The following is a 59795-nucleotide window of genomic DNA, read 5'->3' as shown; positions in this document are numbered from 1 at the left end:
TGATATAGCGCGTCTCCATGTTCCTACTATGACTATAACAAGCTCAATGCGCTCTGATCTTCTATGTTCATATAATGACTCTTGCATGCTTAGTGCGCTCTGATGTGGTCTCTAGGAAATGGTGTCCGCGCTGCCTTTGATTAGCAATATCTCAGTTAAAATTGTTTCATCTAGTTCAGGATTCAAACTCGAACTTTTTAGGTAGCTATCGGATTTGTGCCAATGTGCCACGCTTTCCGGACACCGAATAAAGGTAGCAGTGGCTAGGATTAAGAGTTTTCCTTCTCCTTGGTGAGTAACCTGCCAAAGCTGACGAGCCCAACCTACCCGAAAGGTATTGGCTTAGAAGCCAGTTGCTCGCATTTTTTTTTAAAGACATTGCATTTAAAAGATGAGAAAGTGTGCTTTGATTCAATAGCTGTTAATAACATTTTTATTAATTAAATACCACCTACATTAAAAATAACAAAAGTATGACAGTCTCATATTCTCTGCGTTGTTTTACTCTGTCTTTAGATTGGTCAGAGTCTCTTGTGATTAGAATAACACAAAACAAAAGGGCTGTGGTGTTTCCACGAATCCCAGGAATTAATGACGTAACCTTCAGGTTGTTGTGTGAGCCACATACATGGGCCTATGGTATCTTTCGATATTACAATTTGAATTTTGACTGGGGGGCAGTTCCGGAAAGAGAGAAGCTCAGGCGTAAAGATGAAAGTGATACGTTTAGGTAAGTGATTTCTGGAATAACAACTTTAGGTAAGTGATTTAAGTAACAACTTTAGGTAAGTGATTAAGTAACAACAACTTTAGGTAAGTGATTAAGTAACAACAGCTTTAAAGACATAAACCCAATAGCTCTTATTTTCTGTTTTGAAAAATACCTTTGATATACTATGCAAAATGAGGTAACTCTAAATTTTTTTAAAGATAAACATGTATTTTTACAAAGCGTATATTGACTTTCTCTGTTTAACGAAAAAATGTGTTATTTCTCTCATACCTATTCTCAGATCAAGTTGAAACTTTGCACACTTATTCATTGGCGTTGAAAAGACATGAATCAATGCAGAAAATTAACCAATTAGTCAGTTAATTACTGTTTTTTTTTTCGAGAAAACTGAATATCATCTGTATGAACGCGATCGTACTTGTGTGGGCAAACATCCTAGAGTATGATATGTAAAGAGTGTAACCTTATTACGACTATCTCTAGATCGACAAATCAACGGGGGTAGGGTGTTTAACGCTAGTAAAAATATAATTCCTTTCAGCTAATAAAACAAAAAACTACAAATCTTCAATTTTTTGTTCTTGTAGATCTCCAACGATGCCAGGTGGACTGTTTGCAATATCGCGAGATTTCTTTAACGAAATAGGAACGTATGACCCAGAGATGGAGTTTTGGGGCGGAGAGAATCTTGAGCTGTCTTTCAAGGTAAATGTCACAGAGATAGTGAAAGTTGTGTCTAAGCCACATATTCAGTTAGGGTCAGACTTTGAATCTTATAAGTAGCTCCCTACAAAAAAAAATGTTTCAGCTATTTCTAAAAATATAGAATGGGATTCTATTTAAAGATACAGTCACTGTAAATGAATGTAAGCCCCATTTATTTCTACACTAAAATGCTGTTAATCAATCCACTCCGGTTGATCGCACCAGAAGTTTGCTAGATTCATGTATTATAATATCAAAAACAATAAATCGATATTGTGTTTATTCGTGTAAAAGGACCAAACCAGTAAATTGGATGATCGCGTCCCGATGTGGTCTGATTTAATTTCAATCGACTATATTAACAATTCCAATTACTCCTTGTGTAAACTGACTATATGTGACACTTTACATCTCTATTATAATAAGATTCCTTTAGAAACGTCTCGTGTGACTTATCCTTGTCACACAGCCATGATCACAGATTGGAACTTTGTTATCATCAGACGCTACAACGTTTTCAGCCTTTGCCCAACTTTTTGTGTGTTCATCATTTGAGATGCAATGCTCGTACTCTATTCTTCTCTCCGTGTAAATCTATCCTGTGCTTTTTTTTTTCTGTTGATATCGATCTTAAAGAGCTTCATGTCGTGCTTTTATGTATTAAGGTATTTTACGAGTGGACGACCTGCACCTCTGGTTCAGTTCACTGAAGATGATAACTTTTTCGAAGTTTATCATTTTCATTCATTACTCCAAGCGAACTCAAAATTGTTGCGGAATAAAATAGTCATACTTTTAAAAACGAATATGTTGATATTTATTTATATGTTGAAAGAGGCCTCTTGATTAAATGCCATCCAGTACTGCTTTTTCTTACGCTCGTTCAAAAATTGATCAGATAAAATCGACATGTCGTACAATTATAAACATCTCGAGTTAAAATTAAAATGTAGGCATAATAATCTTATTTTATTTATGAAGTGACCTATTTAGATTGTACTATAACCAGCATTATGAAAGAAAAAGAAAGTGAAACCTCTGAATTTCACAGATGTGTTCAGAACAAATAATGGATAATGAACAGAAGAATAAAGCGTGGATAATATCGAGACCAAACTTTATAGAAGGCCTCAACACTGACCTGCGACCTGTGGGCAGTTTAGACCAATAGCACGTTGCTACGTCACAGCGTGACGTCAGACGTGTGACATGGTAACGAGTAATTTTGTTTTAAACCTAAAGAAAAACGTTTTTTATTCGCCTCCCGTGACAACCAATAATTGAAAACAAATTCAATCAAATTAAAATGATTGACCAAATGAACATAATAGGTGCACCTCAATGTATCTTCTGCTTTGTTTTATTCTGAGGCAGACGTGGATGTGTGGGGGGACTCTGGAACAAGACCCCTGCTCCTTTATCGGCCATGTCTACAGAAAACGTATGCCCATAAAAGGGACAGTGGCACAAGTCTTCAGGAACACGATACGCTTGGCTGAAGTCTGGATGGACGACTATAAAAATTACTTTTATGAATATAAAAACTATACTCTAGTAAGTTGTTTTTAAAGTACATTTCTTTTCTTTTGATGTGACACCGCAACTAATTAAAATATGTTTGTTGTAGATAAAGATTTGTTTGATCAATTCTTTTTTCTTCGCTTTACTTTGTATGTAGAATATGACTATTGGAGATATTTCTGAAAGGAAAAAGTTGAGAGAAAACCTTAAATGTAGAAGCTTTGAGTGGTTTCTGAGAAATATTTACACAGAACATGAGTTCCCTCACAGTGTCTTCTTTGCTGGCACAGTAAGTAGAGTATTATAGTTTTCTAGACCTAATTCCTATAGCCTATATTAAGATAATATTAATAATTTGGGCAATATATTTACATACAAAAAAAAACTGTTTCCTTTATGGATTAGGATAATTTTTCATCGATTCAATTTTTCTATAAGGATGTAACGTCATAGATTAAAAAAAAAAAACTAATTGCATTTACCCCAATATATCAAACAATAACGATTAATAGAAATTCTTTTACTAATCATTTTCACATTTTGTTCATATAATATTTTTTTCTTTTAATAATACATGTAGTCTCTTTCATTCCATTCCAACTTTCTTTTCGATGCAATTTGTTTGCAGATCAAAGCTTTAACGAAGCCTGAAATGTGCATTGACAATGGTGGCAAAGTCATTCCCATAATGTACTCCTGTGCAATCAGTGCTGAATCTCAGTTTTGGTACTTCACTACGGATGGCCAGATTTTTCAACAAGCTGGCCACATTTGTGCAGACAATACGTCTGTAGTTTTGGAAAAGCCAAGTTGCAAGAATTATGGGAAATGGCAGTATATTGCAGAGGTTAGACACAGCAAACATTCGCAACGTTAAAAAAAAAAACGTCTAATATCATCATATAATAGAGTTTGAAAACATTTTTTTTTCAAAAAATCTTCATCCTGCCAGAATAAACTATCATTGACTTCCAAAACGAGTGGTCTCTGGTTCAAATCTAGGTGAAGACTGGGATTTTGAAATTTTTAATACGTCCCTGCCCTGACTCCACCACCCCTGAATCCACGCAATCCATGTCCTCCCGACATGAGCTGGATAAAGTAAAGGTTGGTCGTCATGCTGGTCAAATGACACCCGCGTTAACAAACGGCCATAAATCAAATGATTTTTACAGCATCTGCCTACATATATTTTTTAAAACAAGGATTTAGTTCTCCAAGGGAAAATTCTTGAATCTCTGGTAAGAAATCCTAATGTCTCTACCGTGACTCAAACTCGTGATCTTTAAATCAGCAGCTCAATTACTTGACCACTTGGTCCGTAACTCATGATTGTAAGCATCTTAATTAATTGTTGGGACATGCACACTTTGGTCTTGACTTCTGCATGGTAAGACAGAAAGGAACCAGTGGCCCATTAGCATATTGACATATGTGTGATAAGCTAGGGGAGGGTTAGTAAACTTACCTTAAATGCATCTCTACTTGGGTCTTCCAGTCGTATATATTCAATAATAATAATAATTATAATAATAATAATAATAATAACGAAACTCGACCCTGGCAGCGCCAGAGAATGAATACTCGTTCGTTTCTAACATAATAATAATGTATGATAATTATAACACGTTTTAAAATCAATCAATACACTTAGTAAACTATATAAATTGTGTGTATTCCACAGAGTAAATTGATCAAACACGAACCTTCAGGTTTGTGCCTGGCATCTCAACAAAACTCGGATCGATTGAAGTTGGCAACTTGTGATAGCTCCAATGCTTGGCAGACGTGGGTTGGGCAAAAACGCAGAAGTGACCTCAGATTTCCACAATAGCTCAAAATAAATACAAAGTAACAAGGACTGAACATTTCATGTGTGTGTATTTGGACTCAATTTCTGTGTGCACTCTAAACTAAATATTTTTTGGTCCTTTCTATTAATCAGCACTTAATTATACTAAATCAGATAGAATCCATTCGGAGATGAAAGGTCTAAACTCTAATCTTATATTTGCTTCAAAGGGATTAACTTATTAAACGTTGAAAAAAAAAACAACAAATAATTGTGTAAATTATTAGATCGCTGTGATTTATACGTTCGGAATAGACAGCATTCCAATCACTTTCTGTAATTTATACGTAATATATATATATATATATATATATATATATATATATATATATATATATATCCTATATATATATATATATGTATATATATATATATATATATATATATATATATATATATATATATATATATATATATATATATTATTATATATATATATATATATATATATATATATATATATATATATATATATATATATATATATATATATATAGTAATTGTAAACATACTCATAATATATTCACTCATTTATTTTTGACAATACTTTGTAAAAATATGTTACATTTTTTGCCTTGATTATGAAATGTATAGCCTTCTAAGCAAAATGGCATTCTGAATTCGGAGGAATTATTGACTAAGACTAAGACTGCCGTATTGATCCTTATGGGAATTCGTTGTGATTACAAGGACTCTTTTTCTGAAAAAAACAACAACATTTACATTAATAGAACAGACACAACATATAGAGTTCATTGAATTAATGGTTGCTGTATTTATTATGGTCCACATGAGTGGCTTTGTGTGTGTGGGGGGGGTTAGCCTATGGTTGATAAGGCATGGACGTAAGACTTACAGTTTGTCATAGTATTTATTTAGTTTTCTTTTTTGTCTTAACAAAGAAAATTAGTTTATGGTTGTGAATTTTGAATTTCTCGACTTCATGATAAAAATTACATTTTTTTAACTTAATTATTTCCGTAATGTGATTTCTTTTTTTTTTTTCCTCCATATTAAAACGGATTTGATTTATATCTAATAGTCATATAGACTGAAAGATTTTAGGTACGAATCGTCCTCCATGTTGTTGTTAAATTATAACTTTATTAATTGTTCAGTCTTTGATCTGTATTCAAATGATATATCACAGTCTATGTAACGAATTTGTTAAGGCTAGTGGCCCTGTATACGCGAACTAGTAATTCATGCTGCACCATCAAATATGTTGTTACTTTAAGTTTTACCAAGAACATATAAAATGTCATTTTGGTTGTCAATAGAAATGTACAAAGTTTTTATTGGAGCATGTCTTTCCACCCAGAACAATGCCAGTTATTAAGAGTAAAAAAAAATTAAAATAAATAAAAACTACTTATTTTATTCATGGTAAACCAGTAATACAGAATAAAAACTAAAAATAGATAGGTTTAATAATAAATGAAAAATTATCACGGAATCCCCATATTGATGAATTTAAAAAAGAAATCAAGTAAAACATTAGGGTTTATCAAAAGATTTTTTTACAACTCAAACGAGAACATAAAACTAAAATGCTGTTTAACTTTAGTTTGGCCAAAAATTGAATATGCCTCCTCAGTTTGGGATTCCTCAACTCAAGAAAACACAAAGAAACTAGAACAAATGCAAAATTGATCAGTGCGATTTGTGACAAACGAATATTCAAATTTGATTCGAGTAACACAAATTAGTAAAATCACAAAACCTAGAGACACTTCAGGACAGAAAAATAAAAAAAGCAAAATAGCTATAATACATAAAAACACTGACGCATAATTTACAAATAGAAAAACAATACCTAATAAAATACTCAGAAACACAAGGACAGAGGCACATTTCTTATTCCATACGCTAGAAAAAATACGTCCAAGTTCTCCTTCTTCCCTAATGCCTTTAGAAAATGGAATGGGTTGCCTAAATCAGGCAGGAAAACCAACGACTTAGAAGAGTTTAAGTTATTGATTAACATGCATGACTAGATTGACACATGAAGTAACGTCTGTAATATATAAGATAAGAACTGTCGTGTTTATTTATAAATGTTATCATAGCTCATTGAATCTACATTACGTTTGTTGGCAGCGCTAATTAAATGTTTCACCGTCCTATATAGTTAGAATGTTTCAACGGCATTATACGGTTTAAATGTTTCACCGCTTGAATATGGTTTAGATGTTTTACTGCTACGATATGGTTTGTATGTTTCAACGCTATTATATGTTTAAATATTCTACTGCTATTTTATGGTTTAAATGTGTCACTGCTATTATGTAATTTGGATATTTCACACTGCTAATAATAGTTTGAATGTTTTACCGCTATTACACGGATGGAATGTTTACAGTCCGAATGTTTTAAACTATTTACAACTATTATATGATTTGAATATTTCACCTTTTTATGTGAATAAAATGTTTCACCACTATTATGTGGTTTGAATGTTTCACCGTTATTACATGGTTACATGGAGGGGGTTATTATATTATATGGTTTAAATATTATATGGTTTAAATATTATATGGTTTAAATGTTTCACCACTATTATATGGTTTAAATGTTTCACCACTATTATGTGGTTTAAATAATTTACCACTATTATATGGTTTGAATGTTTCACTGCAGTTATTTGGCTTAAATATGTCACCGCTATTATGTAGTTTAAATGTTTCGCTGCTATTAATGGCTTTAATATTTCATCACTATAATTTTCATTTGAATGTTTCCCTGCTATTATATTGTTAGAATCTTTCAATGCTATTATATAGTTTTAATGTATCATCACTTTTATGTGGTTTGAATGTTTCACAGCTACTATATGTTTTAAATATTCCACCGCTATATTATGTAATGAATTATTTACCACTAATCACTATTATATGTTTTAAATGTGTCCCCTCTTTTATGTGGTTTGAACGTGTTACCGCCATTAATGGTTTGAATAGAGGGCGCGTTGTCTGAGTGGTTAAGCCCTTGGATTCTGATTTCTGATCCTGGAGCCCTGGGTTCAAATCTAGGTGAAGACTGGGATTTTGAATTTTGGAATTTCGCCGCAATGTCCACCCAACTCTATTGGGTGCCTGACTTTAGTTGGTCATTGTGCTGGCCACATGACACCTTGCTCATTAACCGTAGGCCAAAGAAACATGTCCTTAACACATAGGTGTAGCTAGGATTTTTTGGGTGGAAATTTTACGTAATTTGTTATTAATAAATTCAATGTTTTATCGATATAATTTCGTTTGAATATTTCACCGCTATTACATGGTTGGAATGTTTCACTGCTATTTGTATAAATAAAAATAAATATCTTTATTACATTCCTCCCCTTCATTCTTTTGAAAGACGTTTATTTAGTGTACCCTAGAATAGGTTCTTCCAGCAGTAAATGGATAGACTGTAGACACCCCTCCCTTGCCAGGGGATCTGGGGGAGTGCTGTAAGCCAAGCACTATTTCCGGTATTTAAAACAAAAACAAGGTTACAAAGACAGTTTGTGTGGAAACACAAACTGAAAATCGTCCCCCGAAGTGGTCCACCCAGGCAGGTAAAAAGGCAGGTTTCAATTTTATCAGAATGAAATTCTATCATAGACAAATGACAGAAAATAATGGAGAACAAAAAGGTTAACAGATCTCGTGTGGTGCCCCAGCGGTCCAGCAGACCAAAGGATAGGTGAAAGTGGATGTAAAGTTTGATGTGAGCCTGGCCTAACTGATGTCTTATAATAAATATCTAATTGATCTAATTGTTTTATCTAAATTAGATTTTTCACTTTCAGAAAAGAAAAACGTAGCCGTTGCATCAGAACTTTGAATGGTCTAAAATATTGTGATGTCGGAATTTCACTATCTTTTCTAGTTTACAATATCTAAACGGGTCGGACGGACAGACAGGCCACACAAAACTAATAGCGTCTTTTCCCCTTTCGGGGGCCGCTAAAAATGCATATTCTGAGTTATCTACAGAACATTATCCTGCTATTTAAAAATAAATTAGTTCAGAAACCAATTCTGCTATTCACTGCTCTTTATTTATGGAGCCCAGCGACTGTTAGAAATTTGTTACCACTCTTGGCTACGCTCATGGAATTTAATGACTGTAGTCTGCTTTAGATTTTATATCGAAAAGGAAAGTTTTATCATCAAAACCATCTGTTTGGGAGGGGGGGGGGGGTTAAACTAAAAAAATCTTTTTAGTTGTTTTTTTTAAGACAAACTCAAAACCCCTCTAGCTACGCTCATAGAATTTAGTGACTGTAGTTTGCTTTAGAATAGTATTGAATATTACTAACCTCAAAACTATCTGGAGGAGATTTAAACTTAAAGGCCTCTGAAGGGGGGTTTAACTCAACCCCCCCCCCCTTGGCTACGCTCATAGAATTTTGTGATTGAAGTTTGCTTTAATTTTATATTAAAAAGGTGGTTTTTAGCTTCAAACCCCGCTGGAAGGGTTTTTTACTTAAAACAGTAACAACAATTCTTTTTTTTTTCCTTTGTCATTTATGAAAAGGCGTAGCCGTAAGCGAAGTCAAATTTTATGATAATTATAAATACTTCTGAAAAATTATTGGCCTAAAAAAAGTAAAAACAGAGTTTTCGCTGTGTGGTCGATTAGCTCGTGACTTTTTTTCCCCCAAAGATAGAACATAAACTGCCTTTTTGTTTTCCAAAGATATAGCCCTACATAAACTACATAAACTGCCTTTTTTTTCCAAAGATATAGCCCTACATAAACTGCCTTTTTTTTCCAAAGATATAACCCAACATAAACTGCCTTTTTTTTCCAAAGATATAGCCCTACATAAGCTAGATAAACTGTCTTTTATTTTTCCAAAGATATAGCCCTGCATAAACTGTCTTTTATTTTTCCAAAGATATAGCCCAACATAAACTGTCTTTTATTTTTCCAAAGATATAGCCCTACATAAGCTAGATAAACTGTCTTTTATTTTTCCAAAGATATAGCCCTGCATAAACTGTCTTTTATTTTTCCAAAGATATAGCCCAACATAAACTGTCTTTTATTTTTCCAAAGATATAGACCTATATAAACTGTCTTTTATTTTTCCAAAGATATAGCCCTACATAAACTGTCTTTCGTTTTCGAAATAGAAGAACAGTTGCCACCCATCTCTTCCCTTCCACCCATGGAGAGAATGCAAGCTAACAGTACAGGAATGAAAAAAACAACAACTTCAATTTGCAAAGTTCTCAATGCGATCAACTGCCATTACCTCCTTATGTAATATCATAATACTAGATAATCTATATTATATTCCTAAGGCCATTGATTTATGCATGAACTGACATATCACTAATCCTCCCACTTGCCCTGAAAGAAAAAATAAGAAATTTAACCAGTTACTACTTTCTATGTACCTTTAACAATTAAAAACCTTTAACGATCGAAACTACAGCTGTTAAATTTACAGAAAATGATTTTTTTTTAATTATCGATTTAGACCCAAAATGCACTTGTCGGACCTTAAGGAATCCCTCTTTACTGTCCATGACATCGCTGTTTGTAGTGCGGTCTTGACATCGTATGTCCATGATGGAGCTCAAGCATCTTTGGTGAAAGCGCTCAAGTAGTCTTAGTTGCTTTCTGTATAATACCCATTTCTCAGATCCATATAGAAGGGTTGAGAAAACCATCGCTTGGTGGACATTGGTTTTTGTAGGCAGGCGGAGCGATTTATTCCGCCAAGCACTACTGACCCTGGCCAGACGGTTATGAACTTCCCTTAAAAGCGAGGCGTCATTTGATACTATGCTTCCTAAATATGTGAAGTGGTCTACCACGTTAAGGAGCTGTCCATTTACGGTGATGTTTGGGGCTGAGTAGGTTTTATTGGGTGACTTCTGAAACATGGCTTCTGTTTTCCAGAGGTTTATAGATAAACCAAAAGAGGCGGCAACGTATGCGAATTCGTTGACCACGATATCGTGTTCATTGTGAGCTAGCAGGGCGCAATCATCGGCACAGAGAAGCTCCGTTATGACCATTTCTTTTGTTTTTGTATGGGATAGTAGACGTCGAAGATTGAACACATTGCCGTCCGAACGAAACCTGATGTAGATGCTTTCGTGCAATCGCTGCCTCATTTGACCCAGCATTACGCCAAAGAAGATAGAGAATAGAGTAGGAGCAAGTACACAGCCCTGCTTCACGCCATTTTCTATTGGGAAGTGACCAGACAGGTCACCATCGTGTCTAATCTGGCCTTTTGGTCCCACGTGAAACTGCTTGACTATGTCCTAAGATGAAGGGTGGTTTGGTTTTGGTTTTAGGCACATCGGCACAATTTTAGGCCATGTCGTGCCTGCATTCCCTTAAGGACGACTCTCTCTCTCTAGATAACAAGGGCTAAATTCTATACAGTTAAATCCTTAAAATCAAGGTCTATTCACAGTTAAAATAGTAAAGGTAGTAAAAATTTAATAATTTGGTAAAAATCTAATGTAAATAGTACATGTTCACAAATTCTTAAATCAGATCTTCGTAGCTGAAGGGTGGATTAGGGATAATTGATAATTACATTCACGGGTAAAAAGTATACGGTTGAGTGGGGTATTGTTATAAAGCAATTAGGCAATGGGGCCAAGATGTAACAGATTTTATAAATGATTTACCGAATCGCATTAGTTCAGGAACAAAAGTCAGATTATTTGCATAATATATAGAACAATAAAAACAACACAAGAAACTGAAATTTTACAAAGAGAATGAGATGAATTTCAGAAATGGAAATCAAATTGAAGCCTATCTTTCCACCCATAAAATTTCAGTTTTGAAGAGTAACAAACAAAAAACTAAAACAAATAAATTCCACTTATCTTATTCATGGTAAACCAGTCACACAGACTAAAAACGCAAAATACCAATAGGTGTTATATTAAATGAGAAAAAAAATGGAATCCCCAAATCGATATTAAAAAGTCAAACAAAGCATTAGATCTAATGTTTATTTTAAGAAATTTCTATAAATCAAATAAGAACATAAATCTAAAATGTTATTTAACATTGGTTAGGCCAATAATAGAATATGCAACCTCTGTTTGGGACCCCTCAGCACATGAAAACATTAAGAAACTAGAACATACACAAAATAGAGCAGTGAAATTCGTAACAAACGAATCTTTACTTATGACTAGAGTAACACCTTTATTAAAATCACTAAATTTAGAAAGCCTTCAGGACTTAAAAGTAAAGTAGCAATTAGACATAAAACACTGAACCATAATCTTCAAATTGGAGACGAAAGACCCAGGAGAGATCTGGGTATACCGAGATCTGAATGGAGGGATGTGTTGAACAGACCAGAGCCCTCCATGGGCTGTGGTGCCACTGAGATAGGTGGATAATTTTCAAATACAAAAACAAAATGTAATAATATAATCAGAAAGACACAAAGATAAAGGCACATTCCTGGTTCCGTATGCTAGGACAAATTTGTACAAGTGCTCCTTCTCCCTACTGCTAATAGAGCATGGAACGGTTGCCTGAGCCAGCCAGGAAAACCAGTGACGTGGCAGAATTTAAGTCATTTGTTAATAATTAACATGCATGACTAGATGCATGACGCGTAGGATCTTCTTCTTTTTTAAAGTTACGTTTACATTTTATAAGATAAGATTTTTAAAATCAAGTTTCTTGAAGGGGGTGCGGGGCGGAACCTGATGTAAAACGTAAAAAAGAAGCAGCCCCCACCCCACAAAGATATATTTAAGAGCCTATATATAAATATTTCAAATTAACTGATAAACAGAACTATAAAGAAGACTATTTGTTAAGGCGGAGAGGGGGGGGGGGAGAAAAGTGATATTCCAATTTACGGCCCTTCCAAATTATACAAGAGAGTTGAAGAGAGGGGATCCATCATCCAGGGTAAAATAAACACATAACCAAATCACATGCGTAGCCGATGGGTAAAGCTAATCAATAGTAATCATAAAAATATAATTAATCTACTTTGCGCTCTCAACAAGTATAATCATGCTGTTTGTGAACATAACAGACATATTAAAGTGAACAGAGCTAAAGAGACAAGCTAACAGACATATTAAAGTGAACAGAGCTAAAGAGACAAGCTAACAGACATATTAAAGTGATTTTAGTTCCTTTGCTTTTCCACTTCAATGTAGACATTTTTTAAAATTCCGTCTAGCTTGTGATGTGATAAATCGAGGTAAGAAAGATAGCATAGGCTGAATTGATTTTAGGCTACTGCATTATCATAGTTGCTAAAAGCATTAGTTACATTGAGTTCATGCAAAATTGCTGCTCAACAAAATGGCAGCCGTGTTGACGCAGCAAGCTATTAGTTTGAACAAATCAAATAAAGAGATGGCTACTGATTTCTTATCTAACATTGGTAATAATTTATTTAAACTTTTCCATTGGATATATTGCCATGTGATGTGTGTTTCCTTACTATTTACGCCGAAAATAAAGGAATCTTGTTGGTTCACGTGCGTCTTTGTGTAAAAGAAAAACAAAAAAGTGTCGAATTCGCTTGGTCACTCAAAACAAGCAAAAGTGCTGAAAAAGTCAGTCAGTGTACTGGCATAATCATGTATTTTTACTTTAATTAATTAGGTGAAAATAGATCTAGTCTATGAGTTTTTAATTTTTTTATGCGCTTAGATCTATATACCTTTAACCTTGGGCTTGGTTATGCCAATATTATCAATATAGAAATCTAATTATGAATATAAATAATTATTTAATTAATTATTACTTTAGATTAGTCAGTTTAGTTTTAGTAACATAATTAACATTATTAGTCATTATTTATTATTAGTAAATATTATTACCAATTTTGAGTAAATTAGAGTATTTTTTAATTAGATTAGATTATTAGATCTATAAATCTATTTCTAGAGTAATTTATTTATTCTGGACATTACATGAATCCATACAACTCGCTGTTTTTGTGGTCATTAAATCTTTATTTTGATATTTAAAATGAAACTAGATCTAGCGCTCTGTATAATGTTCGTGTCCATTTTCCAATGATTCTGAACCAATTTCCTTCCATTTAGCTGTCTTTTAATGTAAGAAAAAAGAATTTCAAATTTGTAAGTCAGGTTGTTGTTTTTTTCCTGTTACCATGATGACTTTAAACTAAACCTCTTCCTAGTCTAGTAATCCTAGGGTTAGGAGTTAAGACTTAGGACTATATTTTCTGGTTGGCTAGTCTATGCTAATGAGCCCACCAACATTTATTTATTCTGTTTTTGGAGCTGATTTATTTGATTCATAAGCCAAGTTGCTTGATTTCATACAAAAATAATTATTTTAATAGGGTGTTTGTATTAGATTACAATTTTCTTACCAAAATTTATTCCAAACAACCAGTTTTGGAAATCAGTATTAATAATCTTACATTATAGTTGTTTGTTGTTGTATTTATAGAGAATAAATGGGCAAATGTTTGGAGTGAGCTTGATACATTGAATGAAGTTAAATACCTAGATCTAGACCTACAACTAGATAGATCTATATTTATATAGAGAGAATATAGAGGACTCAGCTATTTAGGCAAGAATGGCCATCTTAGCCTGTACTATACTACAAGAGATCATCTGTATTAGAAATTTATTCAATGAATAAACAAAAAACCACAAGCATTTAACACATCTAATCATGCAAACATGATTAGTCTAAAAGTTGGTGTAGACGTAGAAGTCACTATCCCACTAGTACTACTAGTATTTTAATTTTTTAAGCAAACTATGGTGGTGAACTTTTTGAAAAGCCTTGGAAAAATATAATAAGATAGCATCTATTTGTTCGCTATTATCTGAACCTTTTGAAAAATCATCAATTTGTCCTATTAGATATAATATATATATATTAGTTATGTTTCACGTGATTTATATTCCCTAAAGCCATGTTGGTATGGAGTAAGGACATTATCTTTGTCTATGTTGTATATGATGTTGCGGTATATTATGTGTTCTAGGATTTTACATGTGATGCTGGTTAGTGATACTGGTCTGTAGTTTCCTGGTCAGATTTTTCTCCTTTTTTAATTAGGGGGGTGACATTAGCTTCTTTCCAGTCCCTTGGTACTGGTTAAGAGATGCCTGAAAAAGTATTTTTAAACACTGGGGCTAGCTCATTGCTTAGTTCTTTGAGAAGTCTAGCTGGAATACCATCAGGTTCAGATGCTTTATTTGGTTTAATGTTCACTAATAGTTTTTAGATCCCCTTTTTTTGTACTTCTATATATATATATATATCTCCTATGTTGTCTACTTAGTTCAAATTAAGCAGATAAGTTAAATTAAATAGATAGTAAGTATAGATCTATGATTATAATTAGTGACTTGGATAGATTTTTTTAGACCTTAATAAGATATGATGGTATAATTAGCATTGGCAGATCAGATGTTTAAATCGTGGTTTATGCTGGACTTACAAAACCAGTCCCAGTTCAGGTAAAAATAGAACAGCATAGATCATAAGTTGATTAGTAAATCTTGGATATATATATTTGTGCTAGTATCTGAGTCTAGAACTAAACTCTATATTTATTACTAACTTAGAATGTTTTTGTAGTTCAGATTTCTTTCATTTTATTATTATTAAACCACTTTTTGCCCTAGAAAGCTGAAATTTATATAAAGTCATTTTTGACTTAGGAACATGTAAAGCCCAGTCGCTGCCATTTTTAGAGTTTCATAATGATCATTTAGACCTCAAAAAAAAAAATGAACATTGAAATTGTGTGTAAACTTTTCATGCATTGGTCGATAAAAATATATATTTTGTAACGTATACATACATAAAATTGGATCTAATGTCAAAGATGGTCAAGTCGAATTTGTAGGTTTGTTTTACATGTTTTGGATGTTCCTTCAGAGTTAAAGACAATTTACTTCCTAGCCCAAACCACGTCTAGTGTTTGTGACCTATAATACGCCTCGATAATGATTGGTACCTGGTTGATCAATTATTGCCCCCTCCACTTCTGCAGCATTTATTTTATACTGCGTTGTTGACCTGCAATGGTGCTTTGTGTTGCACTATCGTTTTATTATTTTGTGTTGTGTTGAACTAGTATTTGCAGTTGGGTTGAGTTGTAAAGTTACCAGCACTACAAACTTGGGATTTTGTAGAGAGGAATTGTTGGGGAGTAGAGGAAAGGAGAGAAGGAGAGCTGAACTGTGTGAACCAGTGTTTGTTTGTTATATTAGCATATATATATGCTTTCTTAGAAAGAGTACATTATACATTTTTAAAAATTGAAAATTTTATTTCGGTTGAGAGATTACTATTGGGTTATTTAATTTAGCAAGAATTTCACTGTGAACTTCATGTAATGGATAATTCCAACAAAATCCTTTAATTATGGTTATTAAAGTGCTTACCTTAAAAATGAGTCCAGAGTCAAAACTTGTATTTCTTTTATTTGTAGCCAGATTCTCAACCTCATCTCCACTTAATTGAATTTGTAGAATTTATATATAATATCAATTATATATATATAAATCAATTGCCTATTAATATAATCTTTGATAAAGTTATTACACATAAGTAGTGTTGATATATTTCATTGCTTGTAGTCAGGCCAGATGTTGTGCAAGCTGATGATGAAGCAATTAAGGTTAAGGAGCAAGAAATTCTTGAAATGGGGAAACTTTATGCAGACCAGAATAAAGCCAATGGTTTGTACATTTTAGTATTAACAACACTAAGAATAATTCTAACATCATTTTTTTTTCTATTAAAATCTATCTACACACTTAAAATATACTTCCTATCTATTTCTGTAAACTTAATATAAAAGTTTTATTTAATACACACATGGAGCTTTAACTAGTTTCTATTGTAACCTCTAGAACTGGCTAACCTGATCAAATGTGTACGACCATTCCTAAACCTGGTGAGCAAAGCCAAAGCAGCAAAGCTGGTTCGTGCTCTTGTTGATCTCTTCCTTGATATGGAAGCTGCCACTGGTAGTGAGGTGAGTTCAAATGTAGAATCTTAATAGATGGCTGAAGTCTGTAGCAACCATTGATTTGAAATGATTAAACATGCACACACTTTATCACTTTAATGTTTCTGGAATTTTCTGTATTGGTTTATATTGGTTTTATTTTTAGGTTGAACTCTGTAAGGAATGCATTCAGTGGGCTAAAGATGAAAGACGAACATTTCTAAGGCAAGCTTTAGAGGTAAGTAATAATAAAAATATATTTAGTTTTTTTTCATAAATTGCTCAATTATCTAATTAATATCTAACAAGTTTCAGGCATTCATTTAAAAAAGAAGAAGGTAATCATATCCTACTGGTATATTTTAATCTAGTCATATAGATAAGAAAGAGTTCATATACAAATCTCTTTTTGAATTAATCAGTAGTTTATGTTTTTGAATAAAATTTTTCAAGTTTCAGTTTAGTGTTAACTGTAGTATTGCTACTCAACTTTTTTGTCTGAGTGTCTCTAAGTTTAGTGATGGTGTATTAAACTCTAATTTGCATTTGTTCCATTTACTTTATTTCCTTGAGTTGAGGAGTCCCAAAGAGAATATGTATATTTTAGAATCAGTCTAACCAAGGCAGTAAAATTTCAGTTTTATTTGCTTATTTAGTCTGTACAAATTTCTTTTAATAACACTAGTGCTTTGTTTGATTTCTGAATTGTTTTGCTAATATGGGGATTCCATGATAACCTTTTATTAATTATAAAACCCAAGTTTGAGTTTTTAGTTGAGTAACTGCTTTGCAGGGTTATGTTAAGGCACTTGGCTTTTGAACTAAATAGGTTCACATCTTAGTGTAAACTGGTATTTTGGAATTCATAGAATACCCCTGAGTCCACCCAATTCTAATGGGTTCCTGACATTAGTAGGGGAAAGTAACTGGAGTTGGTCTTTGTAATGTCCACATGACTCCCTAATCAGCCATAGAAACAAATGAACCTCATGTCATCTGCTCTATTACACTGCAAAGTTTGAAAGTGGTACTTTATTTTTAACTGGTTTACCACAATTAAGATATGTTAGTTTTTTTTGTTGTTTTTTTTCTTAATAATTGTCTTTTTTGTGGAGGTGAAAAAACATGCTCCTGAATTTAATTTGATGGTTTTCAATATTTCAAAATCTTTCCCCAGGCTCGTTTAATTGCATTATACTTTGATACCAAGAAATACACTGAAGCTTTACAGCTGGGTAAGCATTTGATCTAACTACTTGATGTACCATTATCATAAAGTAATTATTTTTAGACTGTTAAAGTATTTTGTTAGTTGTTTTTTTTTAACATTTATCTCTCAAACTAAATGTGCTTTGAAAATATGACTTGAACAAGACTAAATAAAGTCAATAAAGATAGTTTTCACTGCAAAGCTTATTAAAGATATTGTGTATTGCTGGTCAATAGAAGATCACTGTTCTGTACAACTGTATTACACAAATATACCTTTATTACCTCATTACAATTAGAGTATTCATGATCAATGATTCAATGTTTATACAGGCTCAACATTGTTGCGAGAGCTCAAAAAGTTAGATGACAAAGCCTTGTTGGTAGAAGTGCAACTTTTAGAAAGTAAAGTCTATCATGCTCTGAGCAATTTACCAAAAGCCAGGTGAGTCCAAGATTCATTATCAGGTATATCTAAGCAAATCTTGTACATTTTTTAGCACAACATGATGGTAACCTTAATATATGATCTTATTTTGAGTTATAAACTATTCTATCATTGGGATTTACAGAGCAGCCCTTACCTCTGGTAGAACTACAGCTAATGGTATTTACTGCCCGCCAAAACTTCAAGCTGCATTGGACCAGCAATCAGGTGATCCATTTATATCAAAATCAAATTTATTTTCATACCCTCCAAATATGCTGTATTGTACAGTATTTTCTACTTATATTGATTACAAGTTAGTCTTGCCAGTATTCTATTTCAACTAATTGGTTTCTTAAATATGTTATATAAGTGTTCTCTATTTATTTAGTTATTTTATTAAGATATAATGGCTACAGGTAATATGATTTATTTAACTTATAAAAAAATGAAAAAAAACATCTTGCAATTCAATAAAATTAACTTTTACAATAGCAAGATAGTCCTTGATTGGGGTATGTTTTTTAATACATGAAAACTTCCTTAAACATGTCACAAATTGTTAAGCTTTATACATTTTTATAGCACATTCCAAGGGACCAAAAACTTCTAACTTATTATAATTTATTTTTATTTTCAAGGTATTTTACATGCAGCAGATGAAAGAGATTTCAAAACTGCTTACTCTTATTTCTATGAAGCATTTGAAGGCTATGACTCAATAGATAGCCCTAAGGCTGTTATTGCTCTCAAGTACATGTTATTGTGTAAAATCATGCTTAACACGTAAGTTGGTGTTATTTTAATTAAATATAATTTATAGCTCTATTTAACATCTTGTCTTGTTTTGGAAAGTATTAGAGAATCATTACTATATGATGGCTGCCTGGTTGTGCAGTTTGCGCTCTGGACTGTTGTTCAGGCTTATCTATTGATGGTCCCAGGTTCCTATGGGAGGTTTGGATTAGGAAGTATATTATTTTCAATTTCAAGGAACATCCGAAACATGTACAACATTTTACAAATAAACATGATACATTTTTTTACCTTAAACAATCCTGTCATAGGTCTCTCCTTGTAGTTCAAAAGTGCATGTTTGTAGGTTTTCAGTACTAGCTAAGCAGTTTAGAGTGCTTTGCTACCTGACATCTTGTATGTGGGGTAAGGTATATTATGCTCAGTCTAAAGCTTCATACCTGGTCTTCAGTCCTATTGTCTTGCTATCTTGCACAAATGAAAAATTATCTGAGAAATAACTTGTTAGTGCTGCATGATGATGTTAAAAGCTGGTTGGATTTGATGCAGAGCAATAAAACTATTGGTATAGTGATAACAATATATATGTTCATGGAATTATCAGTCCTGTTGATCACTTTTGTTTTTCAAGTGCTGATGAAGTGCAAGCTATTGTCAGTGGAAAGTTGGCTCTTAAATACAGTGGACCTGAAGTTGATGCAATGAAAAGTATTGCACAAGCCAGCCACAAAAGATCTTTGGCAGATTTTCAGAAAGTGAGTAAATTATTTCAAATGTTTTCTGTGCAACTTAAATTTAAAACATAATTTGTAAACTTTTTATTGTTCCAGCGTTTAAGCCTTGCTAAATGTCCACATTTTTTTTTTACTTTAGACTTTAACAACATACAAAGCCCAGCTGGAAGATGATACCATTGTTCAAGCCCATCTAAAGACTTTGTATGATAATCTTCTAGAACAGAACTTGTGTCGCATCATTGAACCATTCTCTAAAGTACAAGTACAGCATGTGGCAAATCTCATTAAATTACCTCTGGTAAAAAGAAACATGATCAGACTTAAATTCTACTATTTTTTCTATTATATATACAAACATATTAGATTAAATTTTTGGCTAACTTTTGATAGTATTCAAAGGACGCAGATGTACTTATTAAAGGATTTTTTTATATGTATAGAGTGATGGGAATTTTTTTTTAATTTTCAGAATTCCAAAAATTTCTTTTGATCCGATTTTCTATTTAAAAAATCCGAAATCTTCCCAGACATTTAAAAAAAATAAAAATCCGATATTATTTTTTTTGTATGAAGAAAAATAAAATAAATGATTTTATTATTTTTCCATTTTTGGAAAAATGCAAAATAAGATTTTTGTTTTAAACATGCACACATCCTGTCTTTTGGCACAGTTATTAAAGTTCTATTTTTTTTTTAATATTGTATTATCATATTGTCTTATAAGTCTGGATCTTGAGTGACTAGAGTGGTTTGAATCATGATAGATTGATATATTCTAGATAAGATATGTAGTTTCTTTAATTTGACTACTTTTGATCTTTAGATCTAGAGCATCTTATACCTCAATGGCTGCTTGCCAGCTTTTGAAAAGTATCAGACTTGAGAGCATCATTATTGCCCGGCCACTTTTGGCTCTGTTGTTACGATGGCCCCTAGATTTTTCTAATTTGAACCCTGCCTGACGACTTCCATGAGTTCAAATGGGATTAGATTTAGACATCTAGATCTATTATCAGATCTAGATCATAATAATAATATATTGGTTCAAGAGTCACTAGAGATCTAGATCCAAGTTATTAGATTGAAGTACATCTAGATTTTACTAGTGAGGAGTATATTTTAAGTTTTTTTTATATTTAACTAATAACTAATCATTACTATAACTAAAGCTTTAAAAGCCCAGTGTGGTAGAGATCCACTTCTTGTAAACAACTTGTATCAGCATGAAAAAAGAGTCAGATAAAGAAGCCTCAAAATGCATTATTATTGCTAAACGTTCTCTTCCTCTAAGCATTGCTCCTCATCTGGTTGTTCATGCTTGTCTTGCTTAAGAAGTCAGCAGAAATTCAGCAGCTTTCTCTCAATTGCTTTTCAAGCATTTTTTGGGGACTTCATGTACAAAGTTTAATAAACAGTTTCTTCTGGATAAAATTTAATAATTAGTGAAACAAACAGAAGTGTAGATTATACTTTTGAAGTATTTCCAAAACTCAAGTATGTTTTGATTTTCAAACACATTAGTTGTTGAGAAGTTGTTACAATACCTGTAAAGCAGATATCTATTACAGACTGCCTGGACCCAGATATAAATGTATCTATCTGCAAAAAGCTTTAAGCCACGACAGGCCAGTTCCAAACTGGGGGTGTACGAAATTTCCTAAATTTTTTTCAACGTCTGTTCCTATCACTGTATATATTAGCTCCATAATTGTACCATAATAATATAACTAATACAAGTAACCAATACAGTATTAATATAAGAATGTCAGTATTATTAAAACTTGTTAAAACACATAATTTTTGTATATAATTTTTATATTTTAGTATTATATTCCATTAGACTAAATATAACAAATTTTTTTTGGTTTATTTCTTCAGACTAATGTGGAGAAGAAATTGTCACAAATGATTTTAGACAAAAAGTTTCATGGTAAGTGGAGTACTCTCTTGTATCTAGAATATATTGTGTGTGACATTCAAGCAATTCATGCTACAAAGTGTAACATATAATTCATTCTCTAAGAGAAGGGATATTACTCCATATCAATTATTTAAAAAATCAATTTTGACTAAATTCATAAAAAAAACAACTCACAAAAAAAATTTTAATAGAGAAAAATAGACCTAGGGATTAGCATCATGTTTCAGGTCATAAAAAGGTCTGATGAGCTCAAAAACATTAAAATATCATGTCAGATTTAGTTGCCTTCCAATCTCTCATTTTATTGATTTCACATAATACTGGATCTATGCATGAATTTTTTCTTCAATTTCACTATCTAACTCAAATGGCTCTAAAACACTTACCCCAACCATTAGTTCCTTAATCTACAGTTGAAACATTAATATTCCCATTAAAATCATATTCAGTTAAAGCCTACACATTACCTTAAATATGTTTCATTTTGTAGGTTAGCAAAAAAAAACTTTCAAAAAATCATACAAATTCATTCCAACATGCTGCCGATACCAAATTATCACTATTGCTTTCTTAGGTCAGAGTTTGTAAAGGTATAAATAGTTATTTAAAATTTAGCAATGCCAGCATAATCGAAACAACCCAAAATAGGCAATATTGCCCGTCAACTCAAGTTGTGTACCAGTATAGGCGACTACCGACTACTCTAGTTGTGAAATGGTTATACAAATGGACTTGTACTAGCTTTACTTTATCCAGAGTTGGTGATAATTCAATGGATATTTCTAATGTACCAAACTCTGTAAATATAATTTGTATAAATTGTTATTCTTTAGTGATTGAACTTGAAACAAAATCTAATATAATTTACCCTTTTTTTCCTATTTTGTGTTAATAATAATAATTTTATTTATAAAGCGCTGTTAACAAACAAAATGTAGGCTCAAGGCACTGTAATAACATTACTAACACAAACATGACAGCTAAAATGACAATAATTAATCTAAAAAAGTTTTAAACAGATAGGTCTTAATGTTCTTCTTAAATGTTGTCTGTCTGAGATCAATGGGGAGTGAGTTCCAAACCTTTGGTCCGTGCACTGAAAAAGCCCACAGACCGTAGCTTTTAAGGGCGAAATGTGGCACCATTAAAAGCATTGAGTCCATTGAGCGCAGGGCTCTCTGGGGGACATATGGAGTAATCAGATGCTAAGGTACAAGGGCATCTCATTGTTATATATACACTCATGACAAAGTGTGACGACCTTGTAATTGATTCTTGCTTTCACGGGAAGCCAATGGAGCGTGTGCAAGAGCGTAGTAGCAGAATCTCGTCTTGTTTTTCTAAGGACTATTCATGCGGCATTGTTCTGAATACGTTGCAGCTTGGCTATTTTGTCATTGGATATACCTGCTAGCACGGCGTAGCGGTAGTCAAGGCGGGAGAGTATGAATGCCACAGCTAGCGTTTTTGTTGTCTCGGTTGTTAAATATGGTCGGATCTGGCCTAATCTGCGCAGCTGCAGATAAAGACCCTTACAGAGCTGACTTATGTGTGGGCCGTCCAAGATTCCGCACTACATGGACATAAGGAACCTGGTAGTTCATGATAAAAAGAGAATCTGTGTTTTCGACTATTGAGACGTTGTTCCAAGTGCCAATCTTCGTTCATCTTGAGTTTATTCTTAACCATTGTTGCCTAAACTAGTTTGCTTGCAGTATTGTATAGATGTGAAAAGGATCCTGCTAATATAGTCTTAATATGGAAAAGATTCAAACTCAATAATAGCTAGTAAAAACAGAGAATTAGTAATTTTGAGATACCAGAAGAGCTTTAGAAAAAAGTATAGTTAATATTCTGTTTTTGATGAGCATTAAAATAGGGCTAAACTTTTGATTGTTGATAGAAACAGCTCTTGCTTGTTAGCTTTTAGGACTTTGTGTGACACAATCAGGATTCTCCAGTGAATTCTTGATTTCTTATAGCTTGAATTTCTTTCCATTTTATTATTCAAAGTCATGTTGAATTTAATGTCTGCCTTTTCTTCCTGTTTTATTTATACATTATTTATAGTAGTGATTTTTTCCATTGTTATTTTCATGTTTCTTTTTATTTTGTACCATCAGGCATTCTAGATCAAGGTGCAGGAGTCCTGATTGTCTTTGATGAGGTTCAGTCAGATAAGACTTATGCCAATGCATTAGAGACAATACACAACATGGGCAAAGTGGTAGATGCCCTGTACCAGAAAGCCAAGAAACTATCTTAGTAAATGTTCTCATGTATTGTCTGTACAGCCCAGGAGAGGGGGGGGCTGATGAATTTGTTTGAAGCAGGCTAAAAAGAAAAGATCAGCTGTTATTTTTTTTTATATTTATTTTTGAAAACAAGGAATGAAACAAAAAACTGTTACAGCTTGCTGAAATGTATGATTCTCTTCTCCAAACTGTCTTAGGGTATTCTCTTTGTTATAAGTCAGCCTCTCCACCTGTTCAAACTTGTGTATATATATATATCCATTTTATTTTGACATTGTGTTAGTTTTGAAACAAACAGGTATTTTTACTTGTTATCTTTTTTTTTATATTTGGTAATAATAAATAGTAAATTATCACCACCATTGTCTTTTGAACATTTTTTATATCATGTCATCAAGGTTGCACTAGCTTCAGTTTTAATCAATGGGATGTATGAAAAATTCAGATACCAACTATGGTAGGTACACAAATATTTAAAAAGTAAGCATATTTATAAAGGTATCAGAAAATTAAAAATGTCTCAAATTAACTGGGCTTTATTTGTATCTATGTGTATACGAATTTTTAAATATGTTTAAGGATAGAAAAAAACATTTACATATTTGGTATAATGTAATGAGCAAACTTGTAATTGCTTATTAAGGTGTGTATCTTAACAAATACTTTTTTGAGGCTGCACTCCATCTGATTATAACTTAGAGAATGTTTAGCATGTACATACATATGTCATTACACATACAATGAATTAAATGCCTTGCCACTTTTGTGTTGCGGAGTTCAGCATGTTATTTAACTTAAAAATAAATTGTAACCTAGATGGGGGGTGGGTGGAGAAATCAAATTGTAGTACAAAAATAAATATATTGGAATGAAACTAAAGCCAAAACTTGAGTATTTCAGTCTACATGTTCCTATAATTAGATATGGTTCCAATGGAAGCTTGGTTTACTATAGATTGTATTTTTACTTTCAAATAAAACAAATTTTTTGCAATTGCTACCCTAAAGGTAATTAGCTTTGACTTTTTTTTTTTTTTTTAATTTACATTGACAACTTGGCAGTTTTGATTAGTGGCAATACATTAAATAATTTAAAAGGGGGGAGGGGATTAATGTTAAGGTTTTGTTGCACTAAAATATTGAATTTGTTAGACAGAAATCATCAAAGTAAAAAAGTTACATTTAAATAATTAATCTTTTTTTTTTAACGTATTGTGCAATCAAAAACCACTAGCAAGAAAAATTTAGTCTTAAAATTTTTTATTTTTTTTTTAAATCAGATTTCTCAATTTTCCACAACACAATATAATTACTATAGAAAACCTTTCCAACTCATAACCCGTTTATATTATTCTTTGAGTTATCACCCTTTTAGGCAGCCGTTAAGGACAGTAGATAATGATGACTATTTCACTATCAAATCGGCTAGATTTCACCATTCATAGACGTGCCCTACAATTGTGGGCTTGTATTCTGTTTTTCTAAAACACTTCCCTGAGTATCATAGAACTTTCACGTAGGATACAATCTTAATGGGATTTTTTTGTTAGCTGTTCTTAGTGAATCACAGAATTTGTCAACAGGGCACTCTGGAATGTTGGGGTCAGAGTGTGCTAAACATATTAAGTATGACTTAATACTCAGAATATGATATCAGGGTTATTTTCAGAACTTGATCACTTTTTGTTATACAAAGATTCAGAATAGTTCAAGACAAAGTTGTCTTTATTCCTTGTGAGAAAAGAAACAGAAATAAGATGTACTTTATACTAATCAAAGCAGTTGTTCCATATATTGTGTCTACCAACAAAAATCATGCACACATTTTCAACTGTTAATTTAGTAATACTTATGATTTCTTAATTAACATTTTAAAAGCATTACAAGAATTAGTTTTAAAAAAAAAACATTATAAAGGAAAGAAAAAATAATTTCCAAGAGAATATTAGAATTAGTTGTCAATAATCATTTTTACCTGATTAGATTTTTTTAAAAAGCTGGTCATTTACACTATACAAATTAAAGTCAATTCAAAGTTATTTGCTGAAAAAATGTGTATAATTAAAATAAGCTACCATTTTATTTTTAATTTTAAAAATTGAAGAAAATTCAATATATATATATATAAATATATATAATTCAATACACGTCCATTAGCATTGTTTTCGTTCGTGCTATAAGTTGTACTCATTGCTACATTGGTTAAAAAATAAAGAGCAATATCTTCTTTAGCAATATTTTACACAGTAAGCTTATCTCTGGTATCCGAAAACTGTTAACAAGCTATTTATTTACTTTTCAAAGCATTTACATTTTTATTTCCCAGCATGCTTTAACTAAAGCATCTGTCAAACACCATATTTTGTTTTTCTTTCACAGTTATTTATTCTGTAATTCATTTGAGACTCATGAAAAATTGTAGGAAAATGTAATTGGGTTTACAATGGACAGAACCCAGGTATAGCATATACAGAGTAGAGAAAAAACAGTTGACAGGATGCACACACATTAAAAAAAAAATTCTCGTCCTTACTTTTACAGACAAGGGAGGCAATTGAGCTCAAAGAATTGTAGTCATACTTCTGATAGAAAGTAATTTTAGAAAGAGCTACTTCGACTAATTGTTTGATCCTTCATGGAATCACTAGCACACCCTTTGACACAAGCTACAGATTATAGTTTAATTGTCACTAGTTAAGCTCTTTCTTAAATAGTGGCTTTTAACACTTGATTCTTAAAATGGTAAACTTTCTTTACAATGTTTACAGCTGTATTTAGTAAGATCTTAAAATGTTTTGTTTTACATGTTTCGGATGTTCCTTCAGAGTTGAAGATAATTACTTCCTAGTCCAAACCTCCCGCAGGACGACGGGGGATGGGAGCGTGCAGGGTTTGAACCCGGGACCATCGATAAATCTGAACGACAGTCCAGCGTGCAAACCGCACGACCAGGCAGCCATCTTTCGTTAGCAAATCTATCACAGTCATATACCTTTGAAACTAAACGCATTACAATTTACTGTTCAGAACTGACATGACTCAGGAAGAGATATAAACAACAATAATTCCACTAAAATGATTATTTCAGAAGAAAAAAAATCTAATTGATATTGCAACATGTAAAACCATTTAGTAAACAGGTTATTAGCTTTAATAAAAGCCATGTGATCCTTATTCTAAGGTCCTTTTCACTTTGAAATTACAATGTCAAATCTTACAGAAGTCATTCGGATCTTTAACCCGTTGTTTTTAACAGTAACAGTAGAAAATAATCATTGGATACTGATAGTTACTTCCTCCCAGACCTCGATCTGTCGTAATTATGGAAAAATGTACTGGAAGTATTAATATAGCTAGCAACCATTTTGGTAATTCCCTTAATTAACCAGAGAAATGTCGCACATTTCAAATATATGGACCTGTAAGTTGTAGACTATTTGCAGGAAAACAAAAATTGCTCTACTGGCAATTGGAGCCAAAAGCAGTCACCTATTTTTTCCCATTCCTTTTAACGCCAGTACCTAAACCATCTAAAGTCTAACTAGTGAAATAAGATTAATTTTTTAAACTGCCTTTAAGCCTTTTTTTTTCCACTAGTGACTAAAGACTTAAAATTGTTATTTGCTACCTGCTACAGACTCCTGTTTTGATTTAAACAGAAGATAATCCTTAACAACTAATGGTATTGGTAAAGCTGGAATTTTTCTGGAAAGATCGACACCCAGTCTTTTGCGAATAACATTTCTACAAACATGCTTCAGAGGAATGACAGTTTTCATGGCTTCCAAGAGCATGGTCAGGTTCTGATGATTGGAATCAGTCTGGTCAATGTTCTCAAGTCTGTTTTGCAGGATGGGGCGAGCACTTTGGTCAATGGAGCCCAAAGATGCAAGGAGCAGACATGTCTTGTAGCAGTGTCCGTCTGCAGCAATAAAAAATAGTGATTTTTCTTGCCCTTCTTGTTCCAGAAATTGTAAATATTTGTGAATATCCCAGTCATAGCTGGTGAGCATGTTCAAAGTATAGCTGGGGGAGAGGAGAATGTATTGAAGCAACAGCTCGACAACTCTGGAATACTTCCTTCTGACAGCAATGTGCAGTGCGGTGTCTCCAGACTTGCACTCGCGCTTGTTGATGTCACATCCTGCCGCTAGCAGCCTCTGCACGACCTCTCTGTTGTTATAGCAAACTGCTTCCATGAGAGGACTACGACCCCACAGGTTCTGAACGTCTATTAAGCTCCCAGAAGAGATAAGGGCGTCTACGGTCTCAACACTTCCGTTCCTTGCCGCAAAGTGCAGCGCAACCTCATTGTTGTTGTCGGCAATGTTCAAGTCTGCATTAGCCCTAATGAGCCTCAGTGTGGACTCTGTCTTGTTGTTCCGGACAGCTTTCATGAGCGGAGTCTTGGCTGTGATGTCTTGGCTGTTGACCTGTGTCCCTATTCTTATCATCATGTCCAGCATACCGTGGAGGCCTAGCTCTGCTGCATAATGGCACGGGGAGTTCCCAAACACATCTCTGATGTCCAGCTTGGCCCTCGCCGCAATCAGCAGTTGGAGGCAGCTCATGTTGTTCCCTAGAACAGCCATATGAACTGGGGTCCTTCTCAACCTCTTGCTGATTTTGTTTACGTCACATCCGGCCTCGATGAGAAATTTGAGCATCAGGGCGTGGCCACAACTGGAAACGAGGCGCATAGGGTTGTTAAACTCATGCTTTTTATGCCTGACGACCAGGAAACAGTTGTTCAGGTCACGTTTGGTATGCTGGGTCAAATATTTGACCTGCGTCATGTCATTATTGAGAATGGCATCGTACAGAGCCAGGTCCACTTGCTCCTCATAGCTCAGTGGGCAGTGACGCTCCCCAGGTTCATGGTACATACGATACATTGCAAAATGTGAAATATTTTTTTAAATTCCAGGCACCTGAAAACAGAAGATTACTTTTTTTAAATGTATAGAATCGATATAATATGTAAAATACGGATGTAAATATATTCTTAGAGTTATATATTTATCTTCTGTTACTCTGGATGGATTAAATGTAAAAAAAAATATTAAAAAATAAAATATTCATTCTGAAAACTTTTAGTTTAGGTTGCTTTTGCATTTAAATAGGCAAATGATTCTTACAGCCACCAATTACTTTAGGCGTAAACATGTATTCTTTTGGGAAAAGATCGCATAACAAAAGAGTTCTTGCTTCAATGCACATTAAAACAATAAATTTTTTTAAAAAACAAATCTTATCTAAGGGAAAGAACCTCAAAATCACTGCTATGAATACCAATACTGCTGGAAAAAGCTCGATTTTTCTAAAAAAAAATAAATAATTAATTAATTACCACTAATTGGTTCATTAATTGTTTAATCGTGCAAATTTTCAACTTGATCTGAGGATGGGAAGTGGGAGAAAAAATGTGTACAACAAGTAATATGGAAATAAATCCATATATACATCGAATCTCTCAATAAGTAGCATTTCTTTCCCTTATTCGATACCAAAAAAGTACTTAATTACCACTAATTAATTAAATAATTGTTGTTTTTTTATCGAATCATGTTTTGGTAGGTACAATCGATAACTATAAATGTTCAACTTGATCCGAGAATGGGTGTGCGAGAACTAACAAAGTGTGTACCATACAGACAGACAAGAGTGAGTTGATAAAAGCTTTGTTTAAAAAAAAAAGATAAGTCTACTTGTAGGAGGACCGACTTTCATATTCAAAAAGATGTGAGACAATGTTTCTTTAACCTGATAACATAGACATTGCTATCTACCTCAACATGGGACGATATCACTTTATTAAGATTTTATTTTCCTTGGATGGTTTGCTATTCATTTGTTTTAACAAAAAGAGTAATTTGTCAAATGCACATTTAAACATCGCCTAGACTCAGTGGAAATGTGTTGATAAGCTTTCTAACAGCTAATGTCAAATCGCTCTGTCTGGTTAGAATCTTGTACAGGTTTTTTTCTCCCACTTCCCTTTCTTGGATCAAGTTGAAACTTTGCACAATTATTCATTCTCAACGACAACACAGGAATCAATCAAAAAATCAACCAATTAGGCAATCAATTAGTCGTACTTAATTAATTGTGCTTTATATAGAAAATGTACTAAGCTAAGGGGAGATAAGCCTTGTGTAGAGAATTAGGTCGTTCGCTAAAAATTTGAAACTAACAATGGACTATAAAGACTTTTATTTTTATAAGTACTTGATAGATCAGTGGCTAACACATCAGCCTTCCTTCGTGGATTCTCGAGACCTCAAGTTCGAATGGACTATAAAGACTTTTATTTTTATAAGTAGGCTACTTGATAGATCATCCTTCCTTCGTGGATCCTCGATACCTCAAGTTCAAATTCTTAATCGAGAAACTTTTTGGTTTTAAAGTTTTTGAAAAGGAAGCACGGAAACCTTCTCCCAGATACCCACTTCCCCCCCCCCACCCCCCACCCCCACACACACACACACAAGTGGTCAATCAAAATGATTAGACCATAGCACACTGAGGATGTTATTAGCATGAAAGTTGCAAAAACTTATTATTGTTAGTTTAGATCTATTAAATTGTATGTGAAATTGTCCAGCTTTGAAGAGAAGTTTGGGGTTCCACAATTACGCTTGTGCAAATGATGAACTACTGTGAAAAGTCTCTTCTTCTGAGAAATATAGACTTATTAGTTTTACAGTGTGTGATTTAGGCCTGGGTTTCTTGTACGTCTAGCTTTTAAGTTTATCTTGATTTTTGTTTTGTTTGTCATGCTTGTAAGGCTTTGTCCTCTTTTTTTTTTTGTGTCCTCCTATGGGCGTGTCAATATCTGGAACTCACACTACATTCAAGAAGAACATTAAGACCTATCTGTTATAAAACTTTTTTAGATTAGTTTGTCATTTTCACTCTCGTGTTTATGTTTGTTATGTTGTCTTGAGCGCATTGAGCCTACATTTTGTTTGTCCACCGCGCTCTATAAATTAAATGATTATTACAATTGTTATACTATATTCCAGTCATCAGAACTTACAAAGTTTATAGTTTCATTGCTTGATTGCTTCCATTATAAGTTGTCTCATTATACACTCGTAACTTAGTTTACATCGAATAGAAGGGGAATACCCCACCCCTCCCCCGTCATTCAACTCAAATTCATAAACATAAGGTTCAACTTGTATACCCACATTCTTTAAAAAAAAAATGAAATGATTAAATTATGAGTGTAATAAAAAGTGAAGTGACACAAATCACAATTATGTCAATGAAATATATAGCAAACATTCTGAAACTATGTGCCGAGGTAAAATATCTGGAGTTAGTAGGCCTATAATGCCCTATATAACACATATATATGATAACATAAATGTTAATTCATACTCACAGATCAACTGGGCTTGGATACGTCAACAATCAGGTTGATTTGGTCTCGATATCAGCATTTTATTTATTAATGTCTTGAGTCCTCTTCCTTGAGCTCGGAATCACTGCCACGATATGGCAAGTTATGAAGAAAATGGACGTGTCGGTAAAGCTAAGAACAACGTCTGAATGGTATATTGTAAAGTGATTTACGGTTTGATAACCAACTGGTTGAGGTTTGATCGGTGATTGATGTGTTCTGGTCTGATAGAGCTATCCAGGCTTGAACACGATGGAGCAAGCTGATGCAAAGATGTGTTGAGACGACAGAGTGGATTCATACAGCATTCCTGGTGATACAACGCATAAGCATAATCTATGCCAGCTAGTTTCTCCTTTAATATAAGCGGCCGTAGCGAGTAGAGAAAGGGTGAGAGACACACGGCTGGAGGGCGCTATTTGTGCGAGGGAGGGGAGTCGATAAACCGACACTGACCAGTTCAGGATACTGGATGGAACTGCGTTGCCGATGTGGTCAATACGCTCAGATCAGGTCTGGATCCTGTATTCTAGACTATTTCTTTTCTTGTCGTTTTTGGCCCCTGTCTACGTGGGTGTTTTGTCGGCGACGTTTTGCGTGTCGTACACATGTGTAGTTTTGTGTGTCGTACACATGTGTAGTTTTGTGTCTACCATAGCAAAAAAGTTATTTCCGTAAAGCCTCTCTCTCTCTCTCTCTCTCTCTCCCTCTCTCTCTCTCGACGATGTAATCTATCTCTCGTCCATCTGTCCACTGGAAAAACAAAAGATTTGAGTAGAAAGGCTTACAAGATTGCCCAGGACAAAAGCTTTAAGAAGAAAAAAAAGTCTTAGGCCTATAGGTATTTAGGTTTTAAAAGTCCTATATTTAGGTTTAACAGAAGCTTCTTTCATAAAAAAAAAAGGACTTCTCGATATAAAATTGGGACATTAAAAAATAGAATGGTACGAATTTAGAATCAGTACACAAAAGTTAATATAGGGCATAGACTATATATATAGTCTTTAATATGGGGCAATTATTGAGTCTGACTTCTTTTCAGAAAATGGTGAAATTTTTCACTTATAAAAGCCGGAACTGATCATTTTGGGTCTGGGGCATGTTCAACAAAACTCAGATAATGGAAATTGTGAAGTATTTTTTAAAACCCAGACTATTTCTATGTAGATTAATAGATAGAGTGCCAACGAAATCCAGGCATTCTATTGAACATCTAGGCATATTATAAAATGCCGCATTTTGTACTTTGCCGGTAACATTCATATATACATAAATATGTTATGGCCAATACCCGATATATTTGAAGTTAAAAGTGTTTATTCTACTTTGGCCGACCTCTTCGCAAAATGCCGAGGAACCCCTGGCCAATATCCGATGTGCTGATTCAAGACTCTCTGAGAAGCGGCGCAGTAGTGGAGTCCTTAGTACTATTTGTTGGCTTTGCAGAGACGATACTTTTCGGTTGCTATGCTGTCTCTTTAAGAAAACGTCCTGCCTCTGACACCTCTGTAACTTTTTTTTTTATTATTAATTCGACAGCAATTACATTGCGGATATTAGTCCTTGGCTCGTGCATTAGATTTGCGGTTTAAGTTTGCTGTGTAATTATTGTTGTGTCATTAGCATCATAATGTGTGGGTTTTAATATTTAAAAAAAAAACAAAGGCAAAAAAAAAAAATGAAACGATGGCAGAAAAAACAATCGACGCCATTTTTCGTTCACACAACTTATGGATGTTATCCTATGCGTTTCGTACACCTCATCTATAATATATGGGGGGTGGGGGCATATCAATATTGTTTGTATTATAGTTCCCAAAACGTATTCATCAAATATTCAAAACCTTTATTGCAGCTTTTTTTTTTTAGGGTGGGCAGAATGTATACTATATATGATACTTGCCGGATAGGAACCGCGGCCTAGTGGCCTTAGTTTTAGTATTACTGATCTACTGGATTGAATTTAGGTCTAGTCAAACATGGAGAATATTTCCTTCACATTTTGCCAAGAAAATAAAATACAGTGCTAACAGTTAACCCGATTTGTTAAAAAGTTGTGTTCTTTAATAGAGATACAATTAGGTACTTTTTGTCTATTTTTATGGTTGTGGGAAGCACATTAAATATAGGCTACACTACGGACTCCGCGCCATGTGCAGATTTAGGGTTTTGGCCGAAACGTATATATATATATATTAGACCTATATTTAATTTCTTTGATAGAAATAACACAAATTGTAATAACAACAGAATATAAGCTAAGGATTAGGAGTGTAAATTTGTTTTGTTGAAATATTTTAAATCTTTTTAAGTTCTAACTTTCTGGCAAAAGAGTTCATCGTGAGGTGTTGTAGGTCTAGTCTCGCACAGTTTGTTATTAGCTGCCACATTCAGCGTCGATACTTTTCACCGACTGAAGTCTCTCTTTCTCTCCCCGCTTCTCTATGTGTGCGTGTGTGTAGATTTTGTGAGACACAGATATAACGGTCAATGATAAATCTATATAGGCATCAAGTACCATGATATTCTGGTTTCAGCACTAATCACGATATCAAATATTCAATTCAGCGTCAATCACGACATCAATGATTCAACACCAATCACGACATCAATGATTTAGCACCAATCACGACATTAAAGGTTCAATTCAGCACCAATTACGACATCAAACATTCAGCACCAATCACGACATCAACGATTCAGCACCAATCACGAGAAATTAATTAATTAAAGATTCAATTCAGCACCAATTACGGCGTCAAATATTCAGCACCAATCATTACATAAAATATACAGCACCAATCATGACATCAACCTATCCGCACCGATCATGATACCAACTATTCAACACCAATCACGACATCAAAAGATTCAGCACTAAGCACGACACCAAAGATTTAACACCAATCATAACATCAAACATGAAAAAAAAAAAAAAAAACATTATTTAAAATATGTTCACATTATATATTTTTTTCACTTTTTATATATATATATATATATTAAAATGTTAACATTGTTTATGAGCAAATACATTTTGTACCCGACTTGTTCATAGATGGAAAACCAGTTCCTAACATGATATGGATATAAAGGAAACTGCTTATTTCAAGGTCAATGGCGCTGCGAAAAATAAATGGCAGTCAAACAACAAAATTATATGCTTTAGGACAGTTCTCACACATGAGTACAACTTTCTATATACTTGCGTAGCATAAAAAACCTGAAGTACACATTCTTTATGACTACCTTCAGATTAAACTCAAACGTAAGGTACACTCGGGCTACTATCTAGTTCAAGGGGAAATTATGTAGGTATGTATGTATACAATGCCATAAACAAAGAAATAACAAATTAACTGTAAATAATGATAGTAATAAATAATAACTATTTGCACATTAACAATGACAAAGCCCCTATGACTGTATAGAGTACACAAGATAGCCTATGTATACAACCAAATAGTATGTTATTTTATGTTGATGTGTTCGTCAAAAAATTATTTACAATTCTTTATATTTAGATCTAATCAAAATAACAAGATACTGACTCTAAAATAACCCTTTAGGGAAAAAAAAACAACTATGTATATGACTTGAACCAGTTGCACCTCAAACTTTATAAGAAGATCTATTGAACAAATTTTACAGTAATAATTGGACCATTAAAAATGTGCTCACAACCAGTAAGTTCACAGTATGTGGCCTCATTCTAGATTTATTGTCTCACAGGTTGTTGTTTTTTTTTTAATCTACAGCTAAGTAAAAACAAAAACTAAAAATGTTTTATATATTATAGGACCCACAATTAACCAACATTCACAGCTTTTACAGATTTGTAATTTTCCAAATAATAATAATAATTACGTCCTACGAGTAGGCCTATTTATGTATACTTTATTAAAGATCATGTATGATGCAGTAGGCCTATACATCTTTTTTTTTTAAAGGTCGGGTACATTCCAAAGTGAATGCTGGGTGCTTCCGCCACTGTCCAGCATTTACCACACAACTGTTGCGCAAGTGGGCATATACTAAAGAAGTAGAAAAAATCAGATTTCAAATACAGAGAAAGTAGCCTGCGTATTCCAGCAATTATTGGCCAGATTTTTTAAGTAGGTCTACTAGATCTGCTAGTTTAATGTGCCAAATGTTCTAAGTAGGTCTACTACATCTACTAGTTGAATATGCCAAAATTTTAATTGTATCAAATGGAATGTGGGAAGAAATCTGACTTATCTGAGAATAGGTCGTGTCCCACTTAAAAAGCATGTTTCCTGCAAATATCTGAGGATGGCGGAGAGGCGAGGAAGAACTTTAACGACCAAACTTTGGGTAGCTTATAAATACAACAATAGAGACACGCAGTAGGCCTATTATTATTTGGTAGGCCTATAGGTGACCAATATGAAAATCGCCTTATAATTAAATCAAACAATCACAGAAACAAAAACCTGATAGGATCTATATTAATTAGGACTGATTATAAAAAGTAAATGGAAACCTATAGTGAAGAAACTGTAGTTTTACTTATTCACAAAAACTACTAAATCACTCGATAATATTAAACATTCTTTTTTTTTTTCATGTTGGCGCTAAAACATTTACAGAAAGAGTTGACGATTGTTGTATTCTTTTGTATGTCAGTGACAAAATGACCCGTATTTTATTGATGCATATCTTGCAAAAGGCGTAATGACGTCATAGACCAGAAATAGCACACAATTGTCTGCGTGAGTATTGGAAGTAAGGAAATGTGGGTCCACTGACTGAATCTAGCAATGTCTAGATTTAGAACCCATTGGCGTTACCGGTACCAAGAAGTCTTTTAAAAGGCGCTTTCGTCTATTAACATCTTCTTTTTATAAATATATTCTTATATTATGTATAATAGGACATATCTATAGTAACAAGTTGTTTTTTTTTTAATATCAGAAGCATTAACCTACTTTTATATGTAGCTATTATAGAAATATTTTAGAGTTGTTATTTTTTAAATGTTTGTTTAAGTATGATAACTTTATTTGATATCCTTCTTAGGCAAATGTTTCTTTACATCCTCATTCGGAATTTTAAAAAAGAAAAACATTTTAAAAATTAATTTAAAAAAAAAAAGAAGACAATAGGTCTACCTCCATTATCTCAATTTGGGTTTCAAAGTCGTGATGACAGCTTCTTGATCGAACGATTCAACCATTGTTTAAGATATCTATTGTTTATTGGTACGTTCATTAAAACTCAAGATCTAGTCTAGATATAGGCCTAGATCTTCTTCTAGATCTAGAATACTGACGTAATCTATATTAGATTTAGGCCTAAGTAAAAATATAAGCAAAGCTTATACTATCAATAAACTTACAGCTACTTAAAATTTAATAAACAACTGTTGTTTTTCTTTTATTATTGAATAATTCCAATGATAGACCTATAGATCTAGGCCTTTTAATCTAGACTTAAAATTTTCCTGAACATTAATTGAATCAATAATGCCTTACATTCGCAAATTCCCGAACGCGATAGTCCTTTCAAAACCGATATTACATAAATGTATTTTTACTTTGAAAAATTATAACGGACAAACTAGAGTTTTCCCCGTGTGGCCAACGAGCTAGTAATTCTTTTCTCAGAGATATACATCACCTACAAAATTTATAGGGAATTCGTCAGAGCAATATTCGAGATCAGCGTCCTGCGTCCACCTAGGTTCCTCCGTGCAAGAGAAACTTGAATAGAGGTATTGTAAAAAAAAAAGTAGGCTACATAACTTACGACTACGTAGAAACAGTGGTAGGGATGCCTTAAATTTTAAAGGGAGAAAACACGAGGGCCCTTTGAACTTACCTGCCTAACCCTTTTCCCTAAAAGCAATTGATTTGAACAAAAAAATATATATAATTCGGCATCACACTGAGTGGGAAGGATCCCATGGACTCCTCTTTTATAACACCTGGATTCACGCCTGATTATACAAAACTAAGTAATAAAGTGAATACTAAACGTTTAATGGAGAACATGTTTACGACCTCATTGGTTATTTATAGTCTATCTCTACATCTTTCTATTTACAAAAAAAAATATGCAGTTGTATACATGCTACATATACGTAAACATTTTAACTCGATCTATTTAATAAATAGTTTTATTCTCTGGTTACTGGGCTCTACCCTTACAACTGTATTCGCCACCTTTGATTTTATTATTATTAGACCATACGTGTATTTTCTGTTGAATTATCTTACGCGTTGGTCATGCTCTAATATAAAATTATTCAAACAAATTCAAACCACTTACACTGTGTTTCTTAATGTTATGACCACTCACTATATATACGTCTGTGGTTAGAGGTAATATCTTCATGTATGATAGTTTAAAAATGGAACATGAATGGAGGTCTGTGGTTAGAGGTAATATTTTTTTTTGTGATAGTTTAAAAATGGAACATGAATGGAGTATTTGTTCAAGAAAATAGTTACACTTCTTTTTCCCAGACTCGTTTTAAATGTAGGTTAAAAAAGATTAACCAACATATCTAGAACCTATAGGTAAATACTGAAAATGCTTTAGCGAAGACACCATCTTCCCACATTCCCTTGCTACTGTTTAATCAGCTTATAATATGCCTACAACATCGTCTGTTCCTACAAATATAAGAATACACTCAACATCAACATTATTGACCAAATACATTTTTTTTTTGTTCAAATTTAACAACCAACAGAAGAATCACAGTTTCATTCAAAAACATTCACATTTGAGTTCATGAGTATTGGAAATTGTACTTCCTAGAGGTAAAAACTACCATAAGGAGACAAGAATCTCAGCGTAGACCAAAATTTGTTTTATAAAGTTCATAAAAACAATAACAGCATAACAATGAGTATATAAAATACAATTAAGAGTTTAGGCGAGACAGTGTACAAGAACTTAATTCCACTTTCTGCCTTGTTTTGGATTAAGGATAGTATTTTGTTTAAGTGTCAATTTTAATTTTTTTAAACCTCACATATAGGCTATATGGTAACCAATTTATTATAACCAATTTAATTATTGATGGACACAATCGCTGGCCCTTGAGAAAAGTTGAAATTGTATTCTTCTATTTATAATCAGGTCTAGGTGTTATAAACTTTAATGCATTAAAAGGGTGATAAAAGTGACACAGTAGGCCGATATAACCAATTAACATTTCATTACTGGTAGACTCTGTACAGTGATAAGTCTACACTGTTTTGACCATTTGATCTGCCACGTGTTAACGAGCAAACCCTTGATTCACACGCTGAGATTCGAACATTTAAAAAAATATATATTTATACATAGAGTCTAGAGCTAATTATAGAATCTCGTCATGTACTAAGTTGGATACAAACAAAACAAAAAACAATAACAAAAAAAAGTGTTTCAACTGAGGACCTAGGTCTAGTGTACACTTTCGTTTTTCATTTCAACTACTCAAGTCATTAAAATGCAACATGGTATCAAACATCCTCTCCAACTGTCTGAAACATCTTTAAAACATGTCTCATTACAACATTCGAATCGTTTTGAGAGCGAACTATTTCATTTACGTAAGACTAAACTATTATGTTCCCCGGATCCCTCGAGGGTTCATTCAACTGTTGCAGGAGTGTTTGCTATCTCGTGTTAAGAAAAAAGAAGATTTTTGTAAATACAAGCAAATGAGTTTTTATAAGAAAGGAGTCATTGAGGAATCAAGAGTTGTCTACAATGATAACGAGTTCAATTAGAACTAATTAATTTTTTTCTGTGTTCACTTGAAATAGCACAGGTTCTCGTGTTATGGCCAATGACCCCTTTTTTTTAGATGGAGAAGAGAGGAACAACAATTGAGAGCTGCTACCAAGACTAGACCCACATAGTTAACAACAACAATAGGATATACAACATGTTCAATGGTCGAAAGCCATATTTTAGGAAATAAAAAAGAGTCTTTTTTTTAAAGTGTTTCTTTTCAAAAACTGAATAAAATTGTGCCTGATAAGCCTACATCTCTGTGTTACTTTCTCTACTTCTCCCAGAGTTATTTGCTTTCTATATTTAGATCTAGTTCTGAATTTGATGCCAATTTCAAGCAATATTTTAGACTATTGCTTTAGACTATCAGAAAATACATGCTTTGAGAGGAGTGTGTTTGTGTGTTACTGATTGCTCTATATGTTTGTGTTGTCCATATTTCTATAAGAATAAACAAAGAACACATTTACATCTACCGATATATAGGTCTGTGGGTGTGGCATTCATCAGAAAATGTTAATTTGAAATAAATGAAATAGGTCTATTGACTCTTACGCTGACGGTTGCAATACTTTTATTCATAGTAATCGATAGTGTTATTAACTCTTAACAGAAAAATAAAGCTTACAGAGTGAAGGAAAAAAACTGTGATAAAAAGCTTCACTAGAAGATCTAGTCGAATTATTATTTTTTAAATGAGAAAGTCAGGTGTACCAAGCAAGCAGCATTGGTTGGTAACGGTAAGTTCTAGTCTACTCGTAACTGTATAGATTTAGTTGTGCGCCCCATGTAATGTTGGCACACATGTTGATTTTATGCATCCTTGAACTTTCAATTACCGGACTATAGATAAATTTATTTTAAAGACTAAAGACAAGCGATTAGCGTATCTTTTCTAGGAGATAAGTTTTTGATTTTTTTTTAATTCTTCAGATCACGTTTTTTACTCACAGCACTTAATCCGCATGATTCTTAATGAATAATTGTGGATAATGCTTCAATTATTATTTTTTATTCCTAATGATATAGATATCTGGATATCTGGCTTTTCTGACCTGACACACTGTTATATTACATTGTTGTTTGGTTCTAATGACAATATAACATCAAGTGTGTGATCACTGAGCACTGTTCTAAACTTGCTCTTCAAGGCGATAAGACAATAGTTTAGGGTTAAGCTTACAGCCAAATGTTGAAATAATTATAAACGTCCTATGTCTAGAGCTAGTTACATAATTATGAAATCAATACATCTAGATACACAATGAAAAGTCATCTCTTTGTGTTTCATTAGCACTACGTCCGTTACTGCGAAATGAGACGACAATGACCTGCGGACGAAAGCACTTTGTGTACAGTTCACTTGCAGAGCGGGCGATTCAAAGGCAGAGATTTATGTCATAGCGACTTGGGTTCACATCTTCGGTCTTTGAAAGTCCATGACATACATCACGCTAACGGCTAAGAAACACAAAGTACTGTGTGCTCTTCAGGGGAAAGTAGATGAATAGAGTACACTCCTCCAATACAACAGTCTAGTGAAGTCTCACACCACGACTGAAGGACATTGGATCGTCAGGTAACGAAGAAACTCTTAGCAGAATTTCGGCAGAGTTTCTATCCCAGGATATCATTTGGGAGTTAATGTCACACATAATCCAAAGAGGAACACAGATTTCATATCTGTGATAAAGACATTTGCTCGGTCATTAAGATGACGTGCAGTTTCAATGTTGTCAAGTTACGACATCTTTTCTTTGTATGTGTGTCCTTTGTCCAAAAACGTTCACGATGCCAGCGTTCAAGCTGATCCCTTTTCAAAATAACAAGTGGACTTATCTCAAAACTGTTGAAGAAGATTGAAGAGTCCGTGTGAAGGCGGTGACTATACCACACTCTCATTCTTGTGCTCCAGAACGTCTTTCATGAGGACATAGTCTTTGAGAGCCCTGGGGACAGGTAAAGACTCGACTTTCTCCCACAGATTATGCCCTGCATGGCGTCGTATCACTTTCCGGCACAGCTGCTGTAAAGGAACCACTTTCTTTAAAGCACACCTCAGCCACAAGAGGGCTTCGTCTTGCTCCCCTGGACGAGTCTGGACGTATCCCGCATAGAAATACATCCTGGCAGAATAGTCCACGTAACCGATAGTCGCTAACAATCGGCACATTTTGTAATGGCCGCGCTCAGCGGCGAGTTTAAATACAGATTTGTAAACTCCGTTGGGAAAATATTTGACCGGGACGTCCAGGTCAATATTGTAAACGAGAAGCAGCCAGGCGATATCCATTTTGTTACCAGCCACAGCATCATGGATGGCCGTCTCGCCCTGGTGATTGTACACATCATGACGACTTCCGGCGGCTAGGAGCAGTTCCACGACACGCGTGTAGTTCCTCTTGATGGCAATGTGCAAAGCAGTGTCCCCAGTTTTGAACTCTCTACGGTTCACATCGCAGCTAGCACTCAGGAGGAGCTGCACCACTTCCTTGTGGTTGTAGCAAACCGCCTCCATCAGGGGGCTTCGTCCCCAGTAGTTCTGAACGTCAATCATGCTGCCAGCAGAGAGCAGGATGTCACTGATGTCCACGCACCCATTCCTGGCCGCGTAGTGCAGGGCCATATCACAGTTTCTGTCCGTGATATTAAGGTCTGCGCTGGCCCTCAGCAAGCGAAGCACGGCATCTGTTTTATTGTTTCTAACGGCTTTCATGAGAGGCGTCTTGGACGTGATATCCTGGCTGTTCACGTTCACCCCACGACGGATCAACACATCCAGAATCTGACAGTAGCCGTCGTCCGCAGCATAATGACAAGGGGAGTTTCCGAACGTATCTTTGGCGTCCAGTTTAGCGCCGGCGCCTATCAAAAGAAGCATGCATGCCATCTTATGACTCTGTACGGCGAAGTGCAGAGCGGTACGCCTCAGAGTGCCAGTCGTATGATTGACATCACACTTGGCCTCAATTAGATACTGTAGCATATAGGTGTGACCCCTATAAGAAGCCAGGTGGATCGGGCAGAGCCCGGCGTCATTCTTACGTCTTACTTCCAAAAATTTTCCGTTCAGATCCAACTTGTGCTGGGCCACCAGACGCTTCAACTGCTGCAGGTCGTTGTTGAGCACTGCATCGTAGAATTCCAGACCCGCCATCTGGGTACGTAACAACATGGAGACGGGTGATAATTCCCCCTCGTCCGGGGCGCACACGCACTCGCTAGTAATTTTGCTACGTTCCGTTTCAACTCACAAATGAAATACCTTCCCCCTTAAATCAGCCTGCCTCGACTTTCGTGTTTTCACAACAATCAATCCTAGACATGAATGATGTAACTTATCGGTAAACAAATAGAAACACCAGCGGCCATTACTGAGAGAAAATATAAGGTAGGGTAGGAACAAGACCCGTGGCGTCCCCTATCGTCAGTATGATGACGTCTGCAGAACACAGGCATATTGACGGCACGCGCGAGGCTAACGGTATTATAAGCAAGCATTTTTTATGCTAATGTGTGAGAGAAAAGAGGGACCGCAAGAGCTGGGCATGCATTGCTGGCGGGTATCTTTTAGCAGACATCTCAAGAAACTTTTCAAATCGATAGCTCGCTACTTTCTAAATGCTGCTCGCTCGCTCTGCCAATGTGGTGTTGATCTAAAAATAGACAACATACACAACTCTAAATAATTCTTGCCCTCGGGCTAGCAATATTTTGTTTACCGTTTTGTTAGCTGTTTCCAAAGCGACAGTCTCTGTTGCATCATCAAAAATATTTTTGAAGCCCAGATAAAGTCAGACCAACGTTTCCTTGATTTTTTCTTCACGATCATTTTCATTTAATCTTTTTATACAATTACTAGCACAAAAAGTTATATGTTCATAAGATAATGCATGTATGATAAATAATTCTAAAATAGTAGAATGAAACAAAAAAAAAAGTTTTATGCTGTACTGTATAAAGTGAGTTTGAACTACAGAAATTGGAATAAAAATGGAGCACGCCTTTTACCCAGGAAAAAACAAACCTACTTACCTCATTCATGGTGAACCAGTTACACAGACTAAAACTCAAATTACTACGGTGTTATAATAAATAAAAACGTATCATTTGACTCCCCATATTGACAAAGCATTATGGTTTATTTAAAGAAATTTTAACTAAACAGATAATAACATAAAATTAACACGTTATTAAACGTTGGTTAAACCAATATCAAAATAGGCAGAAGACAAAAAAATAAAAATAAAGTAGAAATAAATCACTAAACCATCATTTTCACTAAAAAGAGAGACAACATAATGAACTACTCAGAAAGACACCACAATAAAGACACATTTCTTATCCCATAGTCTAAGACTACTTCGTACACGTGTTCCTTCTCTAGTGCCATTAAAGCATGAAATGGGTTGCATGAATCAGCCAGGAAATGTAGTCTCTAATTAATATGCAAGACTAGATTGACACATAGATACACGTGGAACGTCTGTAATTTATAAGATTCTTCTTCTTCGTTCTCACTTTACATGTCGGAGAGTTCAGATCATTCAGTAATCCTATATCTAAGAATAACCGCGCAGTGGTTTCCAGATTAGGCAGTTCTCCGTATAGTTTTTCTTCTATAGGAGGATTTTGAGTCCAGAGTTTTGTTCGGGCCTCTTGATATAGTATGCAGCTTTGAAGGACATGGTCAGCATTCTCTGAGATGCTCCACAAAGGCAGATTACGCTAGTCCCGACTTTTAGCTTTCCAGAACATATGTTGTTTCATTCTCTTATGTCCGGTTCTGAGTCGTTGGTCATGTCGAGAGATCTTAATAAGCGTCCTTTTTCTTGTAATTGGGATGTGAGCTGGTCCAATTCTCATTTATTCTACTCTCTATTATTTTCAGCATTTCTTCTGGGTAGAGAGGGATTCTCATTTGTTTGTTTGTTCTTCCATCTTTGGCCAGTATGTCTGCTTTTTCATTGCCTTCTAATTCAAGGGATATCTGAATGGATTTTACAGTAATTGGTTTTTAAAAGCATTTACACACACACACAAATTAATTTCATGACTGATCCAAACTGATTGATACAACTGCTATTTGTATAAGCTTAATTTTTTTTTGATAGGTTTCTTTTTTATTGTAATGTAAATAAATGTTGTTTTTACAAACTATTCTTCCTTTCAATCATGTTCAATTAAATCTCTTGAAGGTTTATTACAATTTTAAATCTATGGTTATGCAGAACTTAAGCATTCAATTAAATTTATAAAAAAAAAAATTATAATAAACTTTCATTTTATCTACAATATTGTTTTACAAAAATAACAACAGACACTGAACTGGTATAGATAATTTTTATTATCTTTGCGTCGTCTTTAGTAAACATTGCATATAGAACTGAGTAGCAGAGAGTGTGGCTATAAAGTTAAAAAAAAATAATTACATGATTACATTTCTGAAAAGCAAATGAAAGGCATTAAGAAAATAAGCCAAACCTCACAGAAATACAGGTAGTTGCTAGATGAGTTCTCATCACTAAGACAGCAGCCACTCAGTTCAATAGTTAGACAAATCTCATTATTAGATTTAAAAAAAAACAACAAAGATACATTTGTGTAAAAAAAAACCTTTCATAAATAAATATTTTGAGCATATATGAATGTTGATAAAAAAAATATTTTATCTGTGATAAAATTGCCTAAAAATCCCAACAATGTTATGTTGAATTTTTTTTTTAACTTAGGTAACAGTGATATGATAAAACAAATAACTGACCAAAGGCTCAATGATCAAACCTTGAATAATATCATGAGTGTGTGACTTTATAAATACCACCATGGGCGTAACCAGGGGGGGGGGGTTCAAACACCCCCCCCCGGGGGGGGGTCGGAATTTAGTGACAGATTTTTTGCTTTGATTTTGTTTATTTTAGGTGAAATTTTAATACTAAACCATCACTTGCCCCAGCACAACCAAAAGGGGTTTTGAGTTTAAAAGCCGCTACCAGGGGGGGGGGGGGGGGTTCGAGTTTAAAAACCCCTACCAGGGGGGTTCAAGTTTAAAACACCTACCAGAGGGGTTCGAGTTTAAAAACCCCTACTAGGGGTTTTGAGTTTTAAACCCCCTACCTGGGGTTTTTGCAGTTAACTCCCCCTCATCTATAAAACAAAACAAAAAAAATGCAAACGAAAATCCCCTAATTCCAAGAGCACAGTTAAGGAAGATTTTGATTTTAAAACCCCGTCTAAAATTTACGATAACCCCCCCTCTTTAATATAAAAAAAAAGCTAATTACGCACACAAAATGAGCGTAACTAAATGGGTTTTGACTCAGTTTTGAGTTTAAACCCCACTTCAGCGGGGTTTGAAGGTAAAAACTGCCTCTTTAATAATAAAAACAAAGCAAATTATACACTCAAAATGTTATGAGTGTAGTCAAAAGGGGTTTTGAGTTTAAACCCCCATTCAGAGGAGTTTGGTGCTAAAAATACATCTTCAATATATAAAAAAAAGCAAATTACACACTAAAATTATTTGAACGTAGCCAATCCAATCGGGGGTTTTGAGTTTAAACCCTTCTTCTACAGATATCTTTTTTTTTTAAGTTTAAAACCCCTCCAGATGGTTTTGAGTTTAAGATCCCCCTACAGAGCATTTTGAGGTGGAAAACCCCCAACAGAAGATTTTGACGATAAAACTTCTCTTTTCGATATAAAACCTAAAGCAAACTACAGTCACTTAATTCCAAGAGCGTATTCAAGAGAGTTACACATTTTTACCAGTGGCAGGGCTCCATTAATAAACTGCAGTGAATAGTCATCTACCGAAATCGAAAAACACTAAATGTAGCTCAACAAAGATGGCTAAGACAGATTTTAGGAGTCAGTTATAGAGATCAGGTCTAAATCAAGGCCGAACTGGGAGTCGACCCCGTAGTAAGATTGTGAGAGAGCGACGCATGAGGTTTGCGGGACATGTTCTCCAACAAAATAAATTACGCATAAGAAGAGTTGCAATGATATCCTAGTACAACTTGACGCCACTCATTCATGGAGGTCCTCATGGTAGGTGGGAAGAGGCTTCAGACATTACCAGTAACAGATTTTTATGAAAACAGCTTGACGTCAAATGCTCCGAACGGCGCGGGAGGGTCTAAGTCAGTAAGAATAGCACATAAGGTTTTTGAAATAAAACTTTTTAATAGCAGGAAAATGCAGTGTAGATAGCTCAGAATATGCATTTTGTTGGCTTTCAATACCAGAAATAGTGCTTGGCGCTGGGGGAGCTCCTAGATTATGTGCACACACACACACACATAAATACATATAATTTTATTTTCGCGGGGGAGGGGTTCGGGGGGGGGGGGGGAGAAAAAAATGCCCCCCCCCCCCCCCCCCCGAAAAAAATCCTGGCTACGCCCATGAATACCACACACAACCTTAGATATAACAATTGAAAGATTTTTTTATAACAGAATTATATACCAGAATTATTAGTCATCATTTGTAATTATTTTGTGACAGCAACAAAATAATTTGAGATACATATTAAATAGTAATGATTATGATATGGCATATGTTTTAATTAAATAAAAGTGGTCACAAAAATGAAGGTTTACATAAATATTTTACACAGCCAACATTTTGTCAATTTCCTGTTTTTTTTTTCTATTTATTCCAGATTTTTTTAAAATGTCCAATTAATTAACAAAATAGACACTTAAAAACTACTGATAAGCAATAATTTAAAAAGTATGTTCATTGTTTTAAAATTCTTTTTTTCTCTCTCTATTTTTATGAACAATGTTAAGTTGTTAACTTAGCTCTAAATGAACAATTAAGAAAAGAAAATATTTCATTCACACCATTTGTTCCATCAATCCTAGTTTAACCACAAGTTGAGTAGAATTGTCCTAACTGCTCAAAGTTTGTTTTCTTTTGTTTAAAATTGTTTACAATAGTTAAAAAAAAATGAAATGAAAATTTCAAGCAAAATATAAATAAAGAACGCATGAAAAATAGAAACGATAAGATCTCAATTATGTGAAAGTAATTTTGAAACCAATTACTAACTACTTAGATAAGAAATATAAATACTAAGTAGCTTATTGGTTTACATATATGTAGTATTTTTTTCAAATCTGAAATTGTTCAAAGTTTTATTTTTCTTTTGTTTAACAAAAAAAAAAATATGAGTATTTACATTTTAAAATTGTTTACAAAATTAAAAAAAATGAAATGAAATTTTAAACAAAAAATTACAAATAAAGAACACATGAAAAATCAACCAATTCCAAACAACATTTAAGAAAAATACTAAATGACTTATTGGAATTACATTAATATTTATACTTTTTTTTTTAAGTGAATGTACATTTAGGTTTGACTGAAAGAGATATGTAAATTTACAAAAGTCAATTCATTACAGCTGATACAGCCAATTATATTGGAATGTACGGACCAAGTGTCCCAGCAGAGGATTAAAGTGCATTGTCAAAAAACATGGAAATATTTGACTAAATATTTTGATTTAACAATACAGAGAAAGTTTTATATCAAACAAGTTCTTGAATAGTTAACAAAATAAGTTATCATATTGAACAAAGATTTTTTGTCCAGAGAAAAAAAAACATAAACAAATGGTGAACATAAAACCCATTTTAAAAAATCTGTGTACATCATTATACAGCTACAATGAACTGGTTATTATAAGATTAGAGATTTGTATACAATTAATAGAATTTTCTTCTTTCAGCAATAAAACCAAACATGGATATATCACAACCTAGTAATATTTGGAAGACTCAGCATTATATTATATTATAATAAAGTTTAGTCTACTCACAGTTATAACATGCAACAGATTTTTAAAATGAATTAATTAGTCAAGTGATGCTCAAAAGACCAAGATATGACTGTAATCTTCACTGAAAGATGTGATTCATAATTAATATATAACTAGTACACCTACAGGGAGAACAAAAATTATGATTGAAGAACATTTTTTTTCTGGATTCAGCAAAAAGCTGTATTGTAAAAAAAATATTTAAAAAAATGCAAACATAAAAACATTTTATTTAAAATATACATTTTTATAGCTTGTTTGTTTCTTTATATTTCACAAGACTTGAGTTATTATCATTTAATTAAATAGTGCTGGTTAATCTATTAGGATATGATGCAAAGATAAATAGATAAAAAAGTACACAATATTTTGCTGAATTATTAATTTAAATTTAACATACAGCAGGATTCCTTTAAAATAAAAAAAAATATTTCTTGTTTTAGAAGATAAACATCCAAATTCATTCTACAACTTACAAACTTGAATCAATGCAAACTATTGCTCAAACACTACAGCCTTTTTAAGTGTTGGGTAGGATGACTGTGAAGGATAAACAATCTTTTAAAAAACTTGTCTAGTCAAGGTCTAGGTGCCTCAAATAGTCCAGCCTCAAACGTCAATTCACAATCAAAGAGGAAATGCTCCTGCCTTTTAGAATAGTCCCAAGATAAAATTACACTTTAACAGTGCACAAGAAGAATAAGCAAGTTTATTTCATCAGAGTTACTCTACATGAATGATGTCTCTATAGGAAGACATTTTCAACTTACAAACTGAACATAAAAGCATTTCTGATATCCTCTAAAAAATGGTTAGATTTTTCCAAATCTGTTATACAGATTTTCTAAGCCAAGATTAATATTGTTAGATAATCTCAATGTGGGAGAATTAAATCAGTAAGGATTTTGGCTTTTATAGTTTAAGATTTCTATTAAGAATAATTATCTTTTCTTTTTAAAAAATGTTTGTAATTTATAATAAAATAAAAAGAGTTACAAAAAAATGGAAAGCTAACACTAAAACATGCATAAACAATTCATGGACCTAAGTACCTAAACCAACATTGTTCTTATACACCATATTGGACAAATAGGTCATATACTAACATTAAAAATTTCACATCATGTCAAAAATACAAACAAAACTTTGGCTATTTTATTTAATATTTTCGATCTCTCTCACAGATTGTACACTTATACAAAATGTTTGGCTTAAGTTTCAATTATTGTTTTCAGTTTAAAAGTCAATTCATTAAGTAAATATACATAAAAATTATCAGTTCTTTAATAGTAAGCATTTACAAAGTTAACAGAAAGTTTATGAAGAATACAATACAAAGGTAAAGTAATTTATGTGATAAGTAACAAGATTTTTAAATGCACAATAACAATTGATTGCATGTATGTATTCATGTATATCTTAAGTAGCAAAATATAAGTTGGTAAATAATTTTTTTCATTACAAGTTTGTACAGTTTCTTGAACTAGTTCACCATTTGGCCATCTGCTCTTCAATTTGGGAAATGAGTGCTTTAGCCAGACAAATAAAGAAAGCCTAAAAAAAAAAAAAAAAGAAATTAAATGATTATGACTAAAAAGATTTAACTGATGATTTTTTCTTAAATGTTAAACAAAAATTGTTCTACTTTCCATTGGTTTACAAAAAAGTTTTATTCACCTGTGGAATAAATATTCCAAGGATGGTCCCACCGACAATCCATATGTTATCTTTAATAACTTCTTGAAGGCCCTTGAAGCAACCTTGCACATATATACTAGACTGTGATGAAAACAAAAGCAATCAATTCAAGCATGAAAGTAGCCCTACAACAAACAGTAACAATAAAAAAGGAATTAGTACCTAAAGTTCCCCTTTCAGATCTTGCCATCTATAGGGCGGATGATGTAAGGGTCATCAGTTTCTGTGGTCCACAGTTAACGAGGGTGACATGTGGCCAGCACAACGACCAAACGCTTTTACTTTTCTCCAACTAATGTCAGGTACCCATTAGAGCTGGGTGGACTGAGAGGCACCCAAAAGATCCAGTATTCACCAGGATTTGAACCCAGAACCCTCCAGTTTGGAATCCAAGCGCATTACGACTCAGCCACCGCACCTCCTATTCTTTAAGCTTATTAGCTAGTATTGATTTTAGTGTTATAATGTACTAAGTCTTTTTGGCTGTTCGTGGATGACCATCCCCTTTTTTTTTGGACAATATGTCTGCCCTTTTATTTTCCTTCCTGCCTAAATCTCCTGGAATCTATTCTCATGTGACTAAGCTGTTATTATTCATCATCAACTCTCTTGGGTTAGGTAACATGTCACTTGTTAATGCTTGAAGGGTAGATTGTAAGTATGTAAAGACAAGAATATCTGATGGTGCATGCATCTGTCATAGGATAAAACAAATTGGTTTTTCCTTTCTTCATTCAAAGATGTACTGAAATACTATTAGAAGAATGGCTAAAAAGAGAAGTGAAAGAGTTTAAAAAAAAAACTAAAATTGAAATGTGAAACCTTAAAAAAAATAATTCAGAAATGCTAATAATAAATAGGATAATTTTTTGTTTTAAATCTCATCTTACTATGTTCACTTGATCTTTCTTGAGCATATCAGCACCACATCTGTAGTTAATATTTTCTCCCTAAGTAAAGAAATTTAAATAGCTCATGTCATTTTTATATCCAAATAGAAGATTAATCTAAAAAAAAAAATTTGCTTCTTTAAAATATTTTAAACTTCTTAATTCTCATTTTTTATGCTGGAGGGTCAGACCAGTAATCCTACATCTGAGATGAACTGCACAGAGGTTTCCAGATCAGGCAGTTCTCCATATAGTTTTTGGGTTTCAGGTATTGTGTTCAGGCCTCTCGATAGAGTATACAGTTTTGAAGGAATTGGATGGCATTCTCTGACCATACTCCACAAGGGCAAGTTTCTTTAGTCCTGACTTCTAGCTTCCAGAACATATGCTGTTTCATTCTGTTGTGTCCAGTTCTAAGGCAAAAAATTATGGTCATGTTGGGATAGCTTATAATAGTTGTTGTTTTTTTCTTAAAACTGGAATGAGAGCTGGTCCATTTCTAATTTATTCTACTCTCTTTTCTTTTTTTGCGGACAGAGAGAAATTTTTATTTGTTTGTTTATTCTACCATTTTAGGCCAGTGTGTCTGCTTTATCATTGCCTTCTATTGCCCTTGTATCAGGTTCAGATGTGAATTTGCAATTAAATTTTCAACAGACTCTTAACAAAAAAAAACATTGCCTAGAGGTGGATATTTAGTTTTTGAATATGCTCTAACCTGCTCAACATTTAGATTTGTTTGTATGGACTTGAATATAAATAGATAAATATTATAAGCCATCCAACAGACAACTTATCCAAAAAGTGCACTAGAGAAGTTGCAGACCAGCTAGCCACCAGCGACCACAGACCCATATTGATCAGTATCAATACCTCCTTCAAAATATCAGAAAACTCCACCATCCCCAGATGGAACTACAAAAAAGCCAACTGGCACCTATTCTCAAAGCTCACAGACCTATACACAACTTCAATAAACTGTAAATCAAATCAGGTTAATAAGTCATTCTCAGCTTTCTCCAAAGCAATACTCCTAGCAGCTAAGGAATCAATTCCTAGAGGAGCAAGAAAAGATTATATCCCCAACTGGTCTGATCACCTTCAACAACTCCACAATGCCACTATTGAAGCCAGAAACACAGTAGAAAATAACCCTTGTATAGAAAATAACATAAATCTAAAAGCAGCTAACGCAGTTTTCAGGAAAAATTACCTTTCCGCCATGAGGAAAAGTTGGCATGAAAAAACAGAACAACTAAACGTAGATAGAGATGGCCACAAACTCTGGCGTATAGCCAAATGTCTCAACCAGGAAGAAAACAGAACAACTCCTATAGTAATAGAAAAGGACAACAAACCCCTGAAAGGCCAAGAAGCAGCAAATGAATTCATTAAGTTTTTCCAAAGCGTAGGACAAATACAAATTAATGAAAGTAGAAATAAAGATGTAAACTCAGAAATCCAAGATAAATTTAAAGAAAACAATCCAGCTTACTCCTTGGGAATGACCACTAATCTTAAAATGAAGGAACTAGATGAATCCCTAAAAGCCCTCAAACCAAAACAAGCCCCGGGCCCAGACAAAATATCAAATGACATGCTTCTTCACTTGGGTCCTCAAGCCAAAAGAAAACTGCTACAATTATTCAATGCTAGCTGGAAATCTGGCAGAATTCCAAACATCTGGAAAAAAGCCATTATGATCCCTATACTAAAGCACGGCAAGCCAAGAAATAAACTGGATAGCTACCGTCCCATCAGCCTCACTAGCTGTACCTGCAAACTGATGGAAAGAGTGATAAATAGAAGGCTGACATGGATCCTTGAGTCAAATCACCTACTCACTGAAGCCCAGGCTGGCTTTAGAAAAGGCAGATCAACAGAAGATCAAATTGCCTTCATCACACAAGAAATAGAAGACGGCTTTCAAGAAAAGAAACCAACAACAATTGTGTGGGTTGACTTAGAAAAAGCATTTGACAAAGTCTGGGAACAAGGTCTCTTGCTCAAGCTAATCCAGCATCACATATCCCACAGAATGTACAACTGGATAAAGGAATACCTAAATAATAGAAAAGCCTTAGTTTGCATGCAAGGACAAAGAAGCCACACAGTGGGTATAAAAAATGGTGTCCCCCAAGGAGGAGTCCTATCCCCAACACTTTTCCTAATATTCATAAACGATCTAAATCAAAACCTACCCAAAAAAGTTAAGAGCAGCATGTATGCAGATGACCTTGCCTTAATTAGCACAGAAGAATATGTAGGAACATCGAAATTTCGATTACAAGATGCTCTTGATAAACTCAATAATTGGTCCAAAGACTGGGGCATGTCCATTAACACAAAAAAGACAACATATACCATATTCTCACTGTCAGCAAAACAACAAACAATAAAATTAACATTAGACAAGGAAGCTTTAGAAAAAAATGACAGCCCTACTTATCTTGGAGTCACCTATGACCCGAGACTAACCTGGAAAAACCAAATAGATAAAACACAGAGTAAAGGCATCCAGAGACTATCCCTCTTGAAAAAATTAGCTGGCACAGATTGGGGAGCAAATCACAACATCCTGAAAAAGACCTATACCAGTTATGTAAGACCTGTACTAGAATATGGTGCCACAGCATGGGGCTCAGCAGCCCATACCAACCTTAGAAAAATAGACAAGGTTCAAAATATTGGTCTAAGGATAATGACAGGAGCAATCAAAACAACACCCATAAGAGCTATGGAGGAAACCGCTGCCCTGATCTCTCTGGATGAAAGAAGAGAAATAAAAATCCTTTCCCAATTCACAAAATTGGAAACCTTGGAGAGGCACCCACTCAGAACAAAAATCCACAAAACTGGCACAAAAAACCGTCTCAAAAGGACCAATTTCATACAGGAATCTCTAAACCTAAAAAAGAAACACCAACTTGAAAAAATTACTCTGGAATCCTCGATACACTATAATGAATCTCCACCCTGGGACAAAAGCCCTCTTCCTACTATAAGGGACCATATTGAAAACATAAAAAGAAAATCTGATTACAGACCAACAGAGCTCAAGGAAATAGTGAACTGTTTTCTACATACCAATTACCCTAGCAATCAGTGGATCAGAGTTTACACGGATGGCTCATCCCATAAAGCCACCACAAATGGAGGAGCTGGAATACTTATCGAATGGCCAGATGGAGGAAAACTAGAAAAATCCTTTGCAACTGGAGAGCTCTCTGACAGTCACAGAGCAGAAAGGGAAGCACTAGCACTAGCTGCTACCATGCTAGCAAATCATCCAAGTTCCCCTCACAGTCAGATTGTCTTTCTAACAGACGCAAAAACAACCCTCCAAAGCCTGCAAAACTCTGATTCCCCTTATATTAAAAACCTCAGAACAGCACTCACAAAGCTCAACCACAACAGCAAAAAAACTGTCATTCAATGGATACCAGCTCACATACAACTAGCAGGAAATGAGAAGGCTGACACACTCGCCAAGAGTGGGAGAACAAACTCACAAGTAAACTCTGCTCTCTATCCAGAAGAAATGAAGAAATTAATTGTAGATAAAATAAATGAGAAATGGACGAGCTCCCATCCAAATCACAAGAAAGATGATGCTTACTATAAGCTATCCCGACAAGACCAACGTCTAATCTTTCGACTCAGGACCGGACACAACAGAATGCGACAACACATGTTCCGGAAGCTCAAAATTGGAACCAGTGAAATCTGCCCATGTGGAGTATCACCAGAAAATGCCGACCACGTCCTCCAAAACTGCTCTCTCTACCAAGAGGCCCGTATAAGACATTGGCCCCAAATCACCCCAATAGAAAGAAAACTATATGGAGAGCTCCCTGATTTGGAAACCACTGCGCAGTTCATCTCATGTATTGGTCTAGTCATATGAACACTCCAACATAACAATGAGAACGATGAAGAAGAAGAATAAGCCATTCTTAAAAATACATAAAATATTACATACTTTGCATCTGCATAAATGTGGGAAAAGTAAAGATGCTAAAAAAAATGATGCATAATTTCAGACAGTAACATTCCTAGTAATTGCATGATTCACAAACAGCTTGCTCTATTCAGAAGCTTAATTATTAATAAGCCCATTGAAAATAATTGAGCTTTCTATTTTCATCTTAAATGTTTTTTTTCCAAACAAATGACAGTTTTTTACAAATATTTTAATTAATTTTTTAATAATCATTTGAAAATTAAAAAGTTGACAATTGTTTTTCTTACCGGTTTGATTTTACAGCAAGAAAAAGGCACAGAGCATGCTTCTGGACTAGGATTTCCAGTACTACAGTTGAAGTATGAATTTTTGTTCCAATCTAAATAACCATTATCATCATTGCTTGCTCCACAACAAGAAAGCTATAAAAATAAATTGTTATTGTTATTTTATAAAAGACACAACATTAATGTGCAGAAACCAATCACATTTTAAAAAAATTATTCAAGTAATAATAATAAATAACATTAATAACATGAAAAAAAAGTTTTAAAAAGAATTCATTACCGAAAGGAAAAAAAATTAACTTCTTTCCACATTAATAGAGTGATTAGAAATGCAACAAAATTAACTGATTAATGATTGTAATATTTTATTGTCAACCTCAAAACCATTTTAAAAAATTGCATGTCTCATATTATTTGACTAAAACAATTGTAAACCAAAGTGCCAGAGCAATAGGAATACATATTTGTAAAAACAAAACTGTCAAAGCTGTATGATGTTCCAATCATTATGATCATGACTAATGTTTGTTGGGAGCTTGGTGGCAGAGTGGTTAAGCGCTTGGCTTCTGAAAGGAAGTCCTGGGTTAAAATCTCAGTGAAGACTGGGATTTCAAATTTCAGGATTCTTGGACTGCCCATGAGTCCACCCAACTAATGGGTCCCTGAATTTAGTTGGGGAAAGTAAAGACAGTTGGTTGTTGTGCTGGCCACATGACACCATGCTCATTAGCTGTTAGCCAAAGAAACAGATGACCTTAACATCGTCTGCCCTATAGATCGCAAGGTCTGAAAGGGGAAATCAACTTAACTTTGTTAATAATCTAAAGCACTGGATTTAGAGGCTGAATGTAAGTGAATATAGAGTATATGCTAAGAGAGGGATATGAAGATTGAAAGATTCTTGCATTTGATTGAGCATCTAGAGTTTTGAGATTTTTAGCTAATGTTAAAGAATCCACCCAGTTCCATCTATTTAAGAAACAATAGTTGTTTATTGAGGTAGTTACCTGACTCTCACATAATGAGAAATTAAACTATAGAAACAAGCAATATATAAAATCCTTTTTTTTAAATACAATTACCTAAGTGGACCAAACCCTACATATTTAGCCATATCTGTGAATACTGAAGGATTAATTTCCCTTGTTGGTGTCACACAAAATAACTAATTACCAATAATAATTGATAAATTGGTTAATTTTTTTGATTGATTCATGTATTGTCTATGCCAATGAATAATTGTGCAAAGTTTCAACTTGCTCTGAGAATGGATATAACAACTACAACTTTTTATCATACAGACAGAGGGAGTTGATATAAGCTTTGTAAAAAAAAGTGAGCTCTGTTTATAACCAATAAAAGATCTCTTTAGCTCTCAGACACTACTATTTTTTTTGCATATAATCTAATACTTTGGCAAAGTAAGAAAAGACAATTACCAAATCTTGAATATTGTCGATAAATCCTTGCATATCAGGGTCATCTCTGTATTTTTTAACAGCATCTGAAAAGGCTTCTTCTGGGTAGAGACCAATTTTGGCAAAGGCTCCATCAACAAAGTAAAACACAAAGATGAAGATGACTAACAAAATCTCCAATAACAACAGGAGGCTTAGAATAATGTAATACTGCGGAAATAGAGATTAATTCATTACTCTGTAACAAAAGAGTTTGTTTACATTAGGATAGTCAAATTCAGAAGAAATGTTGCTAACTTAATTGGATCAGGCCATTAAAAACCATGTGGCTTAACTTGTATACTTAGAAGATGTGAAGAAACTAATCAAAGTCCCTAGTTATCCATTTAGCTTTTCTTCCAATCTTCCAATGTAGGTAGTTTGACTATTTTTTTGTCAAATGATCTATTGTTGCCTCATATTCATTTAATTTGAATTATATGCATACATGCTTTATTTCGAGTTTGACTACAAAATAAAATGCATTTGATTAACAAGCAATTCTTTCTATGGGTGATGTGCAATTATTTCCCCTTTTCAAGTTTTTCAAAATATAATTGGCAAGTTCGATATGTTGATTTGGTGTAGTTGTCTATTTTACCAACTAAGCTTCCAGCCATCTGTATGTAATATGATAATTTAATTGATATCTAGAGAATTGTAAAGTAAAAAACAGTAAACTAGGAATATTAATAGCTGAACTATGACAAATAATCTTAACTAATCTTTGGCACTTCTGGCCCTTAATAGGAAAAAAGCACTTCTTCTTTATTAACATTGTCTGCCTTCTTCCATCTCTATGTTCTCATTGACAAGATATGAAGTACTTCAAACTAATGTGCTATAAAGCACAGCATACTTTTTTTTTTAAAGAAGACCTTAATATGTATAGGATTCTATCTCTATGCACTAAAGCAGTAACCTACTATTTTTAAGAAGAGTCTTGATTCTCTCAGCGCCCCACCACAACCAAAGAAAGCAACTGCCAGGATGATGCAACCCGCAAGACAAAGAATACAGGCAGGATCAAAGATGAAGTCAATGAAACTTGTCACTGTCTTGTTCTTTAAGGACAGGATGTATATTCCCACAGCAGCAAATGCTATTCCAACTAACTGTCAAATACAAACCAAAATAATACAATAATATAAAAGGCAAGAATATCATAGAAGAAGCATGGTAAAAAGAAGTATTAAATTAATTAAAATATATATAATTTATAATAATAGTCTGAATCAGAATTGTTATGGAAACATTCCTTTTCACTCCACAAAAGCTTTTAATGGTTAAAATACAAAATGATCTAAAAACGCTAAGACATAAAAGTGCTAAACATAGTAATTCCTGAGCATATCTCCAATATATATATACTGAAAATAGACTTTGAATATAATATCTGAATCTAAAGGGGAGAAAATCAACATTTTTTTTATTTGATATTACTGCCTCCACTAAGCCAGCACTTATTCTTAACTGTTCTAGCATTAAAAATGTGAAGATGTAAATAGAACACCATAACTCCTTTGCAATGCAGTACAGTGGTTTGTACCCTGTTTAGAGCTAGTCTTTATCATCTCGATCACTTTGATTTTCCTCTTCTCATGGTAGTCAAGACAGCATTCTTTATATAAATTTTACTTCTCTTTCCCCTTTTCAAATAGTGTCTCTTTATCCCCATTGCTTGTGGAGTGTTGAGTCTTAGATTTGTACTCTAGTTAGAACTACATTTTGTAACCCTATAATTTCTAAATTCATTAGATTTGCTGAATATTATTCAATAAAACAGTCCAAGAAAGACAACCTAACTTACCAAAAATTTAACCTGCCCATCACCTCTGAAGCCAGTGTTGCAGTTTTTAAGGATTAAACATTTTTGCTTTCCCTAATCCAATGTAACTGTTTGAGATAGACAATCCCCTACCCACCCCATCCAACTATTTTCCCACTGACACATTTTTTGAAATGGAGATTTATGTGGAAATAAACAAAAATGCAAATCTTCTAGTACGATTTGCATTGATTTTTTTGGTATTTCACAAAATGACTACTCTAACTATTTTGCTTTTGAAAATATATATTTTATATACAGCCTGATAATAATATACATATATATACATTTCGCTTTAATGTTGAGGGCTTTCTTTTGATTGTTTGGATGGCTATGTTGGACATGTTTACATACATAGTTGACTCCCACAAGGCATTCTGTATGGTGATCTAATAGAAGGCAGGAGAGAGGCAAGTTGGCTACTTTTAAGGTACATGTTGATGTATGCAAACATAACATGAAACTCTTCAAAACTTACAGGGACTCAATAAATCTAGATGGAGAGCTAACTTAAATGAAGGGTCCTGGGTTGCAGATGGTGAACACACCAGCAGTAAAAAGAAGGCTAAAAGTGCTACAGTTACAGCGTCTGGTGATTAAAGATACCTAACCCATGATGGCAGTTGTGTATCAAGAATTGGCCTCTTTAGTCATGAGAAGTAACAAAGGGAAAAGATCATATCTTGAGACATAAAATGCCACAAATGTAATCAGTATTTCTTATTATCTATCTAAATGACTAAATTGCTAGATCAGTATAGACCTAATGCCTAATATTCTAATAATGAAATAGTTAAAATACAAATAATAATATTAATAATTAATATTACTAATAGAATTAGATATATCAGTATGTAAAATGTAATAAGATCAAAAGAATAATATATGAATTATATGCTTACAATAAAAATAAAATTGGTAAAGAATAAAACGTATTTGACAAAAGGATTCACAGCACTGTAATCTGGTTTCTTTCTTCGTCGTCTCAATGTATTATTTATTCTATCCTGAATAACCGATGGTCCTCGACTCTGCCTTCGTTGTCGTTGAGCCTGAGGGTTGGGCGAGCTGGAAGTTTGGCCGTGGGCCATATTAAGATAAATAAATAACTAATCTAGATATATCTATTTGATTTCAATATTTTAGACACTTTCTTGATCATAGGTGGAATCGTTCCAAATTTAAATCCACCAACTAGACTGAGGTTTTGCTCTGTTGGTATTCTTGAGTTTACTAATAATATCCGGGTAAACATATAACTCTTTATCAAGAGAAAGCAATAAAAGACCGACTTTTCTCGTTTAGTTTCGACAATACTCGGAACTATATATAGATCTAAATTCTAAATAATATAAAACGTCACTTTACTTGTCTTTGGATGTATTCCAAGTTTCATGTCACGATTTGTATAAAATGACAACAGAAAAAGCCGGATATATTAACCATATCACCCATGTTTTAGATCTAAGCTGAAACCAAGTAAAGTGGTTACTATTTCAAAGCTGCCCTCGCTTCACGATGGGCATACGCTGTCAAGACTACATTAAAAATACTATGTTATTCTGGAGGCCGGTTTAGACAGTACCGGTATTTAT

At 33.8% G+C, this 59795-nt stretch overlaps 5 protein-coding genes across 5 annotated transcripts in view; 2 read left to right on the top strand and 3 right to left on the bottom strand.

Moving 5' to 3' along the window:
- LOC106069663 (polypeptide N-acetylgalactosaminyltransferase 13-like) overlaps positions 1-5101 on the top strand; it is a 16310-nt gene extending 11209 nt beyond the window's left edge. The window contains exons 6-11 of the mRNA XM_056016541.1: positions 517-730; positions 1321-1438; positions 2813-2992; positions 3117-3248; positions 3588-3806; positions 4644-5101. Coding sequence (XP_055872516.1) covers positions 517-730; positions 1321-1438; positions 2813-2992; positions 3117-3248; positions 3588-3806; positions 4644-4793 — 1013 coding nt within the window. The 3' untranslated portion in view covers positions 4794-5101. The remainder of the gene's footprint in view (positions 1-516; positions 731-1320; positions 1439-2812; positions 2993-3116; positions 3249-3587; positions 3807-4643) is intronic.
- Positions 5102-13045: 7944 nt separating this feature from the next.
- On the top strand, positions 13046-24440 carry LOC106069670 (26S proteasome non-ATPase regulatory subunit 11-like). Its single transcript, XM_013229373.2, has 12 exons — positions 13046-13203; positions 16403-16504; positions 16679-16803; positions 16943-17014; positions 17954-18011; positions 18319-18430; positions 18558-18640; positions 19054-19198; positions 19800-19923; positions 20042-20203; positions 21784-21835; positions 23950-24440. Exons 1-12 carry the CDS (start codon positions 13122-13124, stop codon positions 24090-24092), a joined length of 1260 nt encoding a protein of 419 aa, XP_013084827.2. The 5' UTR covers positions 13046-13121; the 3' UTR covers positions 24093-24440.
- LOC106069662 (ankyrin repeat domain-containing protein 7-like) lies at positions 24170-32148 on the bottom strand. The gene is made up of 2 exons (XM_013229360.2): positions 31471-32148; positions 24170-29011 (listed from the first exon to the last, which is right to left on the bottom strand). Exon 2 carries the CDS (start codon positions 28973-28975, stop codon positions 27698-27700), a length of 1278 nt encoding a protein of 425 aa, XP_013084814.2. The 5' UTR covers positions 28976-29011; positions 31471-32148; the 3' UTR covers positions 24170-27697.
- Positions 32149-34449: 2301 nt separating this feature from the next.
- Positions 34450-42659, bottom strand: LOC106069669 (ankyrin repeat and KH domain-containing protein 1-like). The gene has a single exon (XM_056016514.1). The coding sequence runs from the start codon at positions 42416-42418 to the stop codon at positions 41129-41131; it is 1290 nt and encodes a 429-aa protein (XP_055872489.1). The 5' UTR covers positions 42419-42659; the 3' UTR covers positions 34450-41128.
- A 4858-nt stretch (positions 42660-47517) lies between these two features.
- On the bottom strand, positions 47518-59459 carry LOC106069668 (tetraspanin-33-like). Its single transcript, XM_013229371.2, has 7 exons — positions 59103-59459; positions 57299-57487; positions 56355-56543; positions 54916-55050; positions 50665-50724; positions 49754-49855; positions 47518-49630 (listed from the first exon to the last, which is right to left on the bottom strand). Exons 1-7 carry the CDS (start codon positions 59289-59291, stop codon positions 49565-49567), a joined length of 930 nt encoding a protein of 309 aa, XP_013084825.1. The 5' UTR covers positions 59292-59459; the 3' UTR covers positions 47518-49564.
- Positions 59460-59795: the final 336 nt, after the last annotated feature.

Source organism: Biomphalaria glabrata, chromosome 1 (assembly GCF_947242115.1).
Source record: "Biomphalaria glabrata chromosome 1, xgBioGlab47.1, whole genome shotgun sequence".
Lineage (NCBI taxonomy): Eukaryota > Metazoa > Mollusca > Gastropoda > Planorbidae > Biomphalaria > Biomphalaria glabrata.
Note: the sequence above shows the minus strand (reverse complement) of the source record. Positions and strands in the feature narration are given on the sequence as shown.

Coding starts and splice junctions, on each gene's coding strand:
- LOC106069668 (XM_013229371.2), bottom strand. CDS start 59,291: ATGGCCCACGGCCAAACTTCCAGCTCGCCCAACCCTCAGGCTCAACGA. Junction 57,488..59,102: donor TTACCAATTTTATTTTTATT/GTAAGCATATAA, acceptor TGTATTTGACAG/TTAGTTGGAATAGCATTTGC. Junction 56,544..57,298: donor CAAGACTCTTCTTAAAAATA/GTAGGTTACTGC, acceptor CTATTTCCGCAG/TATTACATTATTCTAAGCCT.
- LOC106069669 (XM_056016514.1), bottom strand. CDS start 42,418: ATGTTGTTACGTACCCAGATGGCGGGTCTGGAATTCTACGATGCAGTG.
- LOC106069662 (XM_013229360.2), bottom strand. CDS start 28,975: ATGTATCGTATGTACCATGAACCTGGGGAGCGTCACTGCCCACTGAGC.
- LOC106069670 (XM_013229373.2), top strand. CDS start 13,122: ATGGCAGCCGTGTTGACGCAGCAAGCTATTAGTTTGAACAAATCAAAT. Junction 18,012..18,318: donor CACTGAAGCTTTACAGCTGG/GTAAGCATTTGA, acceptor ATGTTTATACAG/GCTCAACATTGTTGCGAGAG. Junction 19,199..19,799: donor TGTAAAATCATGCTTAACAC/GTAAGTTGGTGT, acceptor TTGTTTTTCAAG/TGCTGATGAAGTGCAAGCTA.